Here is a 72089-nt window from a genome sequence, read left to right on the forward strand (position 1 = left end):
GGGCCAGTGCTCCTCATGAGTGTTGGTCCAAACTAGAGCCGTTTGCGGAGCCAACCGGGGGCAACTCGGGAGATTTCTATCAGGCCACCGTACGCTGTGCTTATCCGTCGTGTCCTGAGAACGAGGTACGCGACTCCTATCGGGATCGTCGACACGTCGGGCGGCCTTGCTGGATTAGTTTTACCTTTGACGAGATATCTTGTGCATCGGGATTCCGGTGATGCTTTGGGTAATCTCAGAGTTGAGGTTTTCCATTAGGGAATCCGACGAGATCGCGAGCTTCGTGGTTGAGGATTTCTATGCGGCTTGTGGTAATTTGTGATGGACTAGTTGGAGCACCCCTGCAGGGTTAAATCTTTTCGGAAAGCCGTGCCCGCGGTTATGTGGCAACGTGGAAGCTTTGTTTAACACTGGTTCTAGATAACTTGAAGTAACTTAATTAAAACATGCCAACTGTGAGCGTAACTGTGACTGTCTCTTTCGTGAGTTCCTTCTCCGATCGAGGACACGGTGGGGTTATGTCTGGCGTAGGTAGGTGTTCAGGATCATTCATTTGATCACCAGTAGTTCATGTCCGCTATGCGTAGATCTTCCCCCTCTTATTTCTGGTACTCGTAAGTTAGCCACGAAATATATGCTTAGCCGCTGCTGCAACCTCACCACTTAACCATGCCTCACCTAACAAGCTTTGCTAGTCTTGATACCTTTGGAAATGAGATTGCTGAGTCCCCTGTGGCTCACAGATTACTACAACACCAGTTGCAGGTACAGGTAAAGGTTGCTTGACGCGAGCGCGTTGATTGTTCATTTGGAGTTGCTTCTTCTTCTTCTTCTTCATCGATCTAGGAGGGGTTCCAGGCCGGCAGCCTGGGATAGCAAGGATGGACGTCGTTCTTCTTTTGTCGATTGTTTTCGTCCGTAGTCGGACCCTGCTCTTACTCTTGATGATTATGTAATGTACTGATGTGACTCTGATGTAGCTTGTGGCGAGTGTAAGCCAACTCTTTATATATCTCTCCTCTTCAGTACATGTACTTGTAACGATATCCATTCTTGCGACACGACGAGATGCGCTTCTATCCCTGACGAGGCCCCCGTGCCAAATTGAGGATAGGGTCGCATCTTGGGCGTGACAAGTTGGTATCAGAGCAAGGACCAACCTAGGAGCCCACTTGATTGATCGAACTTGGCCGAGTCGAGTCTAGTGAAAAACTATTTGAGTCTTAGTTATATATCGGAGAGTAGGATTCTTTTTTCTCCTCTTCTATGCTCTGGTGAGGAATCTTGACATAATAATTTATTCTACTCCTCTTCCCACTCAAAATTTTAGGATCACGCGGATATTCTTGGGATCTATATGATGCCGATGTGACGGAGTTCTGTCTTGGTGCCTCCTGTCTGACTTGATCTTCTTCCGGGGAGTTGAGCTCCAGGGGATTCTTGAGCACATCGTTATCATTCAGATTTCTTAGTATCTCAGAACGAAGGATGTTCGTAATTGCTTCAATACTAGTGGTGGCGAGATAACCCCGATGTCCCCAGTACTGGTGCAGATTGTTCGGGGGTACTGCCATACTTTGTATCGTTGTGATCACGAGGGTCTTTTTTAGATGAAGGTCCGAGATTCTGGTCGTGTGTTGACGGATGTGATACAGGTGACGGATTAGTATAGGAGTTGTGTGATATTACTCCTTGTATCCGTGTACCAGATTGCATGACTAGATATTTCGGGAATTCATAGGTGGGAATTCAAGTAGTTGCTTATAGAACAATCTTCCAACAAATGAATGATATTAGGTTGGGGTTCGACATCTAGTGGATTCGTTTGTTCACGGTCGACTTACAGCGGTACACGTTGTGTCTTAAAGAGTCCTTGTAGCTTGCTACGACTCGGGGACGCTTCGTATGTCAGGTGCACTGCCTTGCACTTGGTGACTACTGTAAATCGTGCCCGTGCGATCCTGTCCACGAAAATATCGAACGGAAATCTTTCTCATGAGTTTGTTCTGGCTTGTTTCATAAGCCTCATCCTTTGTTTTGTTGGATATGGTAATTCAGTTGCTTCGATGTCAAGTGGTGATTTCAGATCTTTTCTAAGAGGTGTTCTCATATTTTTTATGAGAGTATTAATTCTTTTGCTTTATCGATTGTCATGGCAATTCCTTTTAAACCGGAGTCATCGTATCAACTCCATTCAACCGGTGTGTTTCTCTCCAAGTGGATTCAACCCTCTCCAATTTGCAAGATCTTTCTCTCGTTTATTCCGGAGTTCATCTCATCTAGTCCAAGTGTCTTTGTTTTTCCCCGCCCTCCCACCCTTTTTCTTCGGGGATTGGTTTTCATCCAAGTGCATTCATTTCATTGTGCTTTCGCTGTCTGTTCTTTTCTCTCATACCCGGTGATTCGTTGTGAAGATTCTCAGGAGCTTCGTGTTCATCTTTGCTCAATCTTGTTATCTTTTCGGTGAAGTTAATTCAGTTGTCCGTGTTCATCATATCCTAATTATCCTTGTAATTCTTTTTCATGTTGGAGATTCTTTCAGGCTATCTTGGTTATTCATTCCTCTCTTTTCATCCGGAGTGTTGAAGATATCTCGGAAGTTTCGTGTTTTCAATTCTTTCAATTCTTTCGAGGTGCTCAACCTCATCTAGTTTTGTTTTTACCGGTGCAATATCTCCCGTTCTAGTAATCTCTTCAACGGTGGTTTCTTTGAGTGGGCCCATAACCCACAGGTTCTTTCCCAGGATCTTTCCTGGCTCTTTTAATTTCTTTCCGGAGATCTTTAATTCTTTTCAACTATGACGTAAGTATGAATTTCATCAGTCATATCCCTTCTTCAAGTTCTATTTGAATTAATTCCCTTATTTGGCTCAACCTTGCATCCTTCTTTATTCCGGAGTGTCTCATTAATTCTTGGTGCTGTTTCTCGTCATCATTCTCAGTTTGCAAATTTGAAGGAGTGTTTCTCTCGAATCTTGGTCCATTCTCTTGAAGATATCATCTCAGCTTGTGTTATCCTTTCAATTGTTTCCATTCACGAGAATCTGTTTCTTGCTATCCGGTGCATTTCTGAGTTGTGTTCATTTCTCGATCCTCCGAAGGCCATCATCCAGAAGATTCTTCGTTCTCAGCTTTCAGTCTTCATCCTCAATTCTTCTCAATTGTTGTCTCTTCGTTCGTCTCTCGAGATCCGGTGCCTTGTTCAAGTTTCTCTCAGGTGGCTCATGATCTCTTCATTCTCATGTATCTCCATTGATTCATGGTGTTTCCATTCAATTGTGAATTCTTATCGGTGCTTCCTTCAATTAGGCCTCAAGTGGTGATTATCTCTCTATCTCTTCAAGATTCTTTTAAGAACAATAAGTGATATGCTAAATCCGTTGCTTGTCATAAGTTAAACTTGATGAAGGATGAGCATAACATAATTCTTATTGTTCTTCCTTCTTCCAAGAGATTTCAATTCTTCTTCCGGAGTGGCTCTTGATATAAATTGTTTTCTCAAGTGCTTTCTTTCTTTTCCGAAGTTCCAAGTCTATCAGTATCTCTTTGTAAAGCTTCATCTATATCATTGCAAGGCCTTTAATCTTATTCATTTCTACCTTGATATCTTTGCATCATTCTTGTGTATACGGAGGTCCTTCATGGTGCTTCATCAAGGTTTCAATTCATTCTCATGTGTTCTTCAAGATTCTTGTTGGAGTACCTCTAGCATCCTTTCTCTTGCATTCATATGTACAATTGTTCTTCCTTTATCCTTTGAGGTGGTATTATAGCCTTCTTGTTAGGGTAGGAGCCTCAAAGAGATTTCCTTTCAAGAATGAGATAATTAAACCCACCAATTCCTAGATCATGAGATATCTGCAACCCATGATTTCTTCATTGAGCTATCTTGGTTTGGATTTCACCTAAAGCTTTCCTATGGATTGTTGCTATCATGGTGCTTGTCGTTAATCCAAGTTCTCAATGCATCCTTTTGGTGTAAGAATTGTTCTTATCTTGTTGCTCCCAATACGTCCTTGTTTCTTTTAGTGGTTGTTTGTCACCTCATATTTGTTGAGATGATTTTCATAAGCCCACTACTATCTGGTTCTTTCGTTGTAGGTTTTCCAACTACTCCGTCTATTCTTCTATCCGGAGGCTCTTCAATTCTATTGTGATGATTGTTGTCATTCTTTTCTTCATTCTCTTCTTCTGTATGAGCTAGTTCATATTCTCTTGTTCCGGAGGCATTGTGATATTGCTCTTTTGGGTCTATCTTGTTGTTCTAGCAAGATCATGGTCTTCCCTTGCTCTATTTAGTTGTTTGCTATGAATATTGTCTATTTCTTCTACCTTTTCGAATTTTTTGTCCCATTTTCCTACCGAAGTGCTGCCGAAATTTTCCGTGAATTCTGGCTTCTTTCTCATGTCATTCCTCAACTCCTTGCAACCTTCAAGGGTCGTGGGTTTCACTCGTTTGTCAAAGAAGCAACAAATTTTTTACCTCTTGTTCTTTCTCATCCTCTTCCCCCTTTCATTCTTGGATCTCGGGGCAAGATCTTTTTGTAGTGTGGGAGAGTTGTGACAGCCCGAGACCGACGTTCCATAAGATTCCCCCTTCTCTTCCGTTTTCGTCGTGTGATTAGAATTATTCGTTGCATCGTCATGTAGTTGCATCATCGCATCGTGCATGGCATCATGTCATCGGTGTTTTGTCGGTGTTGCTTGTTGCTTCGTGTTGTTGGGTGTTAGTGTTTCGTGAGTGGCGTCGTTTGTTGGCGCGATGAGAGAGGGAGCGTGAGAGCCACCGCTAAACCCCGTTGCACCGCCGACCTAAACCTTCTCCCCTCCTCTCCCCTCCTAAGTTGTTTTGTGGTTTTTCTAGAGATTTCTAACTTTACCCCTCTTCCAAAATATCCGTCTTCTTTTAAAAAGTCCTTTTTATTAAACGTAGGGGCAACCCTTAGGTTTTATTTTAACTCTCCGTTTGTCTTATTTTAAAACCCTCCCATTTTATTCCTCTTTTAAAAGGCTTCTATTTATCCTTTAAATAAAGAGGTCTTATTTAATCCTTTAAAAAAAAGGGGTTATCTTATTTTTTTCTTGTAAAGGAGTTTTAATTTAATTCTTCAAAAGGGTGTTGATTTTTAATTCTTAAAAAAAAAGGGTTTGGTTTTTTTTTAATTCTTCTAAGAAGGGTTTTATTTTAAATCTTAAAAGGATTTCATTTTATTTGTTTAAGAAAAAGCCCAAACTATTTATAGTTGGGGTTTGTTTTAAATGGGTAAAAGACACTATCTATAGTTTGTTTTTATTTCGTTGGAAAAGACCTTTCTTTTAACAGATTTCTGTTTTAAGGTTTTTTTTTCAAAAGGAAAAAAAAACCAAAGTGCATCAGGGAGAGGGGGCCCAACCGGCCAGGCCGAGGCCCAGCCAACCCTCTCCCCTGACCTAGCGCCGTCCCCATCCCCTCGCCTCCTCTTCCCAGCGCCGTCTTCTCCCTGGCCTCCCAGCGCCTCCTCCCTCGCCTCCTCTTCCCCGCGCCGCCAGCAGCTCCTCTGCGCGCCGCCTCCTCCACCATGCGCGACGCCGTCGACCTTTGCCGCAGGTGCCCGAGCGCCCCGCGCCCCGCGGCTCCCCCCCTGCGCGCCGCCCGTCCGCGCCTCGCCGCCCCTGGCCTCCCGTGCTCGCCTGCAGCGACAGCGCCGCGACATCCCTGGCTTCCGTCGCGGGAGCTGTGCCTCAGCTGCTCGCCGTCCCGAGGCCCTCCTGCGCGCGCCGCCCCCTCGGTCTGCCTCGCCCCTCTGCGTCGTCTCCTCCTCGAGCCACGCCGCCTCCGGCGCCGTCTCGCCCCAGCGCCGGCCTTCGCCCTGCTCCGCCCCGCCGCTGTGCCTCGCGCGCCGCCTGCTGGAGCCCCGCGCCTCGATCCCGTCGCCGTCATGGCCCCAGCGCCCCTGCACCTGAGACCTCCTAGTCGCGTCGCCGCGCTGCTCCGCCGTCGCGCGCGCCTCCTCTGGCCTCCGGTGGTCGCCGCCCTGTTGCTGCCTGCTTTCGCCCTCGCCCTCGAGCAGCCCCAGCCCGCGCCTCGCCACCTGCCTCGTCCGACCGCCTCCATCTCGCCGAGTAGCCCCGCCGCTAGCAACTTGCCCAACCCCGCGTTGGCCGGCTCCGTCAGCCCCGCGCCGCTGCCAGCCTCAATTGCCGCCGTGCTCGCCTCGCTGCACCGCCGTCTAGCCCTGAGCCCGCGCCGCCGGAGCCCTCGCCTTCGGCTGCCCGTGTTGTCCGCCTTGCTGTATGCTGCTGCGGGTAGATGTTGTAGATGTTGCTTGTTGTTTGCCTGCTAGCGCTAGCCGGATTGCCTGCTGTAGCTTGCTTGCTGTTTGGGCTTGCTGCCTCGCTGCGTGTGTTGCTATTGCTTGCTGTAGATGGCGTGGCCGATGCATTTCGCTGCCGTATGTTGCTAGCTAGCGGTTGCGTTTTGTTGATGCAGGTAGGTGCTTGTGCTTGCTTTGCTATTGCCGCTGTTTTGCTTGTTGTGCCATAGCTGCTGGATTTTGCCGTTGATGCCGTTGCTTAGCTGCACTTGTAGTGGCAGGTGTAGTCGCGTCCTGCTGCTAGGTAGATGCTGGCTGTAGGTGATTTCCCTGCTAGTTGTTGTTTGCCGAGGCTGCTGCCGCTCGCGCCTTTGATGCTAGTTGAGGTCGCTTGCCTGCCGCCGTCGCTGTCGTAGCTGCTATAGTCGTGTCGCCGCTGTCGCTGGTTGCCGTCGCCGCGTGCATGATCACCGCCTTCGTGGGTCCTCGACGAGTTCGCCGCGAGTACCACGACGCCCCGACGACCCCGGACATCTACGGATTCGTGAACGACTACCGACGCCGAAGACCGTCTGCCGAAGCCGAGTGAACGACTACCGTCGACGAGCCCGTGTACCACTACTTCAACTACCGGCGCGTGAACGTCTACTTCCACGACTTCCACGATGTCCGCTTCGACCGAACCCCTCTGATTCGCACGCGTTGAAGGTATACCGATGGGACATGTCGTGTACCGTGTGCTAGTGTTGTACGGGTGTGTGTGTTGTACAAGTCGGATACATGTATGCACCGTTTTATGCACCATTTGTTTGCACCGTTTATTTGCCGTGCACGTCGTCCTCCTTTTCGTCGAGCCCTCGACACATGGGAACCCGAGATACGGGATCACCCCATCTTAATTCAACGTTCCCGCACGCGTTCGTATATGTTGGCACCGGTTTCTCCTCGAGTTATCGGGACCGGAACGTTGCCGGGGCATCGTTTCCGATTCGCCGCCTTGTTTTCCTCTCGCTCGCCATGACAACACCATGCTTATTTCCTCCTTGTCGTGATGTTTGAACCCGCATGCATAACGCATTCATGGCATATATATTTTGTGTTGCTTGTTCTTGTGCCGTAGCTCCGTTCAAAGTCCGACGTGCTGTCGACTAGGTTGTCATGTAGGTTCATCGCTCACCCCTTGCCATGATAACAACATTTAATATTGCCGTGAAAATTAACGGGAGTTAATTAAATTTTTAAACGTGGAGTTTCGTCGATATGCAACCCGTTGCATATCGAGCTTCACTTAATGTGTAGAGTTTGCGTGAGATGAATTGCCATGCCATCCCGTGCATCGATGACCTGTTCATGCATCATATTAAGGTATGCATCATGTCTTGCTTTTGTTGTGGTGAATACTTGTGTTGATGTTTGTCTCCGGTTTGCCCGTCTCGATAGAGTTCCGCAAGCGTGTCGGCATGTGAGGATCCGTTCGACTACGTTGGTTTGCTGACTTCACCGAGTTGTTCTTCTTCCAAGCGGGATCTCAGGCAAGATGATCATTTCCCCAGATACCATTACTATCATTGCCATGCTAGTTATTTCGATTCTATCGTTTATGTCTCGTTGCCTACCACCTGTTAAATATCAGCCTCTCAACAATGCCACGATTACCCTCAACATGTTCGACCTAGCAAACCACTGATTGGCTATGTTACTGCTTGCTTAACCCTGTTGTTAGCGTTGCTAGTTGCAGGTGCAGATGCTTCCATGTGAAAACATGGGTACCTTGTTATATCACCATATTAATGCTACTTAATTTAATGCACCTATATACTTGGTAAAAGGTGGAAGGCTCGGCCTTTCTAGCCTGGTGTTTTGTTCCACCTTTGCCCCCTTTAGTTACCGGCTACCGGTGTTATGTTCCATATCTGAGCCCTCCTAACACGATCGGGGTTGTTATGGGGACCCCCTTGATAATTCGTTTAAGATTAAGGCTGGTCTGGCAAGGCCCAACTTTGGTACTACATTTGCCTAATCACTAATAAACTGCATAGAGAGTAATTAACCCGAGGAAATTTAATCAACCCCCGGGCCAGTGCTCCTCATGAGTGTTGGTCCAAACTAGAGCCGTTTGCGGAGCCAACCCGGGGCAACTCGGGAGATTTCTATCAGGCCACCGTACGCTGTGCTTATCCGTCGTGTCCTGAGAACGAGGTACGCGACTCCTATCGGGATCGTCGACACGTCGGGTGGCCTTGCTGGATTAGTTTTACCTTTGACGAGATATCTTGTGCATCGGGATTCCGGTGATGCTTTGGGTAATCTCAGAGTTGAGGTTTTCCATTAGGGAATCCGACGAGATCGCGAGCTTCGTGGTTGAGGATTTCTATGCGGCTTGTGGTAATTTGTGATGGACTAGTTGGAGCACCCCTGCAGGGTTAAATCTTTTCGGAAAGCCGTGCCCGCGGTTATGTGGCAACGTGGAAGCTTTGTTTAACACTGGTTCTAGATAACTTGAAGTAACTTAATTAAAACATGCCAACTGTGAGCGTAACCGTGACTGTCTCTTTCGTGAGTTCCTTCTCCGATCGAGGACACGGTGGGGTTATGTCTGGCGTAGGTAGGTGTTCAGGATCATTCATTTGATCACCAGTAGTTCACGTCCGCTATGCGTAGATCTTCCCCCTCTTATTTCTGGTACTCGTAAGTTAGCCACGAAATATATGCTTAGCCGCTGCTGCAACCTCACCACTTAACCATGCCTCACCTAACAAGCTTTGCTAGTCTTGATACCTTTGGAAATGAGATTGCTGAGTCCCCTGTGGCTCACAGATTACTACAACACCAGTTGCAGGTACAGGTAAAGGTTGCTTGACGCGAGCGCGTTGATTGTTCATTTGGAGTTGCTTCTTCTTCTTCTTCTTCATCGATCTAGGAGGGGTTCCAGGCCGGCAGCCTGGGATAGCAAGGATGGACGTCGTTATTCTTTTGTCGATTGTTTTCGTCCGTAGTCGGACCCTGCTCTTACTCTTGATGATTATGTAATGTACTGATGTGACTCTGATGTAGCTTGTGGCGAGTGTAAGCCAACTCTTTATATATCTCTCCTCTTCAGTACATGTACTTGTAACGATATCCATTCTTGCGACACGACGAGATGCGCTTCTATCCCTGACGAGGCCCCCGTGCCAAATTGAGGATAGGGTCGCATCTTGGGCGTGACAGTTACCACGAAGGCACACCAACGCCACGAAGGCTCACCCTATTCTCCCTTTGAGATAACTCCACGAAGGTGTTTCTCAACCGCTAGTGGTAAGCCTTGAGGTGGCTTCCAAACCTTCACAAACTTTCCGGGGGAAATCACAATGGTTTGATTCCTCTCCGAAGACTCCTACCGCCTAGGAGTCTCCAACCTCCAAGAGTAACAAGATCACGGGGATTGCTCAAAACTTGCTCAAATCACAAATCACTTTGGTGGGAAGGAGGAGAGGGAGACGATCTATCTTTTGATTGGAACAACACTCAAAGGGACTCACAAATGCTCTTGGGATCTAAGATTTGGTGTAGACAAGAGTGAGTGAGAAGAAAGGTGTTCTTGGATGTATTCTAGCTGTGTTGAACACCCTCTCACGAAGTGGGAGAGGGGTATATATAGTGGGGAGTGTAAAACAGCCGTTGGGGACACTTTAAGTCACACAGGGTCCGGACGTCCGGCAGTTCTCGGAAATCCGGGCGTCCGCAAGGGGTCGTACGTCCGCAAGGGGTCGGTCGTCCGAGGGTTGTAGCTATGATTGGAAACACTGTGAATTGAACAGCGACCGGACGTCCGGAGAAGGCCGGAAATCCGAGTTATTCGACTCAACTTTTTCTGGTGGGAGGTTCCGGATTTCCGAAAGGGGACAGACGTCCGGCCCTCGGACGTCCGGAGAGAGCCGGAGATCCGAGTTATAGAGCTCATGTTCTTCTGGTGCAGGGCTCCGGATTTCCGAAGCTGGTCGGACGTCCGGCCCTCGGATGTCCGGAGGGAGCCGGAAATCCGAGTTATATGACTCAAATACTTCTGGTGGAGGGCTCCGGATTTTCGAAGCCTGCCGGTCGTCCGGCCCTCGGACGTCCGGAGGGAGCCGGAAGTCCGAGGCAATAGACCTGTTTTGAGATAGGAACATAGTAGAGAATATGTGGTATTGGGTAGGATAGTGAAGATGTGGTATGAGCAAGTTTATCGCAAAACCTGTGACCCCCTCTTAATAGTGCGGGATCCCTATACTCAATAATAGTAAACTCAAAAGGATAGTCTACATCATCTTTTCTCAATCCCGAGCCTTCTTGAAATATAAATCCCGATCTTCTCAGACCACCTTTGGCACATAATTCTCAATCTACTAAAGTACTTGCCATCCTGAGATACATTCAACAAATAGGATTAGTTTCCTATGTATGTGTTGTCATTAACACCAAAAGTCTATTAGGGGCATAGCATGCACTTTCAGTCCGGTCCCTGTTCAACTACACAGTGATTCCAGATATATATATCCCTCGGACGACCGACCCCTGTCGGACGTCCGACTCCTTGTGGACGTCCGGACATCCGTGAACTGTCGGATGTCCGACCCCTGTCTGACTTAAAGTGTCCCCAACGGTTGTTTTACTCTCCCCACTATATATACCCCCTCCCACTTCGTGAGAGGGTGCCCAACACAACCATATCCTCATAAGAACACATTTCTGCCCCCACATACATTTGCTCACACCAAATCTTAGATCCCAAGAGCATTTGTGAGCCCCTTTGAGAGTTGTTCCAATCAAAAGATAGATCGTCCCCCTCTCCTTCTCTCAACCCAAGCTATTTGAGATTTGAGCAAGTTTTGAGCATTCCCCGTATATTGTTACTCTTTGAGGTTGGAGACTCCTAGGCGGTAGGAGTTCTTCAGAGAGGAATTAATCTGTGTGATTACCCCCCGGAAAAGTTTGTGAGGGTTTGGAAGCCACCTTAAAGGCTTACCACTAGTGGTTGAGAAACGCCTTCGTGGTGTTATCTCAAAGGGAGAATAGGGTGAGCCTTCATGGCGTTGGTGTGCCTTCGTGGTAACATCCACCTCTCTAACGGTGACTAGCTTCCCTCCAAGGAAGTGAACATCGGGATACATCTTTGTCTCAGTGACCTTCGTTATCCTTAACCCTAACTCCTTACTTGTGGTTTACTTGTGTTACTTGAGCATACATACATTGCATATTGTTTGTGCTCATTATATTGTGTTGGCTATTTCTTGTACAAGATTAATCATTCAAGCATGCCCTCTATATCCACACGTTCACAATTGCAGCTTTTGATATATCGTGTGCTATAGTGTGATCTAGTATCTTGTGTCGTTCACCTACTTGTCGTGTGATATAGCTCAAGTAAGTTTGTGTAACTTACTTGTGCTTGTTAGTAACTGTATTGTGTCCATCTTGGTAGATCGTGTTGTTGATACACGTTGCAGTGCCTAGTGCATTTAGGATTTGTGCTTGACCAGTATCCTCTTAGTTTATTTCCGCAATAGGTTTAAGCCAAATCCGAAGAAGTTTTTAAATAGCCTATTCACCCCCTCTAGGCGTCATCGAGGTCTTTACAATTGGTATCAGAGCAAGGTCTCTCTTTAATTAGGTTTCACGACCTAGAGAGTATCGATGTCGACTATTGGATTAGTGCACAATGACACCTTTGACTTTGATGGCACAAATTATACCCTATGGAGAATTCGTATGCTTCATCACTTTCGGGCCATGGGCCTGAATACTTTACGAATTGTTCTTGTAGGGATTGCCGACTTGAAAAGGACGTGGATGTCGCCTAGAGGGGGGGGTGAATAGGCGCTTTAAAATAGTTAAGGTTTAGGCTTGAACAAATGCGGAATAAAACTAACGTTTAATATGTCAAGCACAAAACCTAAAAACAACTAGGCTCACCTATGTGCACCAACAACTTATGCTAAGCAAGATAAACAACTAAGTGATAGCAAGATATATTACAATAAACAATATGTCTATCACAAAGTAAAGTGCATAAGTAAATGGTTCGGGTAAGAGATAACCGAGGCACGGGGAGACGATGATGTATCCCGAAGTTCACACCCTTGCGGATGCTAATCTCCGTTAGAGCGGTGTGGAGGCACAATGCTCCCCAAGATGCCACTAAGGCCACCGTAATCTCCTCACGCCCTCGCACAATGCAAGGTGCCGTGATTCCACTAAGGGACCCTTGAGGGCGGTCACCGAACCCGTACAAATGGCAACCCTTGGGGGCGGTCACCGAACCCGTACACGTGGCAACCCTTGGGGGCGGTTACCGGTACCCGTACAAATTGCTCGGGGCAATCTCCACAACCTAATAGGAGACCCCGACGCTTCCCGGAGCTTCACACCACACTGATTGAGCTCCGAGACACCACCAAGCTTCTAGGACGCCAAAGCATCCACGAAGAACAATATCAAGGGTACTAAGTACCAAAGGTAGTAAGCTTCTCAACTTATCACTTCCACGTATGACCGTGGAGAACTCAAACCGATGCAACTAATGCAATGGCAAGAACACACGAAGTGGTCAAGTCCCTCACACTCAAATCCCTCCACAACAACAAAAGCTATGGAGAAATATGAGAGGAAGAACAAGGAGCTCACAAAGAACTCCAAGATCAAGATCCAAGGGGTTCCCCTCACATAGAGGAGAAAGTGATTGGTGGAGATGTGGATCTAGATCTCCTCTCTCTTTTCCCTCAAGAACAAGCAAGAATCATTGGAGGGATTGAGAGTAATCAAGCTCTAAGAATGTCAACAATGGAGGTAGAACAAGAGCTCAACGGATGGATAAGACCAAGGGGGAAGAAGACCCCCTTTATATAGTGGGGGAAAGAATCAGACCGTTACCCCCACTCTCTGCCCGAGCTCCAGCGGTACTACCGCTGGCTGCAGCGGTACTACCGCTGGCACTCCAGCGGTACTACCGCTGGCCCCAGCGGTACTACCGCTGGTCCCCTGGTAGTGCAAAGGCACTACCACCGCCAAGAAAGTCTTCGCAAAAAGGTCTGTCCACGAACAACCGCTAGGCAGGCGGTACTAAGCTCCTGGAGCGGTACTACCGCTGACCAGGGGTGGTACTACCGCGAGCAAGCGGTACTACCGCTAGGGCCAGCGGTACTACCGCCAACTCTAGCGGTACTACCGCTAGGTCCAGCGGTACTACCGCCAACTCTAGCGGTACTACCGCTAGGTCCAGCGGTACTACCGCTCGCCACTGAAACAGCCATAACTTTCGCATACGAGCTCCGAATCGAGCAAACCCAAGCTTGTTGGATTCAGGACGACAAGGGAAATCTTAAGATCATGCGGTTATGAATATGCCAAATATATAGAGATGTGAGATCTCTATGAATGAAGAACCGGCAAAAACTCCAACATCGAAAACATCATAGTAGATGCATATGGACTCCGTTTTCGATGAACTCGAGCTTGTCACGAAGATGACCATAAGCTCTAAAACTCACAAAGAGAAACACCAAACAAGAACCAAGAAGTATGATGCAAGGATGCAAATGGTTTGAGATCTCAACGAACGATACGATCAAGCTACTCACTTGAGAGCCCCCCTTGATAGAACAGCAATCTATCCTAACCAGAAAACCTATCAAGGGCAAACCTATACCTTGCACCTCGTCCTCTTGAGCTAGATGATGATGATCTTGGCTTCCTCAAGATGGACCACCTTTCTTGATTGTGTTGGCTTGATGAAGACTACTTGATTGCTCCCCCATACTCACTATGGGTGAGCCACTCTTCAGCATATCTTCACAAGTCCATTGCCACCACAATGGACGGCAAGCTTCAAGCATGCTATGTTCGTGCTGATCCACTTGAACTTGCACATCGCAATCTTGATGACGATCACAACTTGACGTCATACTCCATGGGTTGTATGAGATCTTCCCTTTGACGCAAGCCCATGGAAACACACCTAACCCCCACATAGAACTCTCACGAAGACCATGGGTTAGTACAAAAACACTACCATGGGATCACTTGATCCCTCTCGGTACATCTTGTACGCTTTGTGTGTTGATCATCTTGGTTTACTCTTTGTCTGAGATCTTGATCAACCATTGATGATGATCACAACTTGACGTCATACTCCATGGGTTGTATGAGATCTTCCCTTTGACGCAAGCCCATGTAAACACACCTAACCCCCACATAGAACTCTCACGAAGACCATGGGTTAGTACACAAACACGTAATGGACAATGCTTACCATACCATGGGATCACTTGATCCCTCTCGGTACATCTTGTACGCTTTGTGTGTTGATCATCTTGATTTACTCTTTGTCTGAGATCTTGATCAACCATGTGTCTCTATGACCATTCTTTGGATAATACCTTGAATACCATCTTGGTCATCATATAAACTCCTTGAACCCAACTGATGGACTTCAAGAAGTGCCTATGGACAAATCCATACCATGGGATCACTTGATCCCTCTCGGTACATCTTGTACGCTTTATGTGTTGATCATCTTTATTTACTCTTTGTCTGAGATCTTGATCAACCATGTGTCTCTATGACCATTCTTTGGATAATACCTTGAATACCATCTTGGTCGTCATATAAACTCCTTGAACCCAACAGATGGATTTCAAGAAGTGCCTATGGACAAATCCTATAAATGTAACTTAAGGCAACCATTAGTCCATAGGAATTGTCATCAAGTACCAAAACCACATATGGAGATATATGCTCCAACACGACTAAAAGGATGATGCATCTTCATCTACTAATGAAATGTATCTTGATTGTGAGGCTTTTCTTGCCATTCATCGAACCATAAGGCCTGAAGTGTTTAAGTCTATCTCGACTTGCAAGTCAGCTCATGAAGTTTGGACTAAACTTGAAGATATATATGGTGGGTCCAATCTTGATGAAGACGATATTATGATGAAGGAGTTGGTGCATGAGCTCTTCACTCTTTTCGATCATAAAGAGTCCACCACTACTTCCATATCCGATTGCTTGCACACCTCAGCATCTTCGATCTCACAAGGTAATGACATGGTGAGTGAAGAAATATATGTTGATGAAAATGCCATAGCCTCTATGGACACGAGCATATCTAGCACCACACATAGTGCAAATTATTGTGCCGATAGGTCATGCATTTCACCTAAAGATCCCTCGACAAATGTCTGTGGTGATATGCCTGCTCTCCCGTGTCCTCTTGATCAAAATATCTTGTTTCTCCCTAGTTGTTCTATGACTAATCATTTAGGGGAAATAAAGAAATGTGAAGTACTTTTGACTAATGAAGAATCTGATTCACCAAAAGAATCATCATCAACTCCTCCAGTTCACATGTGCCTCATGGCAAGAGGTAATAATGAGGTATCATCTTCCATGTGCAATAACGATGATATTTGCGATGAGGATGATGATGATGACTTGACTGAAAATATCTATGTGATCAGTAAAATTCTTCATAAAGCTAAAAATAACGATCTTCAAAGGTTCCAAGATGTTCTTGCTTACTTTGAAAATTGTAATGATTCACTTAATCATGAACAAGCTAAAAGTGAACAACTTGAACATGAACTTGAGAAGATTCATCAAGCATGTAGAGACTTAAGATCTTCAAAAGGAGAGATTGAAGTTGCTCATGATAAACTTAAAAAGTATTTTGAGGTCCTTCTCCTTGAAAGCAAGAATGTCAAGGGAGAGCTCATCAAAACCTCTAAGATCTATGAGGAGCTTCAATCTACTCATGAGAAGTCTCTAATCGCTACTTACTCCTCTCATATTGTTGATGATACTTGTACATCTAACCCTATCTCTTTTGAAGTATCAACATTGAAGGAGAATGTTGAGCTACGTGCTCAACTTGATCTACTAACTAGCAATTATGGGAAGTTGGAAGAAAACCATGTAATGCTCACAAGCACTCATGCCGATCTTCTAACATCCCATAATGTGCAAAAGTTAGCTCATGAGGCTATCATCACCAAGGTAACATCAAGTGAGCCTCATGTGGACAATGGCACCACTTCTAATCAAAGTACTATATTTCCATGTGCTAGTCCTCGTAATTCGTCTACTCATAATGTTGCTACCTCGTGTGATGAATTACTTTCCTTGCCTTGTTGCTCTAACATTGAAGCTTACACTTCCTCTAGTACTTGCATTGACACTAACCGTGCGGAGGAAATCGAAGAGCTCAAGGCCCAAGTCACTTCTTTGAAGAAAGACTTGGAACGGTGTCATGAAGGGATGTCCACACTCAACAACGTCCTGTGTGAGCAAACATCTCCGAATGACAAAAATGATGTTGGAGTAAACTCAAACAAGAACAAGAGTGGCCTAGAACAAGTTAAGAATTCGGCCAAAATCATTTGCTTCAAGTGTAAAGTTAAAGGACACCATGTTAGATCTTGCCCTCTGAAGACGTATTCTCAAAGTCACAAGCAACAAGGGAAGCGGCCACAAACTCAATCACACACTCAGCTACAAGTTGAAGGAAGGCCTCTTCCCAATAAGACCCAAGCCAACACTCCCCGAGGTGAGAAATCAACTGGGAAGAAAACAAAGGGTAGATGTTGCTACTTATGTCGTGAGAAGGGTCACGTCGCTTCGTCTTGCACGAGAGGTAACTTATCCAACCCAATCACTATTGATGATAGCTATTCCCTTGGGAAGGATAAGCTTGGTAATGTGTTTGCCAAGTTTGTTGGTACTCAAAATGTTGTCAAGAAAAGAACCATTTGGGTTGCCAAGCCTATTGTGACTAACCTCTTAGGACCCAACGTAGTTGGGGACCAACAAGATCAAACTTGATCAATATGTGACTTTGGAGGATATTGGAGACTTGGATACACAATGAAGATTTTAGGACTCTTCATCATTCGTATCATCTCAAGCCAAGTCACTTGGATTATCGAGCCCATATCCCATATCCAATGTGCCTCTTTGCGGTGACTTGTACTTAAATTGTTTACATTGAAAGTTGCCTGCCCCACTCCTTCTCATGTCTAGGTTTGGTACCTAGCATGTACTTTTACATGTTGCACCTACTAGTATGATTGTTATATGTTATCTATCATGTGTAGGTCGTTATGTATGTCATATAGTTGTGTGTAGTCATGATCATTACTTGCATCCTAGTTGCACCGTTGTGTGGGTCTTTTGAGACGTAAATAGCTCATCACATTAAGGGGGAGTGTTCTTCTCTACGCACATCACTAACCCAAAATGTGTATATATGTATTGGACTCCATGTAGTATTCACGGTGCAAGATTATCCAATCAATTAGTTTGATGTCAAAGCCATCCGAAGTTCAATTTGGCATCCACTTATCACCTTAGTTGGATGATTTATTGCCTTGTATGAAAAATACATGGATTATCACATTATGGGAGTATGATATGCTTTGTGCATGTCACATCCCCTGGTATGATAAAACATCCGATGTATGCCACTCGGAATCTACCACATGGGGTTATTCTATAACTGTGTGGCGTGTCATGCTCCACATGTCTTAATTCACATTATAACCATGTTGGTGTCTAAATCCCTTAGATGTGCGTGAGTATGACGTCCTACTACACCAATACTCATGGCTTAGCCGCTAGATCGTATCTAAAATAAGGGCAGAGTTGATGCATGCTTTTCGAATTATTTCTCCTCACTATGATCTAACTAATTGAGATGTTAACGTATGACATCTAAACATTATGCTTATGGTTGAACTCCCATATCACACTTGTGTGAGTATAAAACGATCTTTGTGCTCGTTTGGCACCTACCACTACTGATAACTCTAAATGCCATTGTGTTCTCTCACACATGGTATCTCTGGCTTGGTAGTGTTTTTCATGGTCATTTTATTTCGGCTTTATCTTCAGTTGACCTACATAACGTGCCGAGAAATTCATGTGTCTCCCGGTAATCTCCCGTCTTTGAGCTCGCACTATTTATTTCATAATGTTGTGGGAGTTATAATCATATTACCTACACTTATACATCTACTGGGGTGAGACATGCATGTAAGGTTGTGCAAAATGCATGTCTTACATGGTTTGATGCCTTGACCGGTTCATCTGTTGAACTTGGGGTGCTACCATATGTTGATTTGTCACCCTGATCCATTTTGGACGACATGAATGTTCTGTAATAGAAAATTATGTGTTCATTTGTCCAAATTGTATATCCTTGGATTTTGATAGGCTTGTGTAGGCATATCTACTATGTGTAGATGCACATGTGTGTCTATCGTATCTTTGATCCAATATATGTATATGGTAAATTAGACGTATCCATTAAAAGGTTAAGGTGTGCTTGAAAGTAAAACTTATATCTATATGCACATAATTGAGTGATCTTACCCTATATATATTGTAGTTGGACTAACTACTTCGGATCCAATATGTTTGGGGACCATATTGTGCTTAATTCGTGGTTTAGGTACTTTGGAGAAGCATTGCTATCTTGACTTATTCTCAGAAGAAGATGGTGCTGGTCACGAAGAAATTAGAGTCAAGACAGGACTCGGCTACTTCTACGCCATACCAATGCTTTTCCGGTAACAAGTATTTACTTCATGCATGTACAACATTAGAGTCAACACTGTGTAGGTTGCATCATGGCATGAACATAATACTTTTTCCACTTTGTAATTTTCTGCATGTCCTTGTCAATCACATTGATGAAATGCTTAGTGTTGATGTTCTCTTAGCGCTTCATGGTCATATGAATGAGACAAATTTGTGCCATGGCCCTTGTGTCATGTGCCTTGCTCTTATAATAGGAAAACTTGTGCATGATTCTATGCACTCATGCGTTTGACGGTATTTTGGACACACACTTATCATAGTAATTGTATTAAGAGATTTACATCATACCATGTCCAAGATATGTTAGTTGAGAGGCCCCTTTGGTTGCTACACATGCGAGAATACTCCTTATCACCTCATCATCCAAATCCCAGAAATTGCCTACTTCTCTCTCGGTCGTCCGACGAGTCTCAGACGTCCGACGGCTAAACACTCTCCGGACGTCCGGCCCATGTCGGTCGTCCGACGGCTAAATTCTCTCCGGACATCCGACGCGTGTCGGACGTCCGACACATCGGGAGCTCTATAAATAGAAGGGAGTGGGCTGGGCCTTGCCCTAGCCCCCACCCGCCTCCTTTTCTCCCAGCCGCCAGCGCCAGAGTTGCTCGCCAGCGCCGCCACCCGGGGCCCTGCTCCGGGATCTGACTGATCTCCTCCACGGGATCCGATCTCCTCCGCGGGATTCGTCTTCCCTTCCTCTCCTCTCTCGATCTGCAGGTATCCCCTCGGTCTCACTCACGCTTGGTTTCCCTTTCTCCCAAGATTCATGTGTTCGTTCATGTGGTTTGACCGTGACCGTTCCCCATTGGGTTTCCAACTGTGTAGGCCTTGTTCATCATGCCCAAGATTAAGCACGCCGCCCAGAAGAATATTGCTGGCTCATCCTCTCGTGCCCCTACTGGGACGTGGTCGGATGACTCCGAGGGGCAACGCCGTCCCTTCAAACGGGTCGCCCGGTGTCCTCCTCGTCAGCCCCACTCCTCGTCTGATGGCTCTAATTTCGAGGATGAGCTTGCAGATGAGGAACGCACTGAATACGTCGCCGTTCGGAAGACTACGCCGAAGCCTGGGACTCGTAGGCCCTCCTATATGACACCACCTCCTCCTGAACAGTCCGAAGGTGAAGCTCGTCGCATCTCTCTTGAACCTCCTGCTACTTCAGGTCGTGAAGTCAAGAACTTCACCACGAGTCCTAAGTCTTCCTACTTCACTTTCCGCCGCGACATTGACCAATTCTCTGTTTTACGTGACTCTATGAACTCATGTTTCCGCACAAACGTCCACGCGAACATCTTTACTATGGTCATTGTTCCTAAGGGTCTCTCTGTCCATCACTATTGATCTTGAGCATATTCGCACGCACCCGGCGAAATACCCGGGTGCCATTGAGCTCATTGAGTCATCGGGGCTTGCTGCCCCCTTTGCTTTTCGGTGCGATTTTAACGCTGCTGCTATTCACCAATTTTATGCCACATGTTTCTTTGGCCCAAACAACACTGTTAGCTGGATGACCTCTGACATTCAGTTCACAACCTCTTATGATGAGTTTGTTGCCGCACTCGGTTTCCCCGACTCCGGCTTCAAAATCCATAAGAATGATCCTAACCATGCACATAAGTCAATTGAGGCATGTGGGTTTCTCCTCAAACCACTCCGTGAACTTGATGCAGACGAACGGATGAAGGATCTTAACCAAGTATCCATGTGACGCTCTCCCTACTTTATCATCTTTCAGTGTCTTATCCGCACCATCTATCCCAAGATGGGTGATAAGGGATCCTGTAGTGGCTACTGTATTGACATCATGTCACATTTGCACGAGAACCCCAAGCGCAAAATTAATGTGCCTCACTTTCTATGGCATGAGATTCGGCTCGCTAGTTTTCAATACAAGCGAGCCTTCCCTCATGCCCCCTTCATCCAGGCTTTTATTAACCATGTTGTTGAATTCACTGTTGCTGTCACTCACACGCATCACAAGTGGGTCATTCCCGCTGACATGGCGGATAACTATGCTCCCAAGAAAACCCCACCATCCACCTCCACTCGCCGCACTGCTGCCCGGACAACAACCCCTTCATCCAGCTCAGCTCCTCTCGGTCGCTTTGCCAAATTCATTGGCAAGGCACATTCTGCTATGATGAAGGCCTTCTCTTTCCAGTGCGGTCAAACTCATGATGTGGTTTCTCGCCTCGTCTCCTCCAAGAATGCCCTCAAGGCTCGTCTGAGAGACTCGGGTGCTCTTGATGTGAGTGATGATGAGGCCCTTCCTTCTGCTCCTCCTTCTGACTTTGGCTTCCCATCTGGTCCTGAGTGGGCTGATTTTCTTGATGAGGCTGGTGGAAGTGGTTTGCCTGACGATGAGGATGATGATGATGAGGATGATGCCTGATTAATGATGATATTGATGAGGGTGATATTTGAGTATGTGGTAGCATCGCCGGGTTTCCCTCCTTTTTGGTCCTTGATGCCAAAGGGAGAGAACATTATCTTATCTTAGTTTCGATTTTAGTTTCTCTCATAATGTATGGTATGATGTATTATGTCGAACTTAATGATGTGTCATCATGTAACGGTACTTATGGATGATGTGTTATGCCATCACTTATGGATGATGTTTTGTTGAACTATCATGTGGTGATGAGATATCATGATATTATCGTTGTGTCATATGATGACGAGTTTTACGCTATCCTGGTGATTCATATGATATGCTATGAATTATTGATTCTTATGATATGCTATGTATTGTTGAACTATTATGGTGTTATATCATGCTATTATCTTCATGCACACATTAAGGGGGAGCTCCCGCACTTACCTATTTTACTATGCATATAATAAGCGGGAGCTTCATAAGCATCGTAACAAATCTCTCCTAAGCCACACATGTTTATTACTATTTTTGAGAGCTATATGTATGTTGTCATCAACTACTGTTAGAGCATATATCTCCATATGTGGTTTTGGTAATTGATGACAATTCCTATGGACTAATGGTTGCCTTAAGTTACATTTATAGGATTTGTCCATAGGCACTTCTTAAAGTCCATCTGTTCGGTTCAAGGAGTTTATATGATGACCAAGATGGTATTCAAGGTATTATCCAAAGAATGGTCATAGAGACACATGGTTGATCAAGATCTCAGACAAAGAGTAAATCAAGATGATCAACACACAAAGCGTACAAGATGTACCGAGAGGGATCAAGTGATCCCATGGTATGGTAAGCATTGTCCATTACGTGTTTGTGTACTAACCCATGGTCTTCGTGAGAGTTCTATCTGGGGGTTAGGTGTGTTTCCATGGGCTTGCGTAAAACGGAATATCTCATACAACCCATGAAGTAGGACGTCAAGTTGTGATCGTCATCAAGATTGCGATGTGCAAGTTCAAGCGGATCAACACGAAGATATCATGCTTGAAGCTTGCCGTCCATTGTGGTGGCAATGGACTTGTGAAGATATGCTGAAGAGTGGCTCACCCATAGTGAGTATGGGGGAGCAATCAACTAGTCTTCATCAAGCCAACACAATCAAGAAAGGTGGTCCATCTTGAGGAAGCCAAGATCATCATCATCTAGCTCAAGAGGACGAGGTGCAAGGTATAGGTTTGCCCTTGATAGGTTTTCTGTTTAGGATAGATTGTTGTACTATCAAGGGGGGCTCTCAACTGAGTAGCTTGATCGTATCGTTCATTGAGAGCTCAAACCATTTGCACCCTTGCATCATACTTCTTGGTTATTGTTTGGTGTTTCTCTTTGTGAGTTTTAGAGCTTATGGTCATCTTCGTGACAAGCTCGAGTTCATCGAAAACGGAGTCCATATGCATATACTATGATGTTTTCGATGTTGGAGTTTTTGCCGGTTCTTCATTCATAGAGGACTCACATCTCTATATCGCTGTTTGGATAGCTCTTGTCATCCTGAATCCAACAAGCTTGGGTTTGCTCGATTCAGAGCTCGTATGCGAAAGTTATGGATGTTTCAGTGGTGAGAGGTAGTACCGCTGGACCTAGCGGTAGTACCGCTAGAGTTGGCGGTAGTACCGCTGGCCCTAGCGGTAGTACCGTTGGCTGGCGGTAGTACCGCCCCTGGTCAGCGGTAGTACCGCTCCAGGAGCTTAGTACCGCCTGCCTAGCGGTTGTTCATGGACGGACCTTTTTGCGAAGACTTTCTTGGCGGTGGTAGTGCCTTTGCACTACCAGGGGCCAGCGGTAGTACCGCTAGGGCCAGCGGTAGTACCGTTGGAGTGCCAGCGGTAGTACCGCTGGGGCCAGCGGTAGTACCGCTGCAGCCAGCGGTAGTACCGCTAGCTGGCGGTAGTACCGCTGCAGTCAGCGGTAGTACCGCTGGAGTGCCAGCGGTAGTACCGCTGGAGCTCGGGCACAGAGTGGGGGTAACGGTCTGATTCCTTCCCCCTTGGCCTCATCCATTCGTTGAGCTCTTGTTCTACCTCCATTGTTGACATTCTTAGAGCTTGCTTACTCTCAATCCCTCCAATGATTCTTGCTTGTTCTTGAGGGAAAAGAGAGAGGAGATCTAGATCCACATCTCCACCAATCACTTTCTCCTCTATGTGAGGGGAACCCCTTGGATCTTGATCTTGGAGTTCTTTGTGAGCTCCTTGTTCTTCCTCTCATATTTCTCCATAGCTTTCGTTGTTGTGGAGGGATTTGAGTGTGAGGGACTTGACCACTTCGTGTGTTCTTGCCATTGCATTGGTTGCATCGGTTTGAGTTCTCCACGGTGATACGTGCAAGTGAAGTTTGAGAAGCTTATTACCTTTGGTACTTAGTACCCTAGATATTGTTCTTCGTGGATGCTTTGACGTCCTAGAAGCTTGGTGGTGTCTCGGAGCTCAATCATTGTGGTGTGAAGCTCCGGGCAAGCGTCGGGGTCTCCAATTAGGTTGTGGAGATTGCCCCGAGCAATTTGTACGGGTACCGGTAACCGCCCCCAAGGGTTGCCACGTGTACGGGTTCGGTAACCGCCCCCAAGGTTTGCCATTTGTACGGGTTCGGTGATCGCCCACAAGGGTCCCTTAGTGGAATCACGGCATCTTGCATTGTGCGAGGGCGTGAGGAGATTACGGTGGCCTTAGTGGCATCTTGGGGAGCATTGTGCCTCCACACCGCTCCAACGGAGATTAGCATCCGCAAGGGTGTGAACTTCGGGATACATCATCGTCTCCGCGTACCTCGGTTATCTCTTACCCGAACCCTTTACTTATGCACTTTACTTTGTGATAGCCATATTGTCTCTTGTCATATATCTTGCTATCACTTAGTTGTTTATCTTGCTTAGCATAAGTTGTTGGTGCACATAGGTGAGCCTAGTTGTTTGAGGTTTTGTGCTTGATATATTAAACGTTAGTTTTATTCCGCATTTGTTCAATCCTAAACCTTAATTATTTTAAAGCGCCTATTCACCCCCCCTCTAGGCGACATCCACGTCCTTTCAACTACCAAAAAGGGGGAGATTGAAAGTGCAGTCATGCCCTTAATCGTGTTTTGGTGTTGCTGACAACACACATATAGATAACTAATCACTAATCCCCTTTAAGCTATTGTGGATGATCATGTGTTGATAAGGACAAGCTCATGTGCTAACAAGGACAAGATCAAGATAAGCATTCCTGAGCATTACATGCTTGATTCTTGTGGATGTTCACATGGTGGACAAATGAAGATGAATACATAAGCTAGGCTTTCCACATTGTGTATGGGAGAGCTACTTGAAGACTTCATCATGTCTTGCTTTCAACTTGAGCCAAGAAGGAACAACAACATCAAGCTCAAGTGAAAGGGCTAACTCAAAGGTATCAGTCCCTTTGACGTTAGTGGTGCGGAGTGATGATCAGCGAATAAAAGTATACACTCAAGTATGGATCATCGGTACCCCTTTTATAATTATTGAGTCTTCACGGATCCCGCACTATTAAGAGGGGATCACAGGTTTTGCGATGGACTTGCTCAAACAACATCTCCACGGCTCTGCTCAGACCACATCTCCACTGCTCTGCTGTTATCTGAAAACAGAACAAATGCCTCGGATATCCGGCTTCCTCCAGACGTCCGAGGGCCGGACGATCGATTGCTTCGGAAATCCGGAATCCTATACCAGAGAAATCAGAGCCACATAACTCGGACTTCCGGCTCCCTCCGGACGTCCGAGGGCCGGACGACCGACCAGCTTCGGAAATCCGGAGCTTTGCACCAGAGAAACTTGAGCCATATAACTCGGACTTCCGGCTCCCTCCAGACGTCCGAAGGCCGGACGTCCGACCTCTTTCGGAAATCCGGAATCTTGCATCAGAGAAGTTTGAGTCGAATAACTCGGACTTCTGGCTTTCTTCGGACGTCCGGTCCCTGTTCAACTACACAGTGATTCCAGATATATATATATCCCTGGGACGACCGACCCCTGTCGGACGTCCGACTCCTTGTGGACGTCCGGACATCCGTGAACTGCCGGATGTCCGACCCCTGTCTGACTTAAAGTGTCCCTAACGGTTGTTTTACTCTCCCCACTATATATACCCCCTCCCACTTCGTGAGAGGGTGCCCAACACAGCCATATCCTCATAAGAACACATTTCTACCCCACATACATTTGCTCACACCAAATCTTAGATCCCAAGAGCATTTGTGAGCCCCTTTGAGAGTTGTTCCAATCAAGAGATAGATCGTCTCCCTCTCCTTCTCTCAACCCAAGCTATTTGAGATTTGAGCAAGTTTTGAGCATTCCCCGTGATCTTGTTACTCTTGGAGGTTGGAGACTCCTAGGCGGTAGGAGTTCTTCGGAGAGGAATCAATCCGTGTGATTACCCCCCGGAAAAGTTTGTGAGGGTTTGGAAGCCACCTTAAAGGCTTACCACTAGTGGTTGAGAAACGTCTTCGTGGTGTTATCTCAAAGGGAGAATAGGGTGAGCCTTCGTGGCGTTGGTGTGCCTTCGTGGTAACATCCACCTCTCTAACGGTGACTAGCTTCCCTCCAAGGAAGTGAACATCGGGATACATCTTTGTCTCAGTGACCTTGGTTATCCTTAACCCTAACTCCTTACTTGTGGTTTACTTGTGTTACTTGAGCATACATACATTGCATATTGTTTGTGCTCATTATATTCCGTTGGCTATTTCTTGTACTAGATTAATCATTCAAGCATACCCTCTATATCCACACGTTCACACTTGCAGCTTTTGATATATCGTGTGCTATAGTGTGATCTAGTATCTTGTGTCGTTCACCTACTTGTCGTGTGATATAGCTCAAGTAAGTTTGTGTAACTTACTTGTGCTTGTTAGTAACTGTATTGTGTCCATCTTGGTAGATCGTGTTGTTGATACACGTTGCAGTGCCTAGTGCATTTAGGATTTGTGCTTGACAAGTATCCTCTTAGTTTATTTCCGCATTAGGTTTAAGCCAAATCCGAAGAAGTTTTTAAATAGCCTATTCACCCCCCCCCCTCTAGGCGTCATCGAGGTCTTTTCAGCTTCCCATTAGCGAGAGACTTGCTGCACCACGAGATCCGAACCGCCAAAGCAGAGCATTCGTCGGATGCCGATTTCCTTGGCGAGCCGGAGGTCGTGGACGAGCGCCTCGTACTCGGCCACATTGTTGGAGGCAGCGAAGTACAATTGAAGGGTGTATTTGAGTTGATTCCCTTTCGGGGACGATAGGACGATGCCGGCTCCCAAGCCGGTTCGCATCTTGGAGTCGTCGAAGTGCGTGTGCCAATGCATGGAGTCTACGCTCGGAGGCACAAACTGGGTCTCGGCCCACTCGACAAGGAAGCCGACAACCATTTGGGACTTGATGGCCGTGTGCGACTCGTACTGGATGTCGTGGTCGACCATGGCAATGGTCCACTTGGCAATCCGGTCGGTGGCATCCCAGTTGCCCATGATCTCTGAAAGCGGAGCCGTGCTCACCACGGTGATGGTGTTCTCCTCGAAGTATTGCTTCAGCTTCTTGACGGTGAAGTATATGTCGTAGCACATCTTCTAGTAGTGGGGTAGTTCTGCTAGGAGGCAGAGAGGACCTCGCTGAGATAGTAGACAGGGCGCTGAACAGGCAACGCCTTGCCCTCCTCAGGCCCTTCCACCACCAGAACGGCATTGACCACTCACGTGGCCACCAGAGCGAGGCCAAGCAGTCGACGAACTTCTGGACATCGCGGAGCTTCGTCGGCTTGTGCATGCGCTCGATGGCCTTGATATTGTCCGGGTTGGCTTCGATGTCGCGCGCGGACACGAAGAAACCCTGGAGCTGGCCGACTAGCACGCCGAAGACGCACTTCTCCCGGTTGAGCCGGACCTTGTACTCGTGCAGGTTAGCGAAGGTCTCCTGGAGATCGTCGAGGAGGCTGAAGTGCTTCTCGGATTTGACGACGATGTCGTCGACGTAGATGTGCACGTTCCTGCCGATTTGGGGCAGAAGGCACTTCTACATGCAGTGCTGGAAGGTGGCACATGTGTTCTTCAAGCCGAACAACATGGTGAATAGGAGTAGGCTCCAAATGAAGTGATGCAGGAGGTTTTCAGCTAGTCGGCCGGATCCAGCTTAAATCTGGTGGTAGCCGGAATAGGCGTCCAGAAAGGACAACAAATCGCATCCGTCCATGGAGTCGATTACTTGATCGATCCGGGGCAGGGCCAAAGGATCCTTTGGACAGGCCTTGTTCAGGCTTGTGTAATCGATATACATGCGTCAGGTTTTATTCTTCTTCAGCATCAGGACTGGGTTGGCCAGCCAGTCCGGGTAGAAAACTTCCATGATGAAGCCGGCTATGAGCAGCCGTGTGACAGCCCGATGCCGATGTTCCAGAAGATTCCCATCTCTTTCCGTTTTCGTCGTGTGTCTATTTATATTTGTCGCATCATCATCGCATCATGCACATCATATGCATTGCATCGGCATCTTCGTTGCCACGCCGCCCGTTTCCCCTCCCGTCTCCGGATATATACACAACACGGCCACTTAGCACGTCCCGCGTTCGGAATAGTTCGAATCCGACCCCGCGGTTGGAACTGGAACGCGATTCCGGTTAACCGAGCCCCCCCCGTTCGTCTATATATAGATCCCTTCTAATTTTCGGACAGCCTCCCCGTAATCCTGCCTCGTTTTCCGCGCCCGAAACCCTAGCCGCCTTCCACCCCCTCTCTCTCTCCCCTCAGCCTTCCACCAGCCGCCGGGCCCGCCGAGCCCAGATCGGGCCCGGGCGAGGCCCATCCACCGCCGTCGCCGCCTCCCGTGCTTTCGTGCCCCGCAGCTTGAGCTCCTCTCTCCCGTGCCCAGCGTGCTGCCCAAGCCGCCCCTGGCCGCCGCCTCCGCGCCGCCGCGCCAGCCGCCGACCAGCCCGCCGCCTTGCCCTTCAGCCCCGCGTCGCCAGATCCGCATGCACCTCGCCGTGCCGCCCGCCGGCGGAGTGCCTCCTCTGGCCGAAGCCCGAGTTGGCCACCGCCACTCCCGCGGGCAGGACCCTCGTCACCGGCCATACCTCGGCTAGATCCGGCCCGTCATGACCGGATCCAGCGGGTCTTCGTCCATCCCGCCTCCTCCCGTGTGGATCCACGACGGGGACCCTCGCCGTTGACCGCGTCGGAGCCGCCATGGAGGTTTGCTCGTGTGCGCGAGGTCGCCAGACACGAGCGCTGGCCTCCTCCCGCATGGGTCGCGTGGCCCAGGCTCGCGTGGCCCAGCGACTAGTTCCAGGCGCACCCTCCCCGGCCCAGCTCCCGCGTTGACCTCCTCAGCGGCCCAGTCGCCCTACCTGCGGCGCCGCGAGCTTGGCCCAGCTCGCCTCTCCACTGCAGCGCGCTACGTGGGCCTCACCTCCCTCTCCAGCGCCTCGGCCCAGCCCGCGAAGGCAACCCCCAGATCCCTATGTTGCGCCCCGTGCGTAAGATAGTTATTCAGCGCTGTCCCCAGTTTGGCCCGTTTAGATTATTAGGATTTTTTTCGGAATTATTAAAAATTCCAGATTTTACACGTATTTTAAAACGCGTGTATCTTATATTCCGTAGTTCGGATCGAGACGTATTTTATATGGTTTTGTGGTAGTTTCGCGCGTAGAATACAAATTTGAAACTTGCATAATCATTTGACGAAGTTTAACGTGCAATCGCCTAGATTTGCGTGCTGTTTCAATAGGACCCGCCCCGTATTTAATTTTCGTGCAAGTCCGGACTGCCCGTATACCTTAGATAAAATGCCTATGTTTTAGGGACCAGTATGCCATGTATTTTAGAGCGGTCATTGATATTTTTGCGTGTAGGGATTTGCCGGTAGTTGATTTTCCTGTATATAGGTTATTCTCCCGCATTATTGTGTGGCTTTATTTGGTGTTGCAAACCCCACATATTTTATATGTTTCCGGGGTAGAAAAATCACATGGATTTTTCTGTGCAATTAGTTTTAGCTTTTGAGTAAGTTAGTTCGCGCGATATTTTGCCGTGAAGCCCTTTTGTTTAATTCGTAGGATTTATTCCGTGCGTCGTTTGACGGAGTTGTCAACTAGAGAGTCGATATTGGATGTTTTGTTTAGCCCCTGGTATTTTTGGTGGCAATGGAAATGCATGTTTAGGTGTTGTTTGCTTGCCCTCAAGTTGATAGAAATAGTGCTGAGGAGCTGAAATATTTCTAAGTCTGGAATCTGTTATATTTTGTTGCTGTCTTGTCTTGCTTGTATCTTGAGTTCTGTATCTCTTTTGAGGTTGGTCCAATGGAGTAAGTTGTAGCCCTTGTGTTTCTCTAGCATGCTGTGAAGTTTCATGCTATTTGGAGTCCTGTAGGTATAGGTTTTTCTGCTGTCAATATAGCTTCAGATCGAAAACTGCACTTTCATGAGGTGTAATTTTCACTAAGTCTGAAATAGTGTGTGAGATGTCATTTTGTGTCTTCTTTTCCTAGTGCTCCTTGCTGCCATGTTTGTTGTTGTTAGTTGTTTGTAGTAGTGCTTCTTGCCCTCTTTCGTGGCATGCCTTGCTTGAGCATATCGGAGTTGTGTATCCGTAGTTGTGAGGCGTAGAATATGCTATGTGGCTGATTTTGGCAGATTGTAGTGAGTTCTTGTTTTGCTCGTAGTTTTTGAACTGTAGCTCCGATTTGTCCGTGTCCTACATGAAACTTGCTTAGAATCTCGTGTAGTTTCATTTTCTCTTGCTGGTTGTTTGTTTTGAAGTGCTCGTAGCCATCGTTGCACACATTTTGCATTCATGCCATCATATCTTGCGATGCTTATATCTTTTGAACCGTAGCTCCGTTGGAGATGATCTTTATGTGTAGATTGCTTGAAATGACGCGTAGAATCACGTGAACCTATTTGTTTTGCTGTTTAACAACTAATTAAATGCATTAGTTCAGATCTGGACAGAATTGTAAATTAACATGTGAGGTCGTTTCGGAGGTGCTATATGTCATTTCCGACCTCACTTAAAATGCCTAGATAGGTAGTTTAAATTTCCGCTTCACCTCTTGCATGTTTTACAACATTAATATTGCCGTGTAGATAACCGGGAGTGAACTAAATAATTAACGTGGAGTTTCGTCAATATGCAACTCGTGCATATCGAACTTCACTTAATGTGTAGTGTTTGATTGTGTGATTTGCCATGCCGTGACTTGCATGTATTCAGTAGCTCATGCATCATTTGTGTTGTGCATCGTGTGGTGAATTCCGTGTGTTGATGCTTGTTTCCGGTTTCTCCGTCTCGATAGAGTTCCGCAAGTGTGTCAGATGTGAGGACCCGTTCGACTACGTCGGTTCGTCTGCTTCACGAAGGCATTCTTCTTCCAAGCGGGATCTCAGGCAAGATGATCATTTCCCTAGATACCATTACTATCATTGCCATGATAGTTTTATCGCTTCTACCGATTATGTCTTGTTGCCTACCACATGTTAAATATCAGCCTCTCAACAATGCCATGAAACCCTCAACCTGTTCAACCTAGCAAACCACTGATTCGCTATGTTACCGCTTGCTTAACCCTGTTGATAGCGTTGCTAGTTGCAGGTGCGGATGCTTCCATATGAAAACATGGGTTCCTTGTTATATCACCATATTTAAAAGCTAATTAATTTAATGCACCTATATACTTGGTAAATGGTGGAAGGCTCGGCCTTTCTAGCCTGGTGTTTTGTTCCACCTTTGACCCTTAGTTTCGGCTACCGGTGTTATGTTCCATAAACGAGCGCTCCTAACACAATCGGGGTTGTTATGGGGACCCCCTTGATAATTCGTTTTAGATTAAAGCTGGTCTGGCAAGGCCCATCATTAGTTTTACATTTGCCCAACATAATAATTTTGATAATACTGAATGCATAGGGAGTTAGCGCTACCCGAGGAGTAATTTTACATAAACAGGGGGGGCCAGTGCTGATGGTGTTGGTCCCAAACGGTCTGCCTACGGGGCCACCGCGGTGAAACCTAAGGTTTGGCACCTGTAGCTAGTTCCATCCGTCGTCTCCTGAGAACGAGATACGTGGCTCCTATCGGGTTCATCGACACGTCGGGCGGCCTTGCTGGATTAGTTTTACCTTTGACGAGATATCTTGTGCATCGGGATTCCGGTGATGCTTTGGGTAATCTCAGAGTTGAGGTTTTCCACTAGGGAATCCGACGAGATCACGAGCTTCGTGATTGAGGATTTCTATGCGGCTTGTGGTAATTTGTGATGGACTAGTTGAAGCACCCCTGCAGGGCTAAATCTTTCGGAAAGCCGTGCCCGCGGTTATGTGGCATCGTGGAAACTTTGTTTAACACTGGTTCTAGATAACTTGAAGTTAACTTAATTAAAACATGCCAATTGTGTGCGTAACCGTGACTGTCTCTTTCGTGAGTTCCTTCTCCGTTCGAGGACACGGTGGGGTTATGTCTGACGTAGGTAGGTGTTCAGGATCATTCATTTGATCATCAGTAGATCACGTCCGCAATGCTTAGATCTTCCCCCTCTTATTTTTGGTACTCGTAAGTTTAGGCACCAAATATATGCTTAGTTGCTGCTGCAACCTCACCACTTAACCATACCTCACCCATTAAGCTTTGCTAGTCTTGATACCTTTGGAAATGAGATTGCTGAGTCCCCTGTGGCTCACAGATTACTACAACACCAGTTGCAGGTGCAGGTAGAGGTTACTCGACGCGAGCGCGTTGATTGTTCATTTGGAGTTGCTACTTCTTCTTCTACTTCATCGATCTAGGATGGGTTCCAGGCCAGCAACCTGGGATAGCAAGGATGGACGTCGTTCTTCTTTTGTCGTTTGTTTTCGTTCGTAGTCGGACCCTGCTCTTACACTTGATGATTATGTAATGTACTGATGTGACTCTGATGTAGCTTGTGGCGAGTGTAAGCCAACTCTTTATATATCTCTTCTTTTCAGTACATGTACTTGTAACGATATCCATTCTTGCGACACGACGAGATTCACTTCTATCCCTGACGAGGCCCTCATGCCAAATTGAGGATAGGGTCGCATCTGGGGCGTGACAAGTTGGTATCAGAGCCGTACCGACCTAGGAGCCCCCTTGATTGATCGAACTTGGCCGAGTCGAGTCTAATGAAAAACTGATTTGAGTCTAGTTATATATCGGAGAGTAGGATTCTTTTTTCTCCTCTTCTATGCTCTGGTGAGGAATCTTGACGTAATAATTTACTCTACTCCTCTTCCCACTCAAATTTTTTTTAGGATCACGCGGATATTCTTGGAATCTATATGATGCCGATGTGACGGAGTTCTGTCTTGGTGCCTCCTGTCTGACTTGATCTTCTTCTGGCGAGTTGAGCTCCAGGGGATTCTTGAGCACATCGTTATCATTCAGATTTCTTAGTATCTCAGAACGAAGGATGTTCATAATTGCTTCGATACTAGTAGTGGCGAGATAACCCCGATGTCCCCAGTACTGGTGCAAATTGTTCGGGAGTACTGCCATACTTTGTATCGTTGTGATCACGAAGGTCTGTTGTAGATGAAGGTCCGAGATTCTGGTTGTGTGTTGACGGATGTGATACAGGTGACGGGTTAGTATATGAGTTGTGTGATATTACTCCTTGTATCTGTGTACCAGATTGCATGACCAGATATTTCGGAAATTCATAGGTGGGAATTCAAGTAGTTTCTTATAGGACAATCTTCCAACAAATGCATGATGTTAGGTTGGGGTTCGACATCTAGTGGATTCGTTTGTTCACGGTCGACTTACAGCAGTACACGATGTGTCTTAAAGAGTCCTTGTAGCTTGCTACGACTCGGGGACGCTTCGTATGTCAGGTGCACTGCCTTGCACTTGATGGCTTGTGTAAATCGTGCCCGTGCGATCCTGTTCACGAAAATATCGAACTGAAATCTTTCTGATGAGTTTGTTCTGGTTTGTTTCATAAGCCGCATCCTTTGTTTTGTTGAAATATGGTAATTCAAGTTGCTTCGATGTCAAGTGGTGATTTCAGATCTTTCCTAAGAGGTGTTCTCATATTTTTATGAGAGTATTAATTCTTTTGCTCTATCAATTATCTTATCAATTTCTTTCAACCGGAGTTGTCATATCAATTCTTTTTCAACCGGAGTGTTTCTCTCCAAGTGGATTCAATCCTCTCTAATTTTTGCAGATCATTCCTCAATTCTTTCCGGAGTTCTCTCATCTGTCCCGAGTTGTCTTTGTTTTATTTTTCCCGCCCTCCCACCCTTTTCTCAGCGATTCAATTTTCATCTTGCTCCCGCTGTCTGTTCTTTTCTCTCTTATCCGGTGAATTTAATTCAGTTGTCCGTGTTCATGATATCCTTTTCATCCTTGTAATTCTTCCTATGTTGGAGATTCTTACCAACATATCCTGTTATTCATTCATCTTTTCTATCCGGTGTGTTGAAGATATCTCGGAGTTTCTTGTTTCAGATCTTTAATTATTTCGAGGTGCTCAACCTCATCTAGTTCTCTTCATACCGGTGCAATATCCCTCTTTCTAGCAATCTTTTCAACGGTGGTTTCTTTGAGTGGGCCCATAACCCAGAGGTTTTTCCCAGGATCCTTCCTGACTCTTTTAATTCTTTCCCGAAGATCTCTGATTCTTCCAACTATGGCGTAAGTATGAATTTCATCAGTCATATCCCTTCTCCAAGATCTATTTGAATTAATTCTCATATTGGCTCAACCTTGCATTCTTCTTTATTCCGGAGTGTCTCAACTATTCTTGCTGATGTTCTTCTCGTCATTCTCTCCATTGAAGATTCAAAGGAGTGTTCCTCGTAAATCTTGCTCCGTTCTTGTGAAGATTGTCATCTCAACTTCGTGTTACCCTCTCATTATTTCCAATAATGAGTAATCCCTTTCTTGCTATCCGGTGCATTTCTGAGTTGTTTTCATTCTCGTTCCTCCGAAGGCCATCATGTTAGAAGATTCTTCGTTCTCAGCTTTCAGCTTTCATCCTCAAATCTTCCTAATTGCTGTCTCTTCGTTCGTCTCGCAATTATACCGGTGCCTTGTTCTAGTTTTTCCCTCAACTGGCTCATGATCTCTTCATTCTCATGTATCCCCATTCATTCATGGTTGCCTCATTATTTCAATTCTCACCGGTGTCTCCTTCAAGAATTCTTCTAGTTTGTGCTCATATCTCTCCTCAATCTTTTCAGAAGAATAAGTGGTATGCTAAATCCGCTGCTTGTTATCAATTAAACTTGATGAAGGACAAGCATAACATAATTCTTATCCTTGCTCATAGTAATCTAAATTCTTCTTCCGGAGTGGCTCATGATATCAATTCTTTTCTCAAGTGTCTATCTTTCTTTTCCGGAGTGCCAAGTTTTATCAAGTATCTCTTTGTGAGGCTTCATCTAAATCTTGGCAAGGTCATAATCTTATTCTTTTCTACCTTGATATCTTTGCTTCATTCATTGTTATACGGAGGTCCTTCATGGTCGTTCATCAAGGTTTCAATCCATTCTCAAGTGTTCTTCAAGATTCTTATTGGAGAACCTCAAGTTTTCTTCTCTTGCATTTCCAAGTGTATTTGTTCTTCCTTTATCCTTGGAGGCGGTATTATAGCCTTCTTGTTACTGTAGGAGCCTCGAAGAGTTTTCCTTTCAAGAATGAGATAGATAAACCCACCAATTCTATGATCATGAGATATTTCAACTCATGGTTTCTTCATTGAGCTATCTTAGTTTGGATGTCACCTAAAGCTTTTCCTATGGGTTGTTGCTATCATGGTGCTTGTCTTTAATCCAAGTTCTCAATGCACCCTCTTGGTGTAAGAAGTTTTGATATCTTTGCTTTCATCTATCCCTGGTTCTTGTAGTGGTTGGTTGTCACCTCATATTTGTTGAGATGATTTTCATAAGCCCACTACTATCTTGTTTTTTTGTTGTTGTTTTCCAACAACTCCGTCCAATTCTTCTTGCAAGGGTGCTTGTCAAGTTCATTGGAGTTAGTAGTTGTCATTCTTTCTTCATTCTCTTCTTCCGTATGAGCTAGTTCATATTCTCTTCTTCCGGTGGCCTTGTGTTGTTGCTCTTTTGGGTCAATCTTGTTGTTCTATCGAGATCATGGTGTTCCCTTGCTCTATTTACTTGTTTATTGTGAATATTGTATATTTCTCCTACCTTTTCTAATTTTTTGTCCCATTTTCCTACCGAAGTGCTGCCGAAATTGTCCGTGAATTCTTGCTTCCTCCTCATATCATTCCTCATCGCTTTGCAACTTTCAAGGATCGTTGGTTTCACTCGTTTGTCAAAGAAGCGACTAAGTTCTTACCTCTTGTTCTTCTCATCCTCTCCCCCTTTCATTCTTGGATCTCGGGGCGAGATCCTCTTGTAGTGTAGGAGAGTTGTGACAGCCCGATGCCGATGTTCCAGAAGATTCCCCTCTCTTTCCGTTTTCGTCGTGTGTCTATTTATATTTGTCGCATCATCATCACATCATGCACATCATCTGCATTGCATCGACATCTTCGTTGCCGCGCCGTCCGTTTCCCCTCCCGTCTCCGGATATCTACACAACACGGCCACTTAGCACGTCCCGCGTTCAGAGTCGTTCGAATCCGACCCCGCGGTTGGATCCGGAACGCGATTCCGGTTAACCGAGCCCCCCGTTTGTCTATATATAGACCCCTTCTAATTTTCGGACAGCCTCCCCCTAATCGTGCCTCGTTTTCCGCGCTCGAAACCCTAGCCGCCTTCCACCCCCTCTCTCTCTCCCGTCAGCCTTCCACCAGCCGTCGGGCCCGCCGAGCCCAGATCGGGCCCGGGCGAGGCCCATCCACCGCCGCCGCCGCCTCCCGTGCTCCCGTGCCCCGCAGCTTGAGCTCCTCTCTCCCGTGCCCAGCGTGCTGCCCGAGCCGCCCCTGGCCGCCGCGCCAGCCGCCGACCAGCCCGCCGCCTTGCCCTTCGGCCCCGCATCGCCAGATCCGCCTGCACCTCGCTGTGCCGCCCGCCGGCAGAGTGCCTCCTCTGGCCGAAGCCCGAGCTGGCCGCCGCCACTCTCGCGGGCAGGACCCTCGTCGCCGGCCATACCTCGGCTAGATCTGGCCCGTCATGACCGGATCCAGCGGGTCTTCGTCCATCCCGCCTCCTCCCGTGTGGATCCACGACGGGGACCCTCACCGTTGACCGCGTCGGAGCCGCCATGGAGGTTTGCTCGTGTGCGCGAGGTCGCCAGACACGAGCGCTGGCCTCCTCCCGCGTGGGTCGCGTGGCCCAGCGACCAGTTCCAGGCGCGCCCTCCCCGGCCCAGCTCCCGCGTTGACCTCCTCAGCGGCCGAGTCGCCCTGCCTGCGGCGCCGCGAGCTTGGCCCAGCTCGCCTCTCCACCGCAGCGCGCTACGTGGGCCTCGCCTCCCTCTCCAGCGCCTCGGCTCAGCCCGCGAAGGTAACCCCCAGATCCCTATGTTGCGCCCCGTGCGTAAGATAGTTATTCAACGCTTTCCCAAGTTCGGCCCGTTTAGATTATTAGGATTTTTTTCGGAATTATTAAAAATTCCAGATTTTACACGTATTTTAAAACGCGTGTATCTTATATTCCGTAGTTCGGATCGAGACGTATTTTATATGGTTTTGTGGTAGTTTCGCGCGTAGAATACAAATTTGAAACTTGCATAATCATTTAACGAAGTTTAACGTGCAAACGCCTAGATTTGCGTGCTGTTTCAATAGGACGCGCCCCGTATTTAATTTTCGTGCAAGTCCGGACTGCCCGTATACCTTAGATAAAATGCCTATGTTTTAGGGACCAGTATGCCATGTATTTTAGAGCGGTCATTGATATTTTTGCGTGTAGGGATTTGCCGGTAGTTGATTTTCCTGTATATAGGTTATTCTCCCGCATTATTGTGTGGCTTTATTTGGTGTTGCAAACCCCACATATTTTATATGTTTCTGGGGTAGTTCTGTGCAATTAGTTTTAGCTTTTGAGTAAGTTAGTTCGCGCGATATTTTGCAGTGAAGCCCTTTTGTTTAATTCGTAGGATTTATTCCGTGCGTCGTTTGACGGAGTTGTCAACTAGAGAGTCGGTATTGGATGTTTTGTTTAGCCCCTGGTATTTTTGGTGGCAATAGAAATGCATGTTTAGGTGTTGTTTGCTTGCCCTAAAGTTGATAGAAATAGTGCTGATTTGGAGGAGCTGAAATATTTCTAAGTCTGGAATCTGTTATATTTTGTTGCTGTCTTGTCTTGCTTGTATCTTGAGTTCTGTATCTCTTTTGAGGTTGGTCCAATGGAGTAAATTGTAGCCCTTGTGTTTCTCTAGCATGCTGTGAAGTTTCATGCTATTTGGAGTCCTGTAGGTATAGGTTTTTCTGCTGTCAATATAGCTTCAGATCGAAAACTGCACTTTCATGAGGTGTAATTTTCACTAAGTCTGAAATAGTGTGTGAGATGTCATTTTGTGTCTTCTTTTCCTAGTGCTCCTTGCTGCCATGTTTGTTGTTGTTAGTTGTTTGTAGTAGTGCTTCTTGCCCTCTTTCGTGGCATGCCTTGCTTGAGCATATCGGAGTTGTGTATCCGTAGTTGTGAGGCGTAGAATATGCTATGTGGCTGATTTTGGCAGATTGTAGTGAGTTCTTGTTTTGCTCGTAGTTTTTGAACTGTAGCTCCGATTTGTCCGTGTCCTACATGAAACTTGCTTAGAATCTCGTGTAGTTTCATTTTCTCTTGCTGGTTGTTTGTTTTGAAGTGCTCGTAGCCATCGTTGCACACATTTTGCATTCATGCCATCATATCTTGCGATGCTTATATCTTTTGAACCGTAGCTCCGTTGGAGATGATCTTTATGTGTAGATTGCTTGAAATGACGCGTAGAATCACGTGAACCTATTTGTTTTGCTGTTTAACAACTAATTAAATGCATTAGTTCAGATCTGGACAGAATTGTAAATTAACATGTGAGGTCGTTTCGGAGGTGCTATATGTCATTTCCGACCTCACTTAAAATGCCTAGATAGGTAGTTTAAATTTCCGCTTCACCTCTTGCATGTTTGACAACATTAATATTGCCGTGTAGATAACCGGGAGTGAACTAAATAATTAACATGGAGTTTCGTCAATATGCAACTCGTGCATATCGAACTTCACTTAATGTGTAGTGTTTGATTGTGTGATTTGCCATGCCGTGACTTGCATGTATTCAGTAGCTCATGCATCATTTGTGTTGTGCATCGTGTGGTGAATTCCGTGTGTTGATGCTTGTTTCCGGTTTCTCCGTCTCGATAGAGTTCCGCAAGTGTGTCAGATGTGAGGACCCGTTCGACTACGTCGGTTCGTCTGCTTCACGAAGGCATTCTTCTTCCAAGCGGGATCTCAGGCAAGATGATCATTTCCCTAGATACCATTACTATCATTGCCATGATAGTTTTATCGCTTCTACCGATTATGTCTTGTTGCCTACCACATGTTAAATATCAGCCTCTCAACAATGCCATGAAACCCTCAACCTGTTCAACCTAGCAAACCACTGATTCGCTATGTTACCGCTTGCTTAACCCTGTTGATAGCGTTGCTAGTTGCAGGTGCGGATGCTTCCATATGAAAACATGGGTTCCTTGTTATATCACCATATTTAAAAGCTAATTAATTTAATGCACCTATATACTTGGTAAATGGTGGAAGGCTCGGCCTTTCTAGCCTGGTGTTTTGTTCCACCTTTGACCCTTAGTTTCGGCTACCGGTGTTATGTTCCATAAACGAGCGCTCCTAACACAATCGGGGTTGTTATGGGGACCCCCTTGATAATTCGTTTTAGATTAAAGCTGGTCTGGCAAGGCCCATCATTAGTTTTACATTTGCCCAACATAATAATTTTGATAATACTGAAATGCATAGGGAGTTAGCGCTACCCGAGGAGTAATTTTACATAAACAGGGGGGCCAGTGCTGATGGTGTTGGTCCCAAACGGTTTGCCTGCGGGGCCACCGCGGGGAAACCCGAGGTTTGGCACCTGTAGCTAGTTCCATCCGTCGTGTCCTGAGAACGAGATATGCGGCTCCTATCGGGTTCGTCGACACGTCGGGCGGCCTTGCTGGATTAGTTTTACCTTTGATGAGATATCTTGTGCATCAGGATTCCGGTGATGCTTTGGTAATCTCAGAGTTGAGGTTTTCCACTAGGGAATCCGACGAGATCGCGAGCTTCGTGATTGAGGATTTCTATGCGGCTTGTGGTAATTTGTGATGGACTAGTTGGAGAACCCCTGCAGGGCTAAATCTTTCGGAAAGCCGTGCCCGCGGTTATGTGGCATCGTGGAAACTTTGTTTAACACTGGTTCTAGATAACTTGAAGTTAACTTAATTAAAACATGTCAACTGTGTGCGTAACCGTGACTGTCTCTTTCGTGAGTTCCTTCTCCGTTCGAGGACACGGTGGGGTTATGTCTGACGTAGGTAGGTGTTCAGGATCATTCATTTGATCATCAGTAGATCACGTCTGCAATGCGTAGATCTTCCCCCTCTTATTTCTGGTACTCGTAAGTTTAGCCACCAAATATATGCTTAGTCATTGCTGCAACCTCACCACTTAACCATACCTCACCCATTAAGCTTTGCTAGTCTTGACACCTTTGGAAATGAGATTGCTGAGTCCCCTGTGGCTCACAGATTACTACAACACCAGTTGCAGGTGCAGGTAGAGGTTACTCGACGCGAGCGCGTTGATTGTTCATTTGGAGTTGCTACTTCTTCTTCTTCTACTTCATCGATCTAGGATGGGTTCCAGGCCGGCAGCCTGGGATAGCAAGGATGGACGTCGTTCTTCTTTTGTCGTTTGTTTTCGTCCGTAGTCGGACCCTGCTCTTACACTTGATGATTATGTAATGTACTGATGTGACTCTGATGTAGCTTGTGGCGAGTGTAAGCCAACTCTTTATATATCTCTTCTTTTCAGTACATGTACTTGTAACGATATCCATTCTTGCGACACGACGAGATGCGCTTCTATTCCTGACGAGGCCCTCGTGCCAAATTGAGGATAGGGTCGCATCTGGGGCGTGACAAGCCGGGCGATCTCTTTTCCTTGGACATGACGTACTTGCACTAGATTCTCTCTTTGCACATATTTCATGAGCTAAGACCTTACCTATGTGTATTTTCTTGGCAGAATCCACGCGTGTTCTTGTCAACCAACTACACTTTTTTATAGTGAATACACAAACAATTTTTATAAGATGTACATGCACTTCTAAAATTGATGAACATCAAAAGTACACAAAGGTAATGAATGTTAATAGTTGATTTTTTTAGATAACGGTTGAATTGATAAGTACAATCTTGATTTATGTTTCATCTATTGCATGTGATGGCTATACATATATGCTTTTTTGAATATACTTAATTTATATACGCGGCCTCTTCAGTATCAAACGACACCACGAGAATGATGTCTGAGTGTGGTTGTAGATGCACACCATCAATATGATGAGTCAAAATGAAGATTCGGTTAAAATAATAGTGTTTCAGGTAAGAAATCTTAACTACCCGTTGCAGCGCACGGGCATATTTGCTAATAAGCCCCAAAAGAACTAGCCCAAGACAGATGAAGGTCTATACCGGTCCAATACTAGATATCCATCAACCCCGTCTTGTCACATGCCATATTACAGACCTTTGTTCGTGGGCCCATCCCGTGTGCTGACCTAGAAGAGGTGCAGCTGGTCGTTCTCTCGCCCCAGGCGCCGCAACACACACAGATAACACACACGGTATGCATCTCTCAAGTACAACATGGAACCATTTGTCTAAATTCTTGAACAGTCCTCTGCATGAAGGCAACACCAGAAGCTCCGTTTGGATTAGGCAGCCTGCGTAGACAGAGGAGCAAATGAATAGTTTTGACTTGGTAACAAGCTGGGCTCACGGAGCTTTCTAAAGGAGTATCAGCAAAACATAAGATAACAGCAAAGTTGGCTTCAACTTATCTGAAGAACAAATGATGGTGAAGCCAAGAGCCATCACCCAGAAATCTTGACAATTCATAAATCACAAGAAATTGTTTTTGTCAGATTCCTCAGTTATTGCTCTCTCTGATATTTTCCTCTGCAAGGTGAGCAGTTGAGATGTCGTTATTAGGCAGAAAAGGAGAGTTGCTGAATTATTAATCTAACACTTTCAAATGGAGTATCGATTTGTCGAATACAAGCCCTCCCGTTCTCATATCTTAAAAGGTTATATTCGATATAACTTGGATATGAGGTTAAATACGTTATGGGAGCACAGGAGAACTAACCTGTATTTGTGTGGTGATGTGTCCAGCGCCCTAATTTAAATTGCATGACATTATTAATAAAAACAACTACAATATCGCAGAAAATATAACTGCAGAAGTCCGAGAAAGAAATATTGTGTACCTGAAATTGCTTCACCACCCAAGATACATCACTCCAGGTTTTGGTTTCTATGTCCTCCCATAGTAAAGGTGCTTGAACTGTCTCCACGTGCTGGATAAGCCTTAAGCTACCTGTTATACGATAAATTGGAGTGAGTGAACCGCAGATTATGCTAAAAAGGGGATCACAATGTCTCAGCAGGGGCTCGCTCCTGATTTGAAAAAGACTTCTTACTTGTAACAAAGGCTTCTTCCCAAAGCTCACGCTTGGACCATGATGGTGAGACCTCACGTACTAGGATCCCAAGATCATGGCATTCCCTATTCCAAAGAAATAAATTTGTGTTAAAAGAATTCAGCATTTGGCATTATGTGCAGCACAAAAAATCTAAAAAAGAATTCAAGAATCAACCATCCTAATGATGAACTTTTTTGACAACATTTTTTTGGCAAACTTAAACCCTACAAAGGAGGGCTCCCCCGTATGTTAATTCATCTCACAGAACAAATTAGGGGCAAAACTGGCCCTACAGAAACAACCCAGACCAAATGGAAAATTACATAGCACATAGCCAAGGTAAGTGTGGTAACTAGTCTGTAAACTTGTGAGATGAAGACAAGGGTACTGTCGAACAGGTCGGTTTAGTTAGGAAGATAAAGTTATGGTTTGTTAAAACAGTTGGGATTCTATTCTTAGGAGTGTTCCATATAGAAGGGACCATTTTCATCATGATACCGAGAAAAACCCTGACAGGTACCTCAAAGTTGACACGAGTTAATGCTTGTTTGTCTGAATTTTCCTCCACTATCTGGTCATTTATTCAAAGAGCATAGAATTTAGAGCAAGCAGAGAATATTTACTCAATGACTATCTGGCGCATAATTCCAGGGAGAACTCCATCGCTTAGAGGAGCTGTTTGTACTTCAAACTTATTTGCCTTTGTTTGAGCAGACAAGGGCTCATTTGACCGACGTTCCTCCTACAGAAATATTGAGATTATATAACAAAAACACACATCATCTGAACAACATAACTATTATCTTAAAAAGGCAGAGTAAATAATTCGGAGTGCGAATACGAGTGCAGGAAGACAAGCAAGGAAACTACCAACAAAAAGATGAGAGTAAAATTAGTAATAACACAGAAACCTATAAAAATCTTTGGTCTTTATTTCCACCATCTTAAATTTAACACAAAGGAAGACGCCAAGGTTCCTCCTTTTAACCTGACTCAAGCATCACGATTTATTCTGGCGACATGAAAACCACTACAGACTGTCACACAGACATGAGTGAACCTTGTACCAGTTAGAACAGCTCCTAAGGATATTTGAGAGATTGCCTTTCACTTGTGCGTTGCAACTACAGATGAAATTGCTTTCCAATTTTAGGCGCGTTGTTTAGTTCCGATTTAACTTATTTGCACCCGGAGAAATCTGAATACTTGCCGTTGCCGTTGAAGTGAAAATGTCTCTAACCTTCCGGCAGACGACGAAGAAGTTTGTAACACTGCCTTCAAGAAGATGATCCCCATCGTTGGTCAGCAAGAGCTCCGTGGCTCCAGGAGGCCTCATCTTCTCCATACTCTTCCTCATCCTGGCCCAAGGAGCATACTTGGCGGCGGCGGCATCCCTTCCGTTCCCGGCCACTGCAAGCCTCGCCCCGGCGTCCCCAAACACCGGAGGCACGTACACACCCAGGTGGACGCGAACCTCCAGCCCATCCACCGCCCCACCAACTCGAACCAACGCCGTGAGCGCCATATCTTCGCCCGAGCAGCAGTCCCCAAGCGCCAGCATCCGGCTCCGCATCTCGTGGACGCCGACCCGCACGGATTGGTTAACGAGAGGCTCGATGGGCGCTGTGGAGAGGGTACCCGGCGGCAGGGCAGGGAGGCCGAGGAGGTGGGGGCGGGATTGGGCCAGAAGGCGCGCGGAGTCGGCGAGGCGGAGGAGGTGGCGTGGCCACCAGAGGATGAGGCCGGTCGAGGATGCGCGCGCGGTAGTGTAGGCGCCCGGAGTGGACTCGAGGAAAGCAGCCGCGGAAGGAGGAGCGTGCGGGCAGACGGCGCCGTTGGAAACCAGGACGGCCGGCGGCGACATGACCGGGGTTTGCTCGAGAAATTGCTTTACCCCGCTTTAGAGCATCTCTGCTAGAACCCTCAAACCCTCAAACCTTTAAAAATAACCGTTTTTTTACAGTTTTCATCGAAAAAACGACGTAGACTAGAACCCTTAAACCCTTAAACCCGTAAAAAGATTTAGAGGTCGAACCCTCAAACCCCTTCCCAGCCTGTAAAAGTGAGGGTTGGGGGGGGGGGGGGGGGAGGAACTGCCCCCAACCCGTACTCCACTTCCCACCTCGCGCGGGAGGCAGTTGGTTCCCGCCCGCGCGAGGAAGTTGCTCCGGCCGCCGCCGTCCCGCCGCCCCCCGCGCTCCGGCCATCGCCCCGCCTCCCCCGTGCTCCGGTCGCCGCCCCCCGCGCTCCGGCCGCCGCCCCGGCCCCGGCCCCGCCACCCCTCTGCGCCCAGGCCCCGGCCCCGCACTCCAGCCGCCACAGTCGCGCCCGCCGCGCCCCCGCCCGCCGCCGCCCCCCGCGCTCCAGCCGCCGCGCCTGCCCCCGCCCGTCGCCGCCGCCCCCCGCGCTCCAGCCGCGGCCGCCGCCGCCGCGCCCCTGCCCGCCGCCGCGCCTGCCGCGGCCGCCCGCCGAGAAGGGCCGCGGCGCCCGGCGGAGCTCCACCGCGCGGTACGCCAGGGAGACGGCCTCGTCCAGGCAGCGCGAGCGCGAGCTCCTCCGCGGCTGAAGTCATTTTTGTATCCTTTGTTCCTCCGCGTGCATGTTCATAGTGTTCAAAACTAGGCTATAAGGGTTGGGTTTGAGGGTTCTAATCTTTGCCTCTGTTTTTCAACCTTTAAAAGTGTCAAAAATGATCAATTCTCAACCCTTAAAACTAATTTTGAATTTAAGGGTTTGAGGGTTCTACTAGAGATGCTCTTACTTCTCCATTTGATAAATTTGTTAGGCAGCATACTCGGCCGTGGACTGGTCAGCGCACATCTCGCACGATCGGCACACAATCTACTCCACCTATGTATCCGTAATGTTATGAATTAAGCAAACTACTCTATTTATTTTTATGGTATCAGATGCACACTAAGATCCTTTCGATCCTCTCTCGTCATGACCATCGGCAACCAGGCGTACGTAACATCCTTAATTTTTTAATTTAATTTTTTCTGATTTTATTTGCTTTTAATGTGAATTTCCAAAACTTTGACAAAAACACCTTGTGGAATCTTTTTGATAATCTTACTTGAGACAAATTCTTTTGAGCTTTTCCTGTCAAACAATTCTGTTTTGAAAAAGAGTCTTACTTTATTTTCCCTCTTGACCAAGATTTCCAGTTGAAAATCTCTCTTCCTTCTTTTGAAAATTCTGTAATGGTTTGTGTGAGATACTTTGCTAACTTAGTTTTACCCTAAAACTTTTCTCTCTTCCTCTCTCACTAATTTCTTGCCCCTAACTTCTCTCTAAGATCAGGGCACCATCTAAAATTAGTTTCTCTAGGTTTTGAGGTAACTACCTTTACTACTTTTAAATAACCAAAACCATTTTCTGTAATCACACTTGATCCCTAGAATTTTTCAAAGGAAATTATAAATTCCTTTGGCTTCTGGCCCCTAGCTTCCTATCCATTGTAGACCTAGGTACACTGACCCCATTTCTTCAAAAACTTCCTCGTTTCAAGTTTAAAAATTTCAAATTTGGTTCGACCAAAGTTTGGACCAGAATTGATGTTTTTGCTAAAAACCCAACCTAACCTTTTTCAAAAATTCTGTCAAATTGCACGCAGTCTCTGGTATCAATGAGAGGCCACCCCATAAATTTTCACCATCAAACTCATTTTCTCATGCCAAATGCATTTCATCGAGCAGGTGGTGGGCACTCCTCGAGGTAGGAGAAGGGCAGTGTCAATCTCACGAGTGCCAAACCCTGGCGGCTTGCGCACTGTGCCCCGTCCACCGTGCCGCACGGTCCTTTGGCCGGTTGCGCACGTCGGTGGTGAGCTGGCCTGAGCCCGCGAGCTCTGGCAGCGGCGCTAGGGACGGCTGCCGCGGCCGCGAGCAGCCATTGCCGCAAAGCCACGCCGCCGAGCACCGCCCAAGCGCTATAGGAGCTCCGCGTGGCCGTCCCCCACCCATGCGTGCGTCTGTCCATCGCCACGCTCTGGACAGCACAGAGCACGGTCTCTGTTGCCGACGCGCCCGTGACGAGCCGCCCCGTTGACAGCGTGCCACTACCCGTAATAGTTCGTGTTCAGGAGCAAAATGGAGCAGCCGCACACCGTAGCAGCTACTCCGACCCGTAAGCGCCTGATAGTTCCTCTAGCTCACCGTAATTTGTCGCCGGATTTGGTCCCCCGCGGCACCCCCTCTCGCTCACCTATAAAAAGGCACCCCGAGACAATTGTGTAGCCACCACACCTCACCACAGCCTCGCCAAAACCATCAGAGGACCTCGGGAGGGCTTTCTTCCCCGCCTCCGGCCGCCCCGATTTGCTTCGATCATCGGCAATATTCGCCCAGGTAGATGCATCCCTGCAGCCTAGATTTTGCCAGCAAGCTCCTCGAGCACTAGCCCATCTAATTCGTGCGCGAATTCGGTGAGTGCACGCCTCTCCGTCGAGATCCCTCTGCACCCGAAACGCCGCCCCCCGGAGTTGGAAGCTGGTGTCGACATGGTGCCCGCCGGCGAGTGCCTCCACCTCCATCAGGTGCGGAATCTCCTGGTGAGTGCACCCGCATGCTCCTTACCCTCTGGTTCGTCGCAGGACGCCGTCGGCAATACCGCAAGTGTGTGCCGCCGGCGAGGTGGATTCAAACCTGACAGTGGAGGCACACTGTTAGGATTCTAATCTTCTCGAACCATTTTTCTAAAACGTATTCTTCTTGAATACGCCTTCCCCTCTGGCCCACGTAATTTCAACTGAGCGCTTTGGTGCTTTCCAGTCAGCCCCCTCGGAAATTTCTGTTTCATTACAAATCGGTCCCTAAGCTCATTTTCTTTATATCTTTTAAACTACAAGGGATTTTCGAGTGATTCTTTTTGGGAAAAAAATCTCTTGTTGTCTAGTTTATTTTAGTATTTATTCAAAAATACTTTGAGGAAGTATGAGAGACTTTAGAATTTATGATAGTATTCGATGTTGTGACGTAGATACCGACGAGGGAAGCGTCGATGTCAACTTCACCGGGCTCGACCCCGACTTCGTCGAACGAGGCAAGCTGTTTACACAATTGATGTGATTGTTTGCTGTTATTGTTAGTGTTTGCTACATAAGAATACATGCATATGATGAACTGCATTATAATAACACCTGCTTACGAGATGAATTATTTCTTAACAAAGTTGATCATCAAGGTGATGATGAGAGGCCACGAACAACCTAGTCACATGGAACGAGATAGGTTGTGGCCTGAGCATGCTAGTGGCATGATATCGTGTGGATAAATTTAATAACTCTAGTGTCGGCATAGATCGAATCTTGTCAGTGCGTCACCTTACTTTCTGTGCTACCACATGTATTTTCGGAAGGGAATACGGTGCAGTATGTCGTAAACCTATTATCACGTACACACCAAGTAGAGGGGCCGGGATGAAGGTCTCCATGGCCATGGAATAAAGCCAGACATTCGGTCAGGGGGCATGGGTGTTTCAGGTCTTGGACCGAGAGGGAGGGCACTCCCTTGTAGCGCGCGGTAGAAATGTGATCCCATGCTATTCGAGGATGTTGGCCTCCCCATCTCCATGTTATAGCTGTTGCATGATGAATATCATCCAAACAAATCACCGACCCATTGCCTACGAGTTTGTCCTACTGCTGTTACTTGTCTTGCTCTGCTGCTGCTACTACTACTGTTGCTACTGCTGTTACTTGTCTTGCTCTGCTGCTGCTGCTACAACCGTTGCTACTGTTGTTACTTGTCTTGCTCTGCTGCTGTCACTTGCTACTGTTGCTACTTGCTACTGCTGTCACTACTGTTGTTCCTTGCCGTTGCTATTGCCTGTTACACTGCCGTTACTCGCTACTTTGCTGTTACTACTGTGCTTGCACATACTAATCTTTCAGGTGTGGTTGAATCTGAAAAATTCAGCTGCTAATACTCGAGAGTATTCTCTCACCTCCACTCTGGTAAACCAACAAATTTGGGTCGAATACTCTACCCTCAAAAACTGCTGCTAACCCACGCGCTGGTGGGCCATCAACAACATTCTTCTAGTTTCGTTGGTGGGGAGTGCTAGCAGCATTCTTCTGGTGCCGTTGCAGGGGAAGGTTTGTTGTCATCAGCATTGGTCTAGCCATCGCCAGAGATTGCAATCAACCTTCACTGAGGAGGACCATATTACTTTGTCTTCTTTTTCTTTGTGTCAAGGTAGAAGATATTGGTTACAATGTTTAGTGGTTCTTACATGCTTACCTGTTTAGCTTTCAAAGAGCCATATTACTTTGTCTTCTCCTTTGTGTTTGCCTGCAGATTCAGCTTAGTCCAATGCGCTTATTATTGTTCACATCGTTCGACCGTGCAAATGAAAGGCAACAATGATGATATATGATGAAGCGACTGAGACTGAAAAGCTGGTATGAACTCTATCTATTTTGTTTTTGTAAATATGACTAGCTTGTCGACCCAGATTTAGTTTTGTTGTGAGAGAACCATGTTTGCAATGACAACTTAGAGATCATAGTTTCTAATGACATGCTTATTTAGCTGAGAGCTTATAATGGTTTGTCTTGAATGCCAACATAGATTTTGAGATGACTATGATGTAGTATGATAGGATGGTATTCTCCTTTGAATGGTTCAAGTGGCTTGACTTGGCGCATGTTCATGCATGTAGTTGAAACAAAATCAACATAGCCTCTATGATGTCCGTGTTCATGGTGATTTATATCATGTTCATGCTTGCATTCAATGTTAGTCAAACTCATTGAATCTTGATGACTATTGTCGCTCTCTAGTTGGTCGCTTCCCAGTCTTTTGCTAGCCTTCACTTGTACTAAGCGGAATACTGCTTGTGCATCCACTTCCATAAAACCAAAAGTTTTTCTATGAGAGTCCACCATACCTACCTATTTGCGGTATCTACCTGTCGTTCCAAGTAAATTTGCATGTGCCATTCTCTAAACCTTCAAGAAATAATATGTTTTGCATGCCCGAACCGCTCATGTGGTGACAGAGGGCTATGATATCTTCCATGCTAGGAGTGTTATCCTCGACATGTGTTTATTCATAGTCATTTACGAGAAAGGGGCCGGTAATTGGAATGCCCAGTTCCACGCTTAAATCGAAAAGATAACTGTAAAACAAGACTCCCCCCGGATTGATGTTAGTATGGACGGTACCCGAGGATTCGGCTAGTCGTGGAGTGTGATTGATTGGTGGTGGGGGAGTTAAAACTTTACTTTTCTATTTGGGAACCGCCTATAGCATGAGTAGCATGGAAGATATTGAGAACTCTTGGTCATTGCGTTGACAATGAAAGCATGCCACCCAAAATTATTATCTCTCTTTTCAAAGCTTGAGCTCTGGCACCTCTGCAAATCAATGCTTCCCTCTGCGAAGGGCCTGTCTATTTATTTTCCTGTTGAGTCCTCCTCCTCTTATATAAGCACCAATTAGAGAGCACCTCTGTCATTTTTATGCTTTGCTTTTGATTGATATTGAGTATGACTATGACTGGATCTTCGTTGCTATGAATTACAATGTTTAGTCAGCCCTTGATCTTTGAAAGTGCTCTGCATTTATGTTTTGCGGTCTCAGAAAGAGCTAGCGAGGTACCACCTATTCATATTGCCTCATGCTTATTTTGATTGAAGTGTTGGTATTTGAAACTCATTATTATTTGCTCGTTAGCTGATTATGCCATTGATATTAGTCTACGGTGAGACCTTTGTGTCATTTGCTTATGTGGTTAACTTGTGATCTTGCTGAAATCCTGGTTATGAGTTAGACATAGTTGCAACAACAAGATCAAACAGAGTTTATCAAAGTTTTTCTTTCTCTCTCAGTTTGTCAACTGAGTTGCTTGAGGACAAGCAAGGTTTTAAGCTTGGGGGAGTTGATACATCTCCATCGTATCTACTTTTCCAAACTCTTTTGCCCTTGTTTTGGACTCTAATTTGCATGATTTGAATGGAACTAACCTGGACTGACGTTGTTTTCAGCAGAATTGCCTTGGTGTTATTTTTGTGCAGAAATCAAAGTTCTCCAAACGTCCTGAAAATTTAAGGGGAGCAGTTTTGGAAAATAGGAAAAAAATCTGCTCCAAGTTCCACCTCAGGGGGTGGGCCAGTGGGCCACAAGCCCTGGCTCCGCCACCACCCCCCTGGTGGCGATGGGCAGGCTTGTGGGGCCCACACGGCTCTGCCGCCCCCAATCTCAGGTCTATAAGATCCCTTTCGTCCTAGAAAAAAAGAGAAGTTTTCGTCGCATTTGCGATACGGAGGTGCCGCCACCACCTGTTCTTCATCTGGAGGGCAGATTTGGAGTCCGTCTTGGGCTCCGGAGAGGGGAAATCGTCACCATCGTCATCATCAACCTTCTTCCCTCTCCAATTCCATGAAGCTCTTCGTCGTTCGTGAGTAATCTGTTCGTAGGCTCGCTGGGCGGTGATGAGTAGGATGAGATCTATCATGTAATCGAGTTAGTTTTGATCTGGACCGATCCCTAGTATCCACTATGTTCTGAGATTGATGTTGCTACTACTTTGCCATGCTTAATGCTTGTCTCTAGGGCCCGAGTGCCATGATTTCAGATCTGAAATTGTTATGTTGTCACCAATATATGTGTGTGTTAGATCCGATCTTGCAAGTTGTAGTTACCTACTATGTGTTATGATCCGGCAAGCCCGGAGTGACAATAACCGGAACCACTCCTGGTGATGACCATAGTTTGAGGAGTTCATGTGTTCATCAAGTGCTAATGCGTTGGTCCGGTTCTTTATTAAAAGGAGAACCTTAATATCCCGTAGTTTCCTTTTGGACCCCGCTGCCACGGAAGGGATGGACAATAGATGTCATTCAAGTTCTTTTCCCTAAGCACGTATGACGACACACGGAATGCATGCCTACATCACATTGACGAACGGGAGCTAGCCACATATCTCTCCGTGTTATAGTTGTTGCATGATGAATATCATCCAAACAAATCACCGACCCATTGCCTACGAGTTTGTCCTACTTCCGTTACTTGTCTTGTTCTGTTGCTGCTGCTACTACTGTTGCTACTGTTGTTACTTGTCTTGCTCTGCTGCTGCTGCTACTACTGTTGCTACTGTTGTTACTTGTCTTGCTCTGCTGCTGTCGCTTGCTATTGTTGTTACTTGCTACTACTGTCACTACTGTTGTTCCTTGCCGCTGCTATTGCTCGTTACACTGCCGTTACTCGCTACTTTGCTGTTACTATTGTGCTTGCAGATACTAATCTTTCAGGTGTGGTTGAATCTGACAAATTCAGCTGCTAATACTCGGGAGTATTCTCTCACCTCCTGTCTGGTAAACCAACAAATTTGGGTTGAATATGTTGGGGAACGTCGCATGGGAAACAAAAAATTTCCTACGCGCACGAAGACCTATCATGGTGATGTCCATCTACGAGAGGGGATGAGTGATCTACGTACCCTTGTAGATCGCACAGCAGAAGCGTTAGAGAACGCGGTTGATGTAGTGGAACGTCCTCACGTCCCTCGATCCGCCCCGCGAACAATCCCGCGATCAGTCCCACGATCTAGTACCGAACGGACGGCACCTCCGCGTTCAGCACACGTACAGCTCGACGATGATCTCGGCCTTCTTGATCCAGCAAGAGAGACGGAGAGGTAGAAGAGTTCTCCGGCAGCGTGACGGCGCTCCGGAGGTTGGTGATGATCTTGTCTCAGCAGGGCTCCGCCCGAGCTCCGCAGAAACACGATCTAGAGGAAAAACTATGGAGGTATGTGGTCGGGCAGCCGTGAGAAAGTCGTCTCAAATCTGCCCTAAAAGCCCCATATATATAGGAGGAGGGAGGGGGACCTTGCCTTGGGGTCCAAGGGATCCCCAAGGGGTCGGCCGAGCCAGGGGGGAGGACTCTCCCCCCCCCCAAACCGAGTCCTACTTGGTTTGGTGGGAGGGAGTCCTTCCCCCTTCCCACTTCCTCCTTTTTTTTTCTTTCCTTTGATTTTTTTCTCTCTTGGCGCATAGGGGATTGGTGGGCTGTCCCACCAGCCCACTAAGGGCTGGTGTGACCCCCCCAAATACCTATGGGCTTCCCCGGAGTGGGTTGCCCCCTTCCGGTGAACTCCCGGAACCCATTCGTCATTCCCGGTAACTCCGAAAACCTTCCGGTAATCAAATGAGGTCATCCTATATATCAATCTTCGTTTCCGGACTATTCCGGAAACCCTCATGACGTCCGTGATCTCATCGGGACTCCGAACAACATTCGGTAACCAACCATATAACTCAAATACGCATAAAACAACGTCGAACCTTAAGTGTGCAGACCCTGCGGGTTCGAGAACTATGTAGACATGACCCGAGAGACTCCTCGGTCAATATCCAATAGCGGGACCTGGATGCCCATATTGGATCCTACATATTCTACGAAGATCTTATCGTTTGAACCTCAGTGCCAAGGATTCGTATAATCCCGTATGTCATTCCCTTTGTCCTTCGGTATGTTACTTGCCCGAGATTCGATCGTCAGTATCTGTATACCTATTTCAATCTCGTTTACCGGCAAGTCTCTTTACTCGTTCCGTAATACAAGATCCCGCAACTTACACTAAGTTACATTGCTTGCAGGGCTTGTGTGTGATGTTGTATTACCGAGTGGGCCCCGAGATACCTCTCCGTCACACGGAGTGACAAATCCCAGTCTTGATCCATACTAACTCAACTAACACCTTTGGAGATACCTGTAGAGCATCTTTATAGTCACCCAGTTACATTGCGACGTTTGATACACACAAAGCATTCCTCCGGTATCAGTGAGTTATATGATCTCATGGTCATAGGAATAAATACTTGACACGCAGAAAACAGTAGCAACAAAATGACACGATCAACATGCTACGTCTATTAGTTTGGGTCTAGTCCATCACATGATTCTCCTAATGATGTGATCCCGTTATCAAGTGACAACACTTGCCTATGGCCAGGAAACCTTGACCATCTTTGATCAACGAGCTAGTCAACTAGAGGCTTACTAGGGACAGTGTTTTGTCTATGTATCCACACAAGTATTATGTTTCCAATCAATACAATTATAGCATGGATAATAAACGATTATCATGAACTAAGAAATATAATAATAACTAATTTATTATTGCCTCTAGGGCATATTTCCAACAGTCTCCCACTTGCACTAGAGTCAATAATCTAGTTCACATCACCATGTGATTCCAACGAATCCAACACCCATATGGGGTCTGATCACGTCTTGCTCGTGAGAGAGGTTTTAGTCAACGGTTCTGAAACTTTCAGATCCGTGCGTTCTTTACAAATCTTTATGTCATCTTATAGATGCTGCTACTACGTGCTATTCGGAAATGCTCCAAATATCTACTCTACTATACAAATCCGTTTCACTACTCATAGTTATTCGGATTAGTGTCAAAGCTTTGCATCGACGTAACCCTTTACGACGAACTCTTTAACCACCTCCATAATCGAGAAAAATTCCTTAGTCCAGTAGTTACTAAGGATAAATTTTGACCGCTGCTAGTGATTCAATCATGGATCACTCTCTGTACCTCTCAACATACTTTGAGTCAAGGCACACATCAGGTGCAGTACACAGCATGGCATACTTTAGATTCTACGGCTAAGGCATAGAAGACGACCTTCGTCTATTCTCTTTATTCTGCCGTGGTCGGGTTTTGAGTCTTACTCAAATTCACACCTCACAACGCAACCAAGAACTCCTTCTTTGCTGATCTATTTTGAACTCTTTCAAAAACTTGTCAAGGCGTGCATCTTGTTGAAACTTCTATTAAGCGTTTTCGATCTATCTCCATAGATCTTTGATGCTCAACGTTCAAGTAGCGTAATCCAGGTACTCCTTTGAAAACTTCTTTCAAACAATCTTGTATGCTTTACAGAAATTCTACATTACTTCTGATCCACAATATGTCAACCACATATACCTATCAGAAATTCTATAGTGCTCCCACTCACCTCATTGGAAATACAAGTTTCTCATAAACCTTGTACACACCCAAAATCTTTGATCATCTCATCAAAGTGTATACTCCAACTCCGAGATGCTTGCACCAGTCCATTGAAGGATCACTGGAGCTTGCATACTTGCTAGTATCTTTAGGATCGACAAAACCTTCTCGTTGTATCACATACAATGTTTGCTCAAGGAAACCGTCGAGAAAACAATGTTTTGACATCCTACGTGCAATATTTCATAAATAATGCATCAACAACTAACATAATTCTAACAAACCTTTAGCATCGCTACGAGTGAGAAAGTCTCATCATAGTCAACTGTTTGATCTTGTCGAAAACATCTTTGTGACAAGTCGAGCTTTTCTTAATAGTGACTTATCACCATCATCGTCTGTCTTCTTTTAAAGATCCATTTTACTCAATAGTCCCATGACCATCAAGTAGTTCTACCAAAGTCTACACTTTGTTTTCACACATGGATCCTCTCTCGGATTTCATGGCTTCCAGCCATTTGTCGGAATCCGGGCCCACCATCGCTATCTCCATAACTCGTAGGTTCACTGTTGCTCGACAACATGACCTCCAAGACAGGGTTACCGTACCACTCTGTAGTAGTACGCGACCTTGTCAACCTACGAGACTTGTAGTAACTTGATCCGATGCTCGATGATCACCATCATCAGCTTCCACTTCAATTGGTGTAGGCGCCACAGGAACAACTTCCTGCACCCTGCTACACACTGGTTGAAGTGATGGTTCAATAACCTTATCAAGTTCTACTACCCTCCCACTCAATTCTTTCGAGAGAAACCTTTTCTCGAGAAAGGATCCGTTTCTAGAAACAAACACTTTGCTTTCTGATCTGAGATAGGAGATGCACCCAACTGTTTTGGATATCCTATGAAGATGCATTTATCCGTTTTTGGGTTCGAGCTTATCAGACTGAAACTTTTTCACATAAGTGTCGAAGCCCCAAACTTTCAAGAAATGTCAGTTTAGATTTCTCTAAACCTCAGTCTATACTGCGTCATCTCAACGGAAATACGCGGTGCCCTATTTAAAGTGAATGCGGTTGTCTCTAATGCATAACCCATAAACGATAGTGGTAATTCGATAAGAGACATCACAGCATGCACCATACTAAATAGTGCGTGACTATGACGTTCAGACACATCATCACACTATGATGTTCCAGGTGGCATGAACTGTGAAACTATTTCCACATTGTCTTAACTGTGTACCAAAAACTTGTAACTCAGATATTTATTTCTATGATCATATCGTAGACAGTTCATCCTCTTGTTACGACGAACTTCACTTTGAAACGGAATTGAACTTTTCAATATTTCAGACTTGTGATTCATTAAGTAAATACTCCTGTATCTACTCAAGTCGTCAGTGAAGTAAGAACACAATGATATCCACTGCGTGCCTCAACACTCATTGGACTGCATACATCATAATGTATCACTTCCAACAAGTTACTATCTTGTTTCATCTCAATGAAAACAAGGCCTCGCTCATGTAGTATGATTTGCATGTCACTAGTGATTCGAAATCAGGTGAGTAAAGATCCATCAGCATGGACCCTCTTCATGCAATTTATACTAACATGACTCAAGTGGCAGTGCCACAAGTAAGTGGTACTATCATCATTAACTCGTATATTTTGGCACCAATGTGTAACACTACAATCGAGATTCAATAAACCATTGAAGGTGATTATTCAAGCAAATAGAGTAACCATTATTCTCTTTGAATGAATAATCGTATTGCAATAAACACGATCCAATCATGTTCATGCTTAATGCAAACACCAAATAACAATTATTTAGGTTCAACACCAATCCCGATGGTAGAGGGAGCGTGCGACGTTTGATTATATCAACCTTGGAAACACTTCCAACACGTATCGTCACCTCGCCTTTAGCTAGTCTCCGTTTATGCCGTAGCTTTCATTTCGCGTTACTAATCACTTAGCAACCGAACCGGTATCCAATACCCTCGTGCTACTAGGAGTACTAGTAAAGTACACATCAACATTATGTATATCACATATATACTTCTCTCGACTTTTGCCAGCCTTCTTATCCACCAAGTATCTAGAGTTGCTCCGCCTCAGTGACTGTTCCCCTTATTACAGAAGCACTTAGTCTCGGGTTTGGGTTTAATCTTGGGTCTCTTCATTAGTGCAGCAACTGTTTTGCCGTTTCACGAAGTATCCCTTCTAGCCCTTGCCTTTCTTGAAACTTAGTGGTTTTACTAACCATCAACTATTGATGCTCCTTCTTGATTTCTACTTTCGCAGTGTCAAACATCGCGAATCACTCAAAAGATCATAGTATCTATCCTTGATATGTTATAGTTCATCACGAAGCTCTCATAGCTTGGTGGCAGTGACTTTGGAGAACCATCACTATCTCATCTGGAAGATTAACTCCCACTTGATTCAAGCGATTGTCGTACTCAGACAATCTGAGCACACGCTCAACGATTGAGCTTTTCTCCTTTACTTTGTGGACAAAGAATCTTGTTTGGAGGTCTCGTACCTCTTAATAAGGGCACAAGCATGAAATCACAATTTCATCTCTTCGGAACATCACTTATGTTCCGTGACGTTTTACAACGTTTTCGGCACCTTGCTTCTAAGCCATCAAGTATCTTGCACTGAACTATCGTGTAGTCATCAGTAACGTGTATGTCGGATGTTCATAGCATCCACAGACGACGCTCGAGGTGCAGCACACCGAGTGGTGCATTAAGGACATAAGCCTTCTGCGTAGCAACGAGGACAATCCTCGGTTTTACAGACTCAGTCTGCAAAGGTTGCTACTATCAATTTTCAACTAAATTTTCTCTAGGAACCTATAAAAACAGTAGAGCTATAGCGCAAGCTACATCGTAATTCGCAAAGACCATTAGACTACGTTCATGACAATTAGTTCAATTAATCATATTACTTAAGAACTCCCACTCAAAAAGTACATCTCTCTAGTCATTTGAGTGGTACATGATCCAAATCCGCTATCTCAAGTCCGATCATCACGTGAGTCGAGAATAGTTTCAGTGGTAAGCATCCCTATGCTAATCATATCAACTATACGATTCATGCTCGACCTTTCGGTCTCATGTGTTCCGAGGCCATGTCTGCACATGCTAGGCTCGTCAAGCTTAACCCGAGTGTTCCGCGTGTGCAACTGTTTTGCACCCGTTGTATGTGAACGTTGAGTCTATCACACCCGATCATCACGTGGTGTCTCGAAACGAAGAACTGTCGCAACGGTGCACAGTCGGGGAGAACACAATTTCGTCTTGAAATTTTAGTGAGAGATCACCTCATAATGCTACCGTCGTTCTAAGCAAAATAAGGTGCATAAAAGGATTAACATCACATGCAATTCATAAGTGACATGATATGGCCATCATCACGTGCTTCTTGATCTCCATCACCAAAGCACCGGCACGATCTTCTTGTCACCGGCGCCACACCATGATCATCCATCAACGTGTTGCCATCGTGGTTGTCGTGCTACTCATGCTATCACTACTAAAGCTACATCCTAGCAAAATAGTAAACGCATCTGCAAGCACATATGTTAGTATAAAGACAACCCTATGGCTCCTGCCGGTTGCCGTACCATCGACGTGCAAGTCGATATTTCTATTACAACATGATCATCTCATACATCCAATATATCACATCACATCGTTGGCCATATCACATCACAATCATACCCTGCAAAAACAAGTTAGACGTCCTCTAATTTTGTTGTTGCATGTTTTACGTGGTGACCAAGGGTATCTAGTAGGATCGCATCTTACTTACGCAAACACCACAACGGAGATATATGAGTTGCTATTTAACCTCATCCAAGGACCTCCTCGGTCAAATCCGATTCAACTAAAGTTGGAGAAACCGTCACTTGCCAGTCATCTTTGAGCAAAGGGGGTTACTCGTAACGATGAAACCAGTCTCTCGTAAGCGTACGAGTAATGTCGGTCCAAGCCGCTTCAATCCAACAATACCGCGGAATCAAGAAAAGACTAAGGAGGGCAGCAAAACGCACATCACCGCCCACAAAACCTTTTGTGTTCTACTCGAGAAGACATCTACGCATGAACCTAGCTCATGATGCCACTGTTGGGGAACGTCGCATGGGAAACAAAAATTTTCCTACGCGCACGAAGACCTATCATGGTGATGTCCATCTACGAGAGGGGATGAGTGATCTACGTACCCTTGTAGATCGCACAGCAGAAGCGTTAGAGAACGCGGTTGATGTAGTGGAACGTCCTCACGTCCCTCGATCCGCCCCGCGAACAATCCCGCGATCAGTCCCACGATCTAGTACCGAACGGACGGCACCTCCGCGTTCAGCACACGTACAGCTCGACGATGATCTCGGCCTTCTTGATCCAGCAAGAGAGACGGAGAGGTAGAAGAGTTCTCCGGCAGCGTGACGGCGCTCCGGAGGTTGGTGATGATCTTGTCTCAGCAGGGCTCCGCCCGAGCTCCGCAGAAACACGATCTAGAGGAAAAACTATGGAGGTATGTGGTCGGGCAGCCGTGAGAAAGTCGTCTCAAATCTGCCCTAAAAGCCCCATATATATAGGAGGAGGGAGGGGGACCTTGCCTTGGGGTCCAAGGGATCCCCAAGGGGTCGGCCGAGCCAGGGGGGAGGACTCTCCCCCCCCAAACCGAGTCCTACTTGGTTTGGTGGGAGGGAGTCCTTCCCCCTTCCCACTTCCTCCTTTTTTTTCTTTCCTTTGATTTTTTTCTCTCTTGGCGCATAGGGGATTGGTGGGCTGTCCCACCAGCCCACTAAGGGCTGGTGTGACCCCCCCAAATACCTATGGGCTTCCCCGGAGTGGGTTGCCCCCTTCCGGTGAACTCCCGGAACCCATTCGTCATTCCCGGTACATTCCCGGTAACTCCGAAAACCTTCCGGTAATCAAATGAGGTCATCCTATATATCAATCTTCGTTTCCGGACTATTCCGGAAACCCTCGTGACGTCCGTGATCTCATCCGGGACTCCGAACAACATTCGGTAACCAACCATATAACTCAAATACGCATAAAACAACGTCGAACCTTAAGTGTGCAGACCCTGCGGGTTCGAGAACTATGTAGACATGACCCGAGAGACTCCTCGGTCAATATCCAATAGCGGGACCTGGATGCCCATATTGGATCCTACATATTCTACGAAGATCTTATCGTTTGAACCTCAGTGCCAAGGATTCGTATAATCCCGTATGTCATTCCCTTTGTCCTTCGGTATGTTACTTGCCCGAGATTCGATCGTCAGTATCTGTATACCTATTTCAATCTCGTTTACCGGCAAGTCTCTTTACTCGTTCCGTAATACAAGATCCCGCAACTTACACTAAGTTACATTGCTTGCAGGGCTTGTGTGTGATGTTGTATTACCGAGTGGGCCCCGAGATACCTCTCCGTCACACGGAGTGACAAATCCCAGTCTTGATCCATACTAACTCAACTAACACCTTTGGAGATACCTGTAGAGCATCTTTATAGTCACCCAGTTACATTGCGACGTTTGATACACACAAAGCATTCCTCCGGTATCAGTGAGTTATATGATCTCATGGTCATAGGAATAAATACTTGACACGCAGAAAACAGTAGCAACAAAATGACACGATCAACATGCTACGTCTATTAGTTTGGGTCTAGTCCATCACATGATTCTCCTAATGATGTGATCCCGTTATCAAGTGACAACACTTGCCTATGGCCAGGAAACCTTGACCATCTTTGATCAACGAGCTAGTCAACTAGAGGCTTACTAGGGACAGTGTTTTGTCTATGTATCCACACAAGTATTATGTTTCCAATCAATACAATTATAGCATGGATAATAAACGATTATCATGAACTAAGAAATATAATAATAACTAATTTATTATTGCCTCTAGGGCATATTTCCAACAGAATACTCTACCCTCGAAAACTGCTGCGAACCCATGCGTTGGTGGGCCATCAACAACATTCTTCTAGTTTCGTTGCCGGGGAGTGCTAGCAGCATTCTTCTGGTGCCGTTGCAGGGGAAGGTTTGTTGTCATCAGCATTCGTCTAGCCATCGCCAGAGATTGCAATCAACCTTCACTGAGGAGGACCAGCCGGGAATGACTTCTAACCGAACTCCTGCTGCTCTAGTCCTCAAACCCATTAGAGATGGTTTCAAACTATCCAAAGCACTAATGGATGGCGGCAGCGGCTTAAACCTCATTTACGAGGATACTTTTGATAAGATGCAGATCGACAGATCTTGCGTCGAACGTAGCAACACAACCTTTCGAGGAATCATTCCCAAAAGAGAAGCACGATGCACAGGCCGAGTCTCTCTTGATGTAGTATTCAACACCTACGAGAATTACAGGTCTGAAGAACTCATCTTTCATATTGTACCGTTTAAAAGCGATTATCACGCTCTTTTGGGACGTGAGGCCTTCACCAGATTTCAGGCCATACTGCATTATGGGTACATGAAACTCAAAATGCCCAGACCCAACGATGTCATTATCCTCACAAGCTACCCGAAGAGAGCCCTCCGGGCCAAAAAAACTGCAGCCCTCGCCCTCGCGGCACTTTTCTAAGCCCTTGCGGCTAAAGAACTAACTGAATTGCGATTGGTGGTCGATAAGGATGATGTCTTATCAAGAGGACCAAGTCCACATCCTTCAAGCCTGCTGATGAAATAGTCAAATTTCAAGTGCATCTGATAGAACCTAATAAAACAGCTTCCATTGGACCATAGTTAGACCCTGCGGTCAATGATGCATTGCGTACATTCTTACACGAAAGTTGGGATATATTCGCGTGGCACCCTTTAGACATGCCAGGAATCCCACGAAGACTGGCCGATCACATCTTGAACATAATCGACGGTTTCAAACCCGTCAAACAGACGTTACGTCGCTTCTCCGAGCCCATGCGTCAGGCCATGGGTATCAAACTAGCAAAATTGCCCGAAGCCGGATTCATTCGAGACATCAAACACCCTGAGTGGTTCACAAATTTGGTCATGGTTCCAAAGAAAGATAAATCATGGCGGCTATGTGTTGATTTCAAGGACCTCAATAAAGCTTGCCCTAAGGATGCATTCCCTTTACCTCGCATAGACCAAATCATTGACGCCACAGCTGGACACGACTCACTATGTTTCCTCGACGCCTACTCCAGATACCATCAAATAAAGGCTGCAACAACTTTTATTACTCCCTATGGGCCACTCTGCTTCAACACAATGCCCTTTGGGCTAAAAACGCGGGCGCCATATATCAACGCGTGATTCAAACGTGCCTACAAAACCAAATTTGCAAGACAGTCGAGGCATGTGTGGATGACGTGGTCATCAAGACTAAGAACGGCAGTGAGCTAGTGGACGACCTCCCACAAACCTTTGACAATCTCCAGGAATATGACATACGGCTCGATCCGGATAACAGTGTCTTCGGTGTTCCCATGGGTAAACTTCTCGGTTTCATCATCTCCCATAGAGGAATAGTGGCCAATCCGACCAAAATTTGAGCTCTATCCCAGTTGGCAACCCCGACGGAGTTAAAACGCGTGCAAAATTCGGCGGGCTGTGTGGCGTCCTTAAGACGTTTTATTCCTCGCCTCGGCAAAAAAACACTACCGCTCTATCGACTGCTTAAGAAAACAAAAAACTTCGAGTGGACCGAAGAGGCAACAACAACTCTGGAGGAAATCAAAATACTATTGGCTAGTAACCCAATACTGATTGCACCTACCACAGGGGAGACAATGCTATTATATATCTCGGCCACCAACCAGGTTGTCAGCACAATACTCATGGTCGAACAAGAGGCGGAAGGCCACAAGCTCCGAATACAGAAACTGGTCTACTATGTGTCTCGGGTACTCGCCCCAAGAAAATCTCGCTATCCGCACTACCAGAAGATAGCCTACACAGTTTTTATGGCATCTCGGAAGCTCCGACACTACTTTTAAGAGTGTTCAGTCACGGTAGCATCCGAAGTACCCTTCAATGATATAATCAATAACAAGGACGCCACGGGACGCATAGCTAAATGGGCCATTGAGCTCTTACCTTTTGAAATCACATACAAGCCACGCCGAGCTATTAAATCTCAAGTGTTGGCTGATTTTAAAGCCGAATGGACCGAGGCCGAACTCCCTAAAGAGTATAGCACATATTCGCATTGGATGATGTACTTCGACGGCTCTAAGACGCTTGCGGGTCTGCGGGATCGTGTCATACTTACATCCCCCACTGGCGACAATATCTGGTACGTGTTACAAATCATGTACACTGATTCCAATAATGCGGTTGAATGCGAAGCTTTGTTGCATGGTTTGCAGATGGCAACTTTGGTGGGCATACAAAGGCTTGAGGTGTGGGGGGATTCTAACCTCACTATCTCCCAAATAAATGGCGAATTTCATGCCAAGAATCCAAAGATGGCAGCTTATAGAAATGACGTCCTCAAGATATATCAGCTCGGTTCGAGGGCCTTCAATTCCACCATGTGAGAGACAACAACCAGGTTGCCGATGTCCTTGCTCGTATGGGCGTCTAATGCGACCCCGTCCCCAAAAATACCTTTATGGAATGACTCTTCAAGCCTTCTGTGGTATGGCAAGACGAAAATAAATACACTGGAGCCATGGGAAAGAAACAAGTTACTCCCCCTATAGTTGAGCCAGACGAACAAATTATGGCGGCTCAGCAATGGAGGAAACACTTTCGGCTCACGAAACCATGGACATAATCGCACCATGGACCAAGCCCTTCCTTGCATATATTCTCTGCGAGGAGCTCAATGATGACCAAATAGAAGCAAGACGGATAGTTCGGCGATCCAAGTCTTACAAGGTCCATGAGGGGGAACTTTATAGAAAAAGTACTACCGGAGTCCTCTAGCGGTGCATATCCGAAGAAGAAGGTAAATAGCTCTTGGCTGAAATACACGCAGGCATGAGAGGTCACCACGTAGGAGCCCGAGCCTGGTAAGCAAAGCTTTCCGGGCTAGTTAGTTTTGGCCCACGGCTCGTGCAAACGCTCACACACTTGTCCAGCATTGTGTTGGGTGTTAGCCTTTTGCAAATCAAAGCCACATGCCTGCAACAGCTCTTCGGACAATATTACTTGGTCATTCGCTGTCTGGGGGATAGATATGGTCGTACTACTCAAAAGGGGGGGTCCAAGAAAATAAATATTTGTTGGTTATGGTCGATAAATTCACTAAGTGGATCGAAGCTAAACCGGTAACTTCTGCCAAGTCAGGACTTGTCATTGATTTTATATAAAATGTGGTTTACCATTATGGTGTCCCGCATAATATAAAAATAGATAATGGGTCCAACTTCACAGCCCAGGAAATGAAGGACTAGTGCGCCAACTTGGGCATTAAGCTCGATTATGCCTCTCTGTATCACCCACAAACCAATGGACAGGTCGAACATGCTAATGGTCTCATCATGATCGGGATCAAGTCATGTTTAGTCCATTCTCTGGTAGAGTCTGATTGCCACTAGGTGGAGGACCTTGACTCCGTACTATGGGGGTTGCGCACCACCCCAAACCGATCAACAGGTTATACGCCATTCTTCATGGTTTATGGGGCTGAAGTTGTCCTCCCCTGCGATATCATTCATGATGCACCTCAAGTGTGCATGTACGAGGAAGCAGAAGCCGAGTTGGATCGTAAGGATGAATTGGGTGTATTGGAAGAAGAACGTGATATAGCTCTGGCACGTTCCACCATTTATCAACAGTAGACTTGGCGCTACCAGAGCAGGGAATTTCGGACGAAGATTTAAAATGTGGGCGAGGTTGTGCTACACCTCTCGGAGAATAAGAAGAATAAACTTGCACTCAAATGGAAGGGCCTTTTCATAATTGACGAATTACTTGCAAGAGGAGCATTTCATCTTTGCAACGCCTTAGATAATCGTCTTGAACCAAACCGTGGAACGGGGCTCGTCTTCGGTGCTTCTATAGCTAGACTGGTGCAGTCATACTAAATTAATTATTTTTCTTCTTTTTTAAATTTTTCCAGTATACATTTGTTCCTCTTTAAAGTTGATTAGCATATCCCAAGTTATGTTTGGATAAACTGAATTGTGTCCACAAACATGTATTCTCCGGAGACACCTGGGGGGCTTCTAATACAAGCTGATCAATGTACATTTGTGCATCTATTTTATGATGCATCTATCCTTCCTATACTTAAGCCGTTATATGCACTAATTTACCTTTAGATTTTGCCAAGCTAGGTTGCCTGGCTCTTGTGTTTATCCTCTACATCCCCGCTTGTTCGGCTAGAGGATAAAGGGAGCACCTTTGCAATTGTTACGGTCGGTTTATCCGGATACATACCTTAGATGGGTGAAGCCGAAAGCTAGGGTTCTTAATGACATAATTGGTCAGCCATAAGGAAGGTGAAAATAATTAGGTGATAGTCACCAAGGGTTCATTTTCCCAACTTATTCATCATCTGCATACAACAAATATTCGGAAGCCGGAAGAAAGGAGCCCATAAAGGAACTATTTTCTTGGGAAGATGTTTCTTACAAAATGAAATTAATATAACATAGATCCACGATAATGATCTCCCTATTCATGCCATATGGCCGGATTGCCTGGTTCTCTGAACTGTTTCCCTGTTACAACAGGTTACATAGTATGGAACACTCCCTGATTATTATCAAGGGAGGTAGAAGCACATGGTCGGTTATGATGGTATTTACAAATTGGACGAAGAACAAAGTGATCTCAAAAGTACTTAATTATATAAAATCACACACCCCGCTGCTGATTTAGGTTATCTATTATCGCATTCAGACGACAATCTTGCTGTGAAAGGCGTGTGGCACGCATCACTTGATCACCACCCAAGTGAAGAGGTATCTCCTGACCATCGGGCCCTACCGGCCCAACTCACACCAGTTGTCCGGGTTCAAGCTTGGTGAACCTAGTCTTCACCATCGCCCATGCCTCCCGAGCACCTTCCTGGCACGCTAATCTTTTCCACAATTCAAATTGGCGATGTGCCCTTTTGAAACGATCAGCTAGTTTGGCCATTCCTTCCGGGGGCTTCTCGGTCAGCCATAATGCCTTCAGCTTGCTCTTCATCACCTTTCGCCCTCGTTCCTGATCTATAGAAAATTCATTTAGAAGATCACCACCAAATGAGTTGGCTTCTTCTTTGGGCCGCCCAGTCAGGAGTGTTGTAAAGAGAAGTGGTGTATTTGTCAATTTCAGACCATACATTCGTATATTTACGAGTTTGGAATATTACTTACCGAACATAACACCTTTCAATCCCTTGTTCTCTTTGGTGGTGTGTGCCAACCAAGTCTTTAAACTCTAAGGTTGGTTGATTTGTTCTTGCTTTTCAGCCTTGATTTTTCTTTATTACTAGTTCGGAACAATGAACAACTACTCGCATCATTCTGTGATTCGGGATATCCTTGCGATTCTCTAGAGGCTTCTAGATCTCTTTGCAATTGACCTATAGACTCATCTTATATAAAGTACACTTTTGTTTAGAAAGATAACATGGTAATTATGGACATGTTTTGAAAGTAAATTTCTCACCATGTGCTTCTCTTGTGAAACTTTCCACTTTCTCTAGTACGGCCTCCGCATCCTTGAGTTGTGTTCGGTGCATCCCAAGGTCCTTGGACAACTCTTTATTTTCATCCCTCGTGGCCTAAAAAAACATGTCGAAAAGGGTGTTTATACCCTCAATTTGGCCATACATACCGATTGGGGATTGGGGCTAGTGGTTTGAGATTTCTACACGACCTTAATACTTGTTGACTTACGGTTGGAGACTTCCTCAAGTCCTGCTCGGACAGCTCCGAGGTGCGTATCCACCAAAATCAATGCAATAAACTCATGTTCGGAAAATTCAGGATGGCATAATGATTCTTTCCAACGATTGTGGTTCATTATGCTCTCGACTTTAGAGTTAGTAACTGAAACCTCGTCGTGATCCCTGGGAAGCTGACTTCCAGAAGGGACCTCCGCATTACCCCATGTTGTTGATAGGGTTGGTTGTGCTCGGTTCCTATAAAATATGGCAACAGGTGTAAATACTTGACGCTGATCGGAAAAAGCAATGCTTGTAGTGAATTCATTACCTCTTGGCAGGAGGAGGAGCCGAAGTGGTCCCTCTAGATACTCCACGTTTAGAGGACCTACCATTGTTTGGAACGGTCTTGACAGACTCTATTTTAACAGGTGTTTGGCGCATGGAGCGATGACCTGTTGGGGTAGGAGTTGTTTGCCTAGCAGCCAAGCGTCCTTTTCGGGAAGAAGTTTTCATTTTTTACCTGGTCGAGGAAGAATGTATCCTAGGATGCTTGGCTATGAGGGTAACTTGAGATCCATTAACGCTCATTTGAAAAAAAAGAACCCGTGCTCAAAGATAATCAACGTATCCAGATTGTTATGGAATCCTGGATCGTCATCCTTGGCATAGTTTTCTGGTTGGGAAGACGACAGTTGATTTTTTATACCAAGTGTCTCCATTCATGTTTGAGCAAAATTTCAGGGATTCAATCAGCCAAGGATCACTATAAATAAAAATACGAATTAAGGAAAGCAAAGCTATACTAACCCATTTGATGGGGTTATGACTTGATTAGCCTTCCTTGGTGTTCAAGATGATAAAGTCCTCCTTTTCTCCTTAATAGAGGTTGGCTAATACATCAGCCAGTCCTGCTCGATTGGCAGGACCCTCCCGCTTGTTCCGAGTGGCATCTCTTGGGCCATTATATTGCCACAAGGGATGGGACCCTTGTTGAAGAGGTTGAACACATCAGTTTATGGCCGTGACTATTACGTCGATCATGTTGAGCTTAAAATGTGCCGTTTTACCTTGGCAACCAACTGCTTCACCTCTGAGTTGTCTTTTTGATAAGGGCTCCTCGGGCGCCAGTTGAACCGCTTCTTAATAGGAGAAGTTCAAAATTCGGGCAGACCCCTCGGGATAGGATCAAATAAAGGAACATCTTCGATAAAGAACCATTCCAAGGTCCATTCTTCGGAAGATGCCCTTGGGGTCCCTACCAGATACCCAGTTCCCGCTATACGCCATACTTCGGCTCCGCCAAGTTCGCAAATAGTCCTGCCCTCAGTTTGGGGGACAAGGTAGAAAAATTCCTCCACAAATCAAAATGGGCCTCGCAACTCAGAAACATCTTACACATAGCGACAAAGCCCGAAATTTGGAGGATGGATCCGGCGGTAAGGTGGTGGAGTTGAATTCCATAAAATTCCGATAAACCCCATAAAAGGGATGAATAGGGAAGCCCGTATCTCATAAAAGGACGAACCATACCCTCTCCTCCGTGAGGGGTGTCGGGAATTTCTCTGCGGAAGCCTCGTCATCAGCGGAAGTTAACTCAGAGCACGAAGGCGCCAGATTTGAGCACGACAATTACCCTTGCACTTCGAGTTCGCACAAACGGAGGCGTCAGATGACATAACTAGCCCAATCGCGTGGAAGAGAGCCATGAGGGCGCAAGGATGAGCCTGGAGCACTTGCCATGTATTTGTTTCTCTCGTGTTGTTCTTGACGCTCGAATGGATGAGGAGCATCATTGGGAGCATGCGTGGATTATATAGTACATAAATTACCCCGTTTAGCGTAGGGTGTTTATTTTGGGAAGGAATCGCCTATCACTTATTGGAGTGCGGGAATCGAGGAGATGGTTAACCCTGCGAAGGAAATATTCATTTTTTGGGCTCGGCGACATTTTGTCAACTACGAATGCGGAACAAGCCGGATTAGGGTCAGCCGAACATAGGAGGAGAATAACTCAGCCCGCAATGTGAAGCCTATGAATGTGTGAGGATGATGAGCCAAGACTGCAGCATTGGAGGCCAATTCAGGGGCTACCGAGGAAGTCAGGGATTAAGGGGTCCTCGGTCTGTTTACCTGTTCTCATGCGCCAAACTCCTGGGCCGTTCTATCATTGTTATTGGGCTTCGCATAGTAAAGTTGTATTCAAGATGTACCTTTACAAAGACTTGGCGTGTACTCCATGGAGACCTGCATGACCCCTCATGGATGTGTAACCAACATTGTGTAACCCTAGCACCCCTCATATCTATATAAACCAGGGGGCTTTAGTTCGCAAGGGAGGAAGCTCATTACTATTAGGGTTTAGACCACAACATCCAATCTCGAAATACATCAAATTTGTACTCTGTGCAACCCCATCAATATAACAAGAGGAGGATATAGGGTTTTACTTCTATCAAGAGGGCCCGAACCTGGGTAAACATCATCCCCCTTCTCTCCTGTTACCCACCGATCCAAGATCCACAATTCGGCCCCCCTACTCGAGATCAGCTGGTTTTGACACCGACACATATGGTGACAATGGGGTATTATATTGATTCACTTGATATATGTTTTGGTACTCAACTTGCGGATTCTCGTGGTGACAATGGGGTAATTTATGCATATGTGTTCATAGACGTTCTTGTCCTACTTTCTCCGAAATAAATCTCGGTATACTCTTTGAATTTATTTGTGTTGGATTGAATACGATGAATCTGAAACAGTTTGATGCATGTCGAATAATTAACCCAGAGAAACTTAAGGTGACATTGGAGTATCTAGGTGACATTAGGGTTGATTGATGTGTATCATAGGTGTTATTCAAGTTTGAACTCTAGGTTTGTTTGTGACACTTATAGGAATAGCTCAATAGATTAATCGGAAAGTAGAACTTTGAGGTGGTTGTACTACCTACAACAATTTCATCTTATGTTCTCCGCCAGATATGAACTTTGGAGTGATTCTTTGTCGCACGTTGAGGGATGATCATATGATTCCATTATGTTAGCATTGTTGAGAGATTGCATTAGTGAAAGTATGAAAACTAGGCATTATTTCCAAGCATTGCAACACCATTTATGCTCACTTTTGTTACGTGCTACCTTGTCGTTTTTATATTTTAATATTACAAAAACCTATATATACTATACATACTACACGTGTATCACCATCTCTTTGCCGAACTAGTGCACCTATACAATTTACCATTGTATTGGACATGTTGGGGACACAAGAGATTTCTTGTATTTGATTGCAAGGTGGTTTGAGAGAGACCATCTTCATCCTACACCTCCCACGAATTGATAAACCTTAGGTCATCCACTTGAGGGAAATTTGATGTTGTCCTACAAAAGTCTTCACTTAGAGGCCCAACAACGTCTACACCAATAAAGTTGCTTAGTAGACATGAGGCTCTTTTCTCGCGCCATTGCCGAGGAGGTGAGTGCTTGAAGGTATATATTTAGATCTTTGTAACTGAATCTTTTAGTCTCTTGTTTATCCTTAATTTGGTTTATAAAAATAAAAATACAAAAAATGGAGGTTAGGTTGCCTCAATTACTTTGTCTTTATAATGTCTTTCATGAAAATGGTGGTTCCTAAAATTGTGCCTAAGTGTTAGAAGATGGATTTAATAAAACGTTTTGCATTAAATCCTTGAATGATAAGAATGATTGCAATGTTGTTAGTATGCATTCTATGAATATCCATGATACTAATGATATACAAAGCCATAAGCTTGGGGATGCTATTTTGATGAAGATGATATTTGTAGTCCCCCATGTTTTGATGAGAAAATTTGTTATGATGAAAGCATGCCTCCTATTTATGCTCATTATATTGATGAAAGTGAGTATGGAAGAGTGTTCATTCAGATCTTCACATACTGTTCTATTTTTGAGTTTTCCTGTTTTGCATGCATATTTTCTTTGTTTTAGTGTTCCCATAGCTTACATTGAGTGAACCAATCGTCTAGGGTGCCCAAGCACCTAAAGAGGCACAAGCTCTAGGGTGCCCAAACACCTAGGAGTAATAAGGTTCTCAACCTTTCGCTTCCACGTATCACCGTGGAGAACTCAAACCTATGCACCAAATGCAATGGCAAGAACACATAAAGTGGTCAAGTCCCTCACTCTAAAACCCCACCACAACAACAAAATATATGAACCAATATGATAGGAAGAACAAAGAGAACACAAAAAACTCACAGATCTATATCCAAGGGGTTCCTCTAACTTAGAGGAGAAAGTAATTGGTGGAAATGTGGATCTTGATCTCCTCTCCCTTTTTCGACAAAAAGGAGCAAGAATCATTGGAGGGATTTATAGATAACAAGCTCCAAAAAGGTCAACAATGGGGGGACACGAGCTCATAGAATAAGAACCATTAGGGAAGAAGGCCCCTTTTATAGGTGGGAATAAATCCAACTGTTATGCTCATTGGTCGTGCTAAAGAGGTGAACGTTCGTACGATGGTAGTACCGCATGAAGTGGTACTACCACGCCCTACTAATGCTCTACTACAGTGAAATTCGTGACAAGTTACAAAAGTATATGAACTAGCCTAAGTGCGTGCGACAGTAGAATGCGGTACTACCAGAGTAAGCGCTACTACCACTCTACTACCGCTTAAGAGACCAAAGGGTAATAGAATCAATTCCCCAAGTGGAAGTAGCAGCGCTAAACCATAATAGAAGTACCGCATGAATTGGTACTACCGCTTAGGCGCTGCAAAATATTCCAAGCAAAACAAAAGAAATTGAAACATTGCATGCGGGCTCTGAAATCAGCAAACTCAAGCTTTTTTGATATATTAAGAACTAGCAATGGAGAATAAATGCCAATATGATAAGGAAGAGGACCTTCCCAAAATATGAACCGGCAAATTCTCCAACACCGAAAACTCAAATATGATGCATGCGAACTCCGTTTTCGATGAGCTTAAGTGACAATAAGACAAACACAAACTCTAAGACCTCACATAGAGATAGTCAAAAAAAGAATCAAGAAAGATAATGCCAATGATGCAACGGTTTGAGCTCTCTATGAACGATACGATCAAGTTACTCACTTGAGAGCCCCCTTGATAGTACGCCAATCGATCATATAACCCAGTCTACCAACTAACAACATGAGACCGGTAATATAGAAAACCTATCAAGGACAAACCTTTGCCTTGCACATTGTCCACTTGATCTAGATGATAGCAGTCTTGTCCTCCTCAATATGGATCACTTTTCTTGATTGCACCTGCTTGATGAAGACTATTAGATTGCTTCCCCAAACTCCGCTATGGGTAAGCCTCTCTTAGGCACATCTTCACAAGTCCATTGTCACCAGAATGAACGGCAAGCTTAAACCTTGTGCTCACTTAATGATTCTCCACTTCAACTTGCACACCGGAATCTCGATGACAATCGCCACTTGATGTTATCCTTCATGGGTTATATGATATCTTCCTTTTGATGCACGGCCATGAAAACATACCTAACCCCACAAACAACTCTCACATATACCATGTTTAGTACACAAAGTGTAACAAATAATGCTTACCATACCATGAGATCTCTAGATCCCACTCGATACATCTTCTAGACTATGTGTGTTGATCAACTTGAATACACACTTTGTACTTAGTCTTGATCAACCTTGAATCTTATCTTCTCCCTTCATAAAGGTGATGTCATGAAGGTAAACATGAATATTTACACAGTCTTCTTCTTCAAGACAGGCTTGCAATACATTCAACACTCGCATGACTAATCTTTGGATAACTCCTTGAAGAACATATTGGTCAACACGTAATATTTTTCTAATAACCTTGAAACCAACAAATAGTTTTCAAGCAATGCCTATGTACAAAACCTTCAAATATAACTCAAGGCAACCATTAGTCCATAGGTATAGTCATCAATTACCAAAACCAAACATAGCGGCACCATGCTCTTTTCACTAACGTTGTTAGATGGTGTCTCCGACTGGTTCGACACACCTTGGTTCTTAACTGACAAGAAATATTTTTTACTATTGTGCTACATCACCCTTTCTCTTTAAGGAAATCTAACAACTCCTACATGAGTACAAGGGATCTTTTACGAGGTCATCATATAAACCCTTCAGGAGTAGTGTCGTCGTTACATTGCACAAAATCATGACTCGTCCTGAGAGCAATGAACGTGTGATCTTGTGTTCAAAAATAGTTTTTGAAACGTTGTTCCTACCTTGTTTATGCAGTTAAACTTAGCTTACCTTTCATGTACTTGCTACAATTAAGTCTTTAATATGCATGCCGGAACT

At 45.7% G+C, this 72089-nt stretch overlaps 1 protein-coding gene across 2 annotated transcripts; it reads right to left on the bottom strand.

Moving 5' to 3' along the window:
- Positions 1 to 40796: 40796 nt before the first annotated feature.
- On the bottom strand, positions 40797 to 43843 carry LOC123453159. Of its 2 annotated transcripts, XR_006632713.1 has the most exons (7): positions 43184 to 43843; positions 42567 to 42685; positions 41941 to 42026; positions 41728 to 41837; positions 41607 to 41636; positions 41299 to 41416; positions 40797 to 41181 (listed from the first exon to the last, which is right to left on the bottom strand). XR_006632713.1 is itself a non-coding variant. In XM_045129930.1 (6 exons), the coding sequence occupies exons 1-6, from the start codon at positions 43805 to 43807 to the stop codon at positions 41360 to 41362; spliced, it is 1026 nt and encodes a 341-aa protein (XP_044985865.1). In that variant the 5' UTR covers positions 43808 to 43843; the 3' UTR covers positions 40797 to 41359. The 2 variants fall into 2 exon arrangements, 1 of the variants encoding a protein (XP_044985865.1); XM_045129930.1 differs by having other exon boundaries at positions 40797 to 41416.
- Between the last annotated feature and the right edge of the window lie 28246 nt (positions 43844 to 72089).

Source organism: Hordeum vulgare, chromosome 5H (genome assembly GCF_904849725.1).
Source record: "Hordeum vulgare subsp. vulgare chromosome 5H, MorexV3_pseudomolecules_assembly, whole genome shotgun sequence".
Lineage (NCBI taxonomy): Eukaryota > Viridiplantae > Streptophyta > Magnoliopsida > Poales > Poaceae > Hordeum > Hordeum vulgare.

Bases quoted from the DNA above. Each gene is read 5' to 3' on its own strand.
- LOC123453159 (XM_045129930.1), bottom strand. From the start codon at position 43,807: ATGTCGCCGCCGGCCGTCCTGGTTTCCAACGGCGCCGTCTGCCCGCAC. The intron at 42,686-43,183 runs GTTAGAGACATT...ATATTTCTGTAG, and splicing joins TCTTCGTCGTCTGCCGGAAG to GAGGAACGTCGGTCAAATGA. The intron at 41,838-41,940 runs GTAAGAAGTCTT...ATCGTATAACAG, and splicing joins GGAAGAAGCCTTTGTTACAA to GTAGCTTAAGGCTTATCCAG.